Source organism: Dendropsophus ebraccatus, chromosome 4, assembly GCF_027789765.1.
Source record: "Dendropsophus ebraccatus isolate aDenEbr1 chromosome 4, aDenEbr1.pat, whole genome shotgun sequence".
Classification (NCBI taxonomy): Eukaryota; Metazoa; Chordata; class Amphibia; order Anura; family Hylidae; genus Dendropsophus; species Dendropsophus ebraccatus.
The window spans coordinates 115,395,371-115,448,693 of NC_091457.1; the positions used below are offsets into that span (position 1 = coordinate 115,395,371).

Genomic DNA, 53,323 nt, shown 5'->3' on the forward strand with positions numbered 1-53,323 from the left:
GTTATTGTTGTTGTTGATGTACTCTAGAAACTTGTTGATGGTTTCTCGGTCGCCCTGCCACACAATCAGGACGTCATCTATAAAACGGCCGTACCATCTTATGTTGGTGGTGAATGGATTACAGGAATTAAAGATGTAGCATTCTTCCCACCACGCAACATAAAGACCGGCCAAAGTAGGGGAGAACTTAGCACCCATCGGGGCTCCTTGGACTTGTAAATAGAACACATGGTCAAAAATGAAAAAATTATGTTTGAGGAGAAACATGGTGACCTCTATAATATATTCGCATAATTCACAGCTGTATTCACTATATTTGTATAAATGATGTGCTAATGCAGTTATAGCTTGTTCATGCGGAATAGAGGAATAGAGTGCTGTGATGTCACAGCTTAACCATGTGTTGTTGGTATGCCATGTAAAGTTCTCTAAAGCCCTAAGAACTGTACTACTGTCCTTAAGGTATCCAGGGACTCTTTGGACTAGATGTTGTAATAGTCCATCCACCCAAGCACAAATTTTTTCATTTAGGCAGCCTACACCCGAGATGATGGGGCGAAGGGGGGGAGGGGATTCCCCTTTATGTATCTTGGGAAGCCCGTAAAAAATCGGAGTCGTGGGATGTGCGGGCAGAAGATCATTAATTTGTTTATCTTCCAAGATCCCCAAGGATACACCCTCCAGAATTAGTTTTTCCAAAAGATTCCTGAAATGTTGAGTGGGGTCCTCCGTAAGTTTTCTATATGTTGTTTGGTCATTCAGAATTTTCTGTGCCATTTGGCAATACATGTCTCGATCCAGAACGACAATTTTACCCCCTTTATCCGCCATTCTGATCACTATGTTGGAATTGTTTTGTAGGTCTTTGATGGCAGTTTTTTCTCTGGGGGTTATATTGGAGGTTTTAGGTTTGTGTTGCATGGTGTCTTTGAGCTTTCTAAGATCGCGCTCCATGGTATGTTGAAAAATGTCGAGTGCCTCTACGCGTGCCTTCATTGGATAATAGGAGGGGTTAGAGTGTATGACATGGGTACTATGAATTGTGCCCCGAGGGGTGTCTCTTCCCTCATATGCAAGATCCGTGAGTAATTGCAACTCCATTTGGTTATGAAAAGGTAAGTTGGCAAATTCATTGGGTTGACATTCCTGATGCTCTGACCTGTTCACATGCGGATCACTATCCCTGTTGGTTTGAAAGAAATGGCGACGTACCGTTAATAATCTAGAAAATTTGTTAATATCCATTAATGTCTCGAATAGATCGAAATGTTGGGTTGGCACAAATGTGAGGCCTTTGGTTAGTACACTTATGTGGTCTGCATTCAAGGAGAAAGATGATAAATCAACGATATTAGATGTAGACATATGATCAGGTAGTAGATTGTCTACACAGTCTTGTGTTTCTATCTGGGTGCTGTTCACATTCCGTGTTACGACCGGTAGTATTTGCGGTTCTTGCGTGCGGGGTATCTGTAACGCCCGGAGTAGTGGATCCACTGGACCGGCACCAGCGATGGCACAAACCTCACCAGGGAGCGGAGTCTAAGGGGCCGCTGGTTTTCACCAGAGCCCGCCGCAAGGCGGGATGGACTTGCTGCGGCAGGCGACCCCCAGGTCGCTACCCCTGGCTTGGTTGCTGGTGACGGCAGGCGAGGCGTGACAGGAGCAGGTACTGACAGTGGCGTGTAAGCGTACCGCAGGTGACAGGCTGAGCACAGGAACAGCAGAGAGACGGGAAGCAGGAACCAGGGACTAGGAGTAGGGACCGGGTAGCGGACAGGAATCAGGAACAAGGACTAGGGACCAGGTAGCGGACAGGTATCAAGAACAAGGACTAGGGACCAGGTAGCGGACAGGTATCAGGAACAACAGGGAGCTGGGCCAAACGCTATGGGAAGCATGTAGAGGCTCCAACACCTGGAAGGGGGCATGGCTGGAACTTATAGGGAGTGGTTGGTGCAACTACCAATTAAGGGCGGACTGGCCCTTTAAATCTGAGACAGCCGGCGCGCGCGCGCCCTAGGAGGCGGGGACGCGCGCGCCGGCCGGCACAGTGACGGACAGGAGCGTGGTGAGGTGAGGCGCCCCCCGGGGCCGAAGTAACAGCAGCGCCGGGTCCCTGCTTGCGGACACCGGCTGCTGCAGGGGCAGGAGAGAGGGTGCGGCGGCGGTCCGGAGCACGGGACGCCGCCGTGGCCCTAACAGTACCCCCCCCCTTTGGCCTCCCCCTCTTTCTGGTCTGCAGGAATTCTTTGATAAGGTCCCGATCCAGGATATTAGATTCGGGTTCCCAGGATCTCTCCTCAGGACCAAAACCTCTCCAGTCCACCAGGAAGAAACGTCTTCCTCTGACAGTTTTCATCGCTAAGATGTCTTCAACAATGTATACGTCATCAGAAACAGCTTGTGGAGAGGAGGAAGAAGCTTTACTGGAGAATCGGTTGAGGACCACTGGCTTCAAGAGGGAGACATGGAAGGCGTTAGGAATCCGCATAGTAGGGGGTAGACGGAGTTTGTAGGTGACAGGGTTGATGCGTTTAAGCACCGAGAAAGGACCAAGGAATCGAGGACCCAACTTGTAGCTGGGAATCTTGAGACGAACATATTTGGCCGAGAGCCAGACTTTGTCACCTGGGAGAAAATTCGTGGCAGGTCTCCTCCTCTTATTGGCCTGGTCCTTCATGCGTTCAGAGGCTTTGAGTAAGGACTGTCGAGTCTGTTCCCAGATAGACTGCAGGTCAGATAACAACTCTTCCACGGCTGGGACCTCGGAGGACGGAGAGAGAGGCAGAGGAGGACGAGGGTGATGCCCGTAGACCACAAAGAACGGAGACTTGCCTGTGGAAGTCGAGTCCAGATGGTTATATGAGAACTCCGCCCATGGAAGTAGATCGGACCAGTTGTCTTGGCGGCTGGAAACAAAATGACGTAGGTAATTACCTAGAATCTGATTGACTCTCTCCACTTGCCCGTTGGTCTGAGGATGATAGGCCGATGAGAAGTCCAGCTTCACTTGGAGTTGCGAGCATAGGGCACGCCAGAACTTTGAGACAAATTGAGAGCCTCGGTCGGACACAATGTGAAGAGGAAGTCCATGCAGGCGGAAGATGTGTCTGAAGAACAACTGAGCCAGGCGAGGAGCAGAGGGTAGGCCAGGAAGAGCCACAAAGTGAGCCATTTTTGAGAAGCGATCCGTCACCACCCAAATGACTGTATTGCCCGCAGATGGAGGTAGATCTGTGATGAAATCCATCCCAATGTGATGCCAGGGATGGTCCGGGACTGGCAGAGGCAAAAGTAGGCCGGCAGGCCTTTGACGGGGAGACTTATTCCTGGCACAGACTGCACAGGAAGCCACGAAGTCCTTGACATCTTGGAGGAGATTAGGCCACCAGTAGTGACGGGAGATCAATTGCCCGGTCTTTTGTGCTCCTGGATGCCCGGCCACCAAAGAGGAATGCCCCCACTTCAAGATCCGCTTCCGGAGTGCGGGGCGCACATAAGTCTTACCGGGAGGCAGTCTTTGCAGAGCAGAAGTGGCAACTGGTACTAGGCGGTCAGGAGGTATAATGTGACGAGGAGATTCCTCTTGCCCCATGACATCGGATGCTCTGGACAATGCATCGGCCTTTACATTCCTCTCGGCTGGACGGAAATGGATGGTAAAGTCGAACCGAGAGAAGAAGAGGGACCACCTGGCCTGCCGGGGATTGAGGCGTTGAGCCGATTGGAGGTAGAGGAGGTTCTTGTGATCCGTATAAATGTTAACGGGATGTTTAGCCCCCTCTAAAAGATGACGCCACTCCTCCAGTGCCAACTTAATAGCCAGGAGTTCACGGTCCCCAATTGTATAGTTCCTCTCGGCCGGGGAGAAAGTCCTGGAAAAGAACCCGCAGGTTCTGGTCTTGCCAGATGTGTCCCTTTGCGAGAGGACAGCTCCTGCGCCCACGGAAGATGCATCGACTTCTAGAGAAAACGGCCTGGAGACATCCGGGCGGACTAAAGCAGGAGCAGAGGCAAAGGCCGACTTTAGGCTGTTGAAGGCTTGTTCGGCCTCTGGAGGCCAACGTCTGGGATCCGCCTTCTTCTTCGTGAGAGCCACTATAGGTGCGACCAGGGTAGAGAAGTGAGGGATGAATTGCCGATAATAGTTGGCGAATCCAAGAAAACGTTGGATAGCTCGAAGTCCCACAGGACGTGGCCACTGGAGGACAGCTGAGAGCTTGGCCGGATCCATTTGTAGACCCTGGTCGGAGACGATATACCCAAGAAACGGAAGCTTGCGCTGATGGAAAACGCACTTCTCTAGCTTGGCGTATAGATTGTTGGCCCGTAGTCTTCGTAGAACCTGACGCACTTGGGCCACATGAGTCTGCTGGTCAGGAGAGAAGACCAAAATGTCGTCCAGATAAACTATGACGCAGACATAGAGGAGGTCTCGGAAGATATCGTTCACGAATTCCTGGAAGACCGCGGGGGCATTGCATAGGCCGAATGGCATGACCAGATATTCGTAGTGCCCATCTCTGGTGTTGAAAGCGGTCTTCCATTCGTCTCCTTCACGAATACGGATCAAATTATACGCTCCCCTGAGATCCAGTTTGGAGAAGATCCTAGCTCCACGAAGACGGTCGAACAGTTCGGGAATTAGCGGAAGAGGGTATCGGTTCTTGACAGTCACCTTATTTAAGCCCCGGTAGTCTATGCATGGGCGGAGGGAACCGTCCTTCTTTTGAACAAAGAAAAATCCAGCGCCAGCGGGAGACGTGGATTTACGGATGAAACCCTTCTGTAAGTTCTCCCGGATGTAGGAGGACATGGCTTCAGTCTCGGGCACAGAGAGAGGGTATACTCGGCCACGTGGAGGAGAAGTTCCTGGAAGCAGGTCTATAGGGCAATCATAGGGCCGATGAGGTGGTAGAGAGTCCGCCTCCTTAGCCGAGAAGACATCTACGAAGTCTTGGTAATCCTCCGGTAGTCCAGTGAGAGGCTTGGCGTAAACCGGTGACCTCGTAGAGCACTTGGGTTGGGGAGACCTCAGACACCTATTATGACAGTCCTGACCCCAGCTGAGAACCTCTCCAGTTCTCCAGTCCAGCTTAGGGGCATGCAATTGCAGCCAAGGAAGGCCCAGCAGGATGTTGGAAGAGGAATGGCGCAAGACGTAGAAGGAGATCCTCTCCTGATGTAAGGCGCCCACATGGAGAACTAGGGGTGCGGTCTGGCAGTGCACTGCCTCGGTCAGAATCTCCCCCGTAACCGAAGAGATAGACCGGGGTTGGGCTAGCTGGATCACGGGTAGCCGCCATCTTTGGACCAAAGAAGCAGAAATGAAACTGCCAGCAGCGCCAGAGTCGATGAGGGCAGTGGTCTGGAGAAGCTGCCCAGAGGGTGTCTGGATGGAGACTGGCATGGTCAACCTTGGAGAGGTGGCATTCACACCTAGGGAGGCCTCTCCTACCGGACCTAGGTGCGAGCGTTTCCCGGACGCTGAGGACGTTGGGGACATCTCTGCCGATAGTGATCAGCGCCACCGCAATAAAGGCAGAGATTCAGCTCCAGTCGACGGGCCCTCTCATCAGACGTCAGGCGAGCTCGTTCCACCTGCATGGGGACCTCTGGAGACGACTGGGGCGTAGGAGCAACGGGATTCTGGAACACCGGTGCCAGTCGAGGATGGCGACGGGGCAGGATCAGACGCCGTTCTTGTCGAACCTCCTCCTCCCTCTCGGAAAACCTGGTGTAGACTCTGGTAGCCAGTAGAATGAGTTCATTCAAGGAGGTAGGCAGATCTCGGGCAGCGAGCACATCCTTCACCTGACTGGACAGGCCCTTTTTAAAGGTGGCAATTAGAGCGGCCTCATTCCAGTCTAGTTCTGCGGCCAGGGTGCGGAACTGGATGGCGTAATCACCAACGGAGGAAGTCCCCTGGGAGAGATTGAGGAGAGCAGTCTCAGCCGAAGACGCACGGGCAGGTTCCTCAAAGACAGAGCGGAACTCGGCCAGGAAGGTACGGAGATTGGCAGCAACAGGATCATCACGGTCCCACAGTGGTGTGGCCCAGGCCAGAGCTCTACCCTCCAATAGGCTGATGATAAAGGCCACTTTAGAGCGCTCGGTAGGAAACTGACTACTTAACAGTTCAATATGCATTGTGCATTGAGTCAGGAATCCCCTGCACAACTTGGGATCACCTCCATATTTATTCGGGAGGGCCAATCGGAGTCCCGAAGAGGTTGCAGGTGGTGGTGGGTGCTGGCCTGTAGTATGCTGCTGTAGGGCGGCAGTCAATTGCTGGATTAGCTGCGACTGCTGCTGGATCTGTTGAGCCTGTTGAGCGACTACTCTGGCGACGTCGCGGATATCAGGCACCTCGCCGGGATCCATGGTTGGAGCCTACTGTAACGCCCGGAGTAGTGGATCCACTGGACCGGCACCAGCGATGGCACAAACCTCACCAGGGAGCGGAGTCTAAGGGGCCGCTGGTTTTCACCAGAGCCCGCCGCAAGGCGGGATGGACTTGCTGCGGCAGGCGACCCCCAGGTCGCTACCCCTGGCTTGGTTGCTGGTGACGGCAGGCGAGGCGTGACAGGAGCAGGTACTGACAGTGGCGTGTAAGCGTACCGCAGGTGACAGGCTGAGCACAGGAACAGCAGAGAGACGGGAAGCAGGAACCAGGGACTAGGAGTAGGGACCGGGTAGCGGACAGGAATCAGGAACAAGGACTAGGGACCAGGTAGCGGACAGGTATCAAGAACAAGGACTAGGGACCAGGTAGCGGACAGGTATCAGGAACAACAGGGAGCTGGGCCAAACGCTATGGGAAGCATGTAGAGGCTCCAACACCTGGAAGGGGGCATGGCTGGAACTTATAGGGAGTGGTTGGTGCAACTACCAATTAAGGGCGGACTGGCCCTTTAAATCTGAGACAGCCGGCGCGCGCGCGCCCTAGGAGGCGGGGACGCGCGCGCCGGCCGGCACAGTGACGGACAGGAGCGTGGTGAGGTGAGGCGCCCCCCGGGGCCGAAGTAACAGCAGCGCCGGGTCCCTGCTTGCGGACACCGGCTGCTGCAGGGGCAGGAGAGAGGGTGCGGCGGCGGTCCGGAGCACGGGACGCCGCCGTGGCCCTAACAGTATCTCCCTTGCATATCGTGGGGATTTTCCTGATTTGTGTTTTCTCCCCGCACGCCTGATCCGTTTTTTGGTTGGGGCTTGCGACTTCCTGAATTCCATGTGGTGTTTCTCAAATTGGGATGATTAGCATTGGACTGTGCACCCCCCTGTGTAGATTGCGAATTATTTTTATTAATCCTTTTGGTGTAGTGTGAATTGCTCCTAGCGGGGGAGTCCTGGCTGGCATCTGTGTCAGGATCTGATGTTTCCAATGATTCCTGGTCCGTCAGTGAGAAGCTAACATGTCCTTTACTGTTGTTACCTTTTTTTAAGATAGGGCGTGGGTTGCGACTGCGATTTCTTTTCCAGGTGTAGACCTGGTTTAAAACATAGTCCTGGTTGTCCCTCTGAAATTTGCTCTTTTTGGTTGCTACAATTTGTTCTTCTAGTTCTTGTATTTTTTGTTTCGTTTTTTTGTTGAGATCGTCATATTCCGTTTGATTTAGCAGAGGGGTAATGGAATGTTTCATTTCTTCTAATTGAGTTTTTATTTCAGTTAGTTTTATTCCTTCATGTTTTATAATAATGTTGATTAGACGAAATGAGAAGTCTACAATGGCTTCTTCCCACTCTGCTGTAAAATCATCTGATATAGCTGTTGTGGGGTTTTTGTAAATACGTAGACCCCTTGGTATCATTTTTTTCTCTAGGTATGTATTTAATGTGTTATAATCCCACCACAAGCGTAGCTCTTGTGTTTGATGGTACGGCCGTTTTATAGATGACGTCCTGATTGTGTGGCAGGGCGACCGAGAAACCATCAACAAGTTTCTAGAGTACATCAACAACAACAATAACAACCTTGTGTTTACAGCAAATGTACAAAGTGAATCAATTGCTTTTTTGGATCTTAATTTGCATTCCTCAACGACAACTGGCTGTATCACAACTTCTTTGTACAGGAAGCCCACTGCTGGCAATACAATCTTACATGCCAGCAGTAATCACCCATACCACACTATTAGATCTATCCCTGTTGGAGAACTAACTCGTACTAAACGTTCTTGTTCAGATCCGGAGGAATACGAAACACAATGCAAACAGGTGTCTAAACGCCTAAAACAAAGAGGCTACAAAATGTCTATAATCAATAGAGCCATTAACATCACACAACAAAAAGAAAGACAGACACTATTAAAGGAAAAAACAAAACTTACTACAACTACTAACAGGGGTGATAACCCTCTCACCTTCTCCACTCAGTATTCAGTAGAGTACCAGGAAATTACTAAAATACTGAACAGAAACTTACCCATTCTCAGACAGGACCCTATACTCGCTGAAATTCTGGAACAGGGACACCGCTGTGTGGCACGCAAGGGTCGCTCCCTCAGGGATCTGCTATCACCAAGCATGCTACAGGATAACATTCAGATCACTAAGTGCCGCAATATAGGAAACTATATGTGCGGTACCAACAGGTGTCAAATTTGTAAATACATCAATACCTGTAATGTTTACACGGACAGCAGCAATAAAAACTCATATAAAATCCAGGATTTCATCAACTGCAACTCCCACCATGTAATATATGTAATCGAGTGTACATTATGCCATTTGAAATATGTAGGCTGTACTATCAGACCACTGAAAACTCGTATTGGAGAACATCTCCTCAACATCAGCAAAAGTATGGGACTCAGCTCATCGGGAGCTGCAAAACACTTCATTGAACATCATGGCAGAAACACCTCCTCCTTTTCCTGCTACGGCATTAAAAAAGTCCATAAACCACAACGAGGGGGTGATTGGAGGAAAAGACTTCTACATAAAGAGGCGGAATTCATTTTTAAGTTGAACACGAGAGTACCACATGGTCTAAATTATAAAAATGACTTGCTTTACCATTATAGATGAGCTCATGGGTATTCTCGTGTGAACTGGGTTCAACCTAATATGTGCGGTATATTTTGCATGCATTAATTTAATTTTTCCATTAATTTTTCAATTTTTTCTTTTCATTTGTTAGATACTCACCTATATGTATAATGATTATCTTATTTATTTATATTCACAGGAGTGCACAGTGTATACTTACCTTCACTGGTATATCATTTATTATCATATGGGTTTGAGTTACCGCCCCGTATGCATACGAACATATCGTCACGTGAATTCCACACCGGCCCAACCAATTTGATTGATTTATTTTGCAGGCTGTGACGTATGCTGGGCGGATTGGTTTACAATAGCTTTTAACCTCACTAGTTTTCCTCTATCTTTGCATACAACCATGATTAAGCGCGACAGCGCGAAACGCGTTGGTTTTAACTAATTTTTACTATTAAAAGTTATGTTTTAATTTCATCCCTCTTGCCCTGGGAGTGCCGGCCTATTTGCAACTTCTCTACTATAACTCGTGTTTATGTCTACCCTATGACAACTTTAACTCCTGGAGAGGTGATAAAATGCAACTGTCCAAAATCAATCAAGATTTGTTCTGTAGTAAAGGACCAATGAGACTTCCCACCGGTAAGAAGAGATCATGTAGCAGAGGCCAAGGCTGCGAGCAAGCGAACTGTGTGAGATGCTTCCTCTGAATATCAGCCAAAAATAGCTTATTCTGTTTAATCAGGCTTTACTTGTCCTCCAGTGATCCCTCAACAAAACGCACATGCTGAGGGTTGTGTACGAGCTTTAATCCCTGGATGTTGACATTCTGTGGTTAGAATGATTGGGCCCGGGCTAGAAATGACTGCATATCTGTAAGCGTGTTAGTTTGTTCACCTTGAAAGAAGAGGGTTAATCGTCTTGGAGAGTTCCCAGTGGTGCCTGAAGAGGAAATGACTAATCAGCAGTGCCAGCGACTATCCTATAATTTAATGGCTTTGGGCCATCCCAAGCTGTTGTTTTCCCAGTTGTTTCTCAGGCGTGATTATCACCTTTCTTTCCTCTGAAATACCAATTAATGGAGGGTTTTGCCCGTCTCTGGCAGTTTTATTTTGCTGCCGTTGAAGTGTAATTTCTGTTATCTTGCACGCTGAAAAAGATATTTGTGTATGCGACAAAGGGGATTTTATTAGCCAGAGCTTTTCCACAGGATTAGAATATTTCTTCCAAAAAGATATATTCCCACAGGTTATGTGCAGGTAAGAGAAACTACGGTAACTGCATCTGAAACCAGTACTAATGGATCAGCGGTCAAATGCTTTAGTCTGCAAAAATGAGTAGTGATTTAAAAGTGCTTTGCTTGTCTGGTCCAGGATGACAGCCTGATGTCTTCTAGAACTGTATTCACCTTTTCCAAAAACTGGAGCACTTAAAAAAGTGGTGCTAATATTTGTAGACTCAAGCAATGCAATTGATAGCTAATCCACTAGTTACCGCAGTACCATTTAAATGACTAGGCCTTAGATGCAACACACATAAACAAATGGACAAGCGTGCTGCTATTTTTCGACCATGCACCAGTTTCTTGTTACAACTTCTGTACTCTATATAGCTGATGAAATGTAACTCCATCTTCTCTACACTGTGCACCCACAGAGAGTACTGCAACCGAAAATAAAAGTGTAGAGATGAGGAGGCCCCAAAACAAAGATTAAAACTCACTACCTGGGAGAGAACTTTATGTACCGAGATTCCCATAGCTGTGGAGAAGTGCTCACCATAAAGGATGCTTGTGGCCCCCCTTGTCGAGAGACCCTATACCAGCTACCACTATGGTGTTTATTTTCTTGCCTCTGAATTTATGTATATGGTAACTTTGCGTACACTTTTTATTATAGGAGCTGCAGTTTCTTCTGATTGACCAGCAATTACAGTATGTCCACATAAAGAGAAAGGTTTGTATCTTCAAATCATGTTTATTATATATAGACACCTCTGTCAGGGCACTTTTAGGAGATATCTAGGATAAATCTAGGATAAGGAAAAACCCAGCGACTTTCTAACAAAAACGTCGCCATCGAATCAGCAAATCTTTAGACCCCACCTCCTCTGACTGTCAATCATTTGGGAGGAGGCTGGCCTGAAGTTAGAGCTGGTGGCTCGGAAACTTGGATCACAGATCACAACTAACAATGGATATAAGTATGCACTGCTGCTTGTGATCTTTAGGCTAACAGCACAGATATATACATATTTGTGCTGTCGGTTTTCTTTTATCAATATCGGCCACACATAGTCCTGTTATCACAGATTACGTGCAATAAGTTTTACAGCCTGCTCTAAAGACCCGATCAGCCAAGAATTGGAAGCTTTCCCCATCAGTGTCACTTTTACAGGGGCTGACTATTGGCCGCAGGAGTGTTTCTAGCAAAGCTCCTGGCCGATAATCGGCCTGTGTAAAAGACCCTTATGTTAAATTAACTTCAATGGAACTGAGCTTTAAAAACACACCCAAACTGAGGACATGAAAGGTGCAGATTCTGGAAGAAAGCAGCCATGTTTTTCTGTCCCTGGATAATCCCTTTACAGGGTTTTTTTGGGGACGCAAAGGACTGACATACATTACTTGTTGGTGATGGTGTTGGTGTTGGTGAACAGCTGGCTTGCCCCATACTCCTATCAGATTACATAGGTCATCAGTTACCTAATGTCCCATTTTATTTTTTTTCTGTTGATGTCTATGGACGTTCTCATTGCAAAAACTAAAAACAACAAAAACTGGTTGGCCCTTGCATTAATCTAAGTGACTCCTAAAAGTACACTTTATTGTCCACCCCTGGGTTAAACTTACACTGTACATACGAGATGATTCATCAACATGAGACTTGGCACAGTACATGGATCAAAGAACTGGAAGTTCTAGATCTCACTTATCTATATCAGCAATGCTGGCAACAGATGAGGTTAAACAATGTCCTCCCAATAAATAGCACAGAGTGGCTAATGTCCAACAACCTAACCTTTTTTTTATGATACCCCACGTTGGTGTTATGGGTAGTACTGTGCTTCACACATGGGTGGAAGTATTAACTTAGTCACTTTAAAAACCTAATGTATGGTTTTCTTGGTTCACTCTCAACCAACCAGCTAACCAAAGGTCATAAAAAAACCTAAATATACAAAACATGTAGGAATAATTGAAAATGAGTGACACTTTTAATGATCAAATAATATTTTGTACATCAATTTATACATCAGATGTGAGATCAGCTCATTAATTTGTTACCTGGCATTGCAAATATTCACCATTATCAAGGGTTTGTAAAAAAAAAAAATATATATCAATTCTTTGTAACAATAATCCACTACTTTACACTTTTGTATGCCGGAAAAGCATAAGGGCGTCTGTAACTGGTAATGGGGTTAAAGTGCAACTGAGTTTATCCTGAGAAATCTAAAACTTGCTATCAGAGTATATGAGTTCTCTAACCTAGGCCTGGAAAAACAATGACGGAGCTCATACATAAAAACATAACCCATTTTTCAAGCAAATTCACGGCACCAATTTATGGGTTGTGTCTTGTACTGTAGCTCAGTCCCACTGAAATGAACAAACTGAGCTGCAATACTGAACACAACCTGCGGTCAGCTGTGCTGCCATTTTCAGAAGAAAGCAGCCATTTAGTTGATGGTATATTAATGTATCTGACCTAACTACTGACATCAATAAGAGCAATTTTTTGTATTGAATCATTGCATTTCACTGCGACCCATCCACTACCCATTATGTAGACCAGTGCTGCGGGTCAGTAGAATTGTTCTGTTAGGTCAAAGGCAAATTTTCAGCTTGACTATGATGCTGTTGCTGGTATCACCTAGACCTGTACATCTGGTTCCAAGTAACAATATTATAAACCAAAAATTTTTTGCCCCGCCCCCCCCCCCCCATTATTTTTTCCTAATACACAGTTAAAATTGGTATAAAATTCAGCTGTATACTTCACATTAGTGATACAGCCTATGGCAAATCCATTAGTCAAAGTCTTTGCGGAAAAAGAAGTACTACTATAAGGATTAAGGGGGCCAAACTTTGTCAAAAGCTCCTGGTTTCCTTTCAAAAGGCTGAGGTAAATTGTTGGACCCTGCTTTTGAGTGGTTTTGATTTATCTCATAGTTCTTTACAGTTGTGTTTTGGTCCGTACCAGAAAGTTCTTCAAAGGTGTTTGTGCTGTTTTGATTAATTTGTAGCAAACCCAACTTTTGTAAGGCCTCTTGTCTTGGAGACATCCGATTATGGGTCAAATGGGGAAGCTGTTTGGAAGCCGAAGAAAGTTCTGTTCCCTTGGAAGCATCTTCAAAAGAAGAATTGCCTTGCTGACGGATAAATCGAGCTCTTAGCTCCTGGACATTTACACCTGACCTCATTATGGTGTCAAACTTTCTCAGATGGCTTGGGTGAGAGCTGGTGGACTTGTGCCCTGTGTCTGGGGACACAGTGATGGATAATCCTGGACCGTCTTCAGAAAAAGATTTAACAATCTTCATTTTAGAAGGCGATGGATCATGCTCTGTTTTATCTGACTGATTTACACTTTCGGTCAAACCTTTCTGGTTTCTATCAAGATCTTGAAGTCCTGCAGAATTCCTCAAGTGTTCATTGGTTTCTGAAGAGAAATAAAGATCAGTCATTAAATGTTATGATCAGATTTTATAGATCAAGTCCAGGTATTAGATATTAAGCTGACTATTATTTTCTATAAAACAGTCTATACTATTTCACCACTTTTCCACCATTTCTATTGTAAACACAATGGGGGGGATTTAAGAACACTGGTGTACAAGTACGCCGGTCTTATATTTTTCCTGGCAGGATTCACCAAGAGGCACACTTAGTGTATCCGGCCGGCCGGGCACCCGAACCTGCACCCAGCATACTAAATCTACATCTGCTTCCAGCAGGTGTAGATTTTGATCATGATTTACGCCTGCGAGCATGAGTAAATCATGATAAATGAGGCGCGGGAGGAGGCCACGCCTCCTACCCGCCTTATCACGCCCCCCAAGCTTCCCCAGCCCGTCCATCAGGCGAGCGAGGCGTACGGAAGCTGTACGCCAGGGAGAAGGGGCAAATCTGCACCTTCTCCTTGGTGTACACCTCGGGCGGACGCTTTGTAAATGTCCCCCAATATACTTTATTACTTTACTATACAGTATACTTTTTTTTATTCTTAGAGTGTCATGTGGGTGAAGAGACTATGTCAAGACGCATAAAAAACAAATGAAATAAAACCCACCTATGCAGTAAACACAGCTATTTTAACACATACAGCATTGTAAACACAAAGAAAAAGTCATTTTTTTCTTACCCCAAGGTCCAAAATGTCTTAGTTTATGAATACAGTATATAGTGCTGTTACATAGATATAAAAGTGTTTATAGTTTCTTTACATGCAGTTACTCTAACACCCCTAACACAGGGGTATCGGTTTACTGTCTATATACACTATTTTAAAAAAGTTAGGAATATTTGGCTTGTGAGAGAAATTTAAGGAAAGTGTAAAAAGTTCACGTTACAATGATAATATATCATAAAAGTACGGCATTTAAGTAGAAGCAGAAATCGTGATTTCCTCATCTCAAACTATTTATTGAAACAAAAACTAACACCGGTGGTGGGTATACCCCAAAAACAATGTCATTGTCTCAATAGCTTGTCATGTGCCCTTGAGCATCAATTACAGCTTGACAACAATGTTTCAAGATGTTCACAAGTCGACTCTTGTCTGCTGAGGCATGGCATCCCCCTCTTCTAGTGAAGGGTGGCTCCCAGGTCATTGGGATTCTGGGTTACGGAGTTACGAGCCTCTACATGGTGATTCAGCTGATCCCATAGATTTTCTATGGGATTCAGGTCTGAAGAAAGTGCAGGCATTTGAGGTACCCCAGTCTCCAAACGCTATTCCCTAATGATGTGACCTCGATAAGCTAGAGCATTGTCGTCCATGAAGACAATGTGTTGTTCATGCAGAGGCACAATGAGTGGATTAATGATGGTTTTTAAGTGGTATGGGTTTGTCACTGTACCGTGCACAAAGTGTAGGACTGTTCTGTATTGACTAAAAACTGCCCACGCTGTGACACCACCACTAAAGGCTCATTATCCTGCATGGGCCTGGAAGCAGCTAAGCTGGACAAGGGACCAGTGGGCTTCAGCTCTGTTAACTGATGAAAGTCAGATTATGCTAAGCAGAATTGATGGCTGCTGCCAACGTTGGAGAGGTCAGCGAGCCAAATCAGCCACTGTTGCATTTGGTGGTGGTGTTACAGTGAAGAGAACTTTACAGTGAAATAGAACGTTTTGGTATGAACTATACTCACCGTATTTAGAGGAAGAAGAACGAGTACAACCCTAAGGACACAGTCCCAACCATGAAGCATGGGGTGGAAATATGGGGGAGCTTTTCCTCCAAGTGTATTGCAAGATTTTGGGAAAGAACCTCTTTTCCTCAGTGAGAGCATTGAAAATGGCTAGGTCGTTCAGCAGAATGACCCAAAAAACACAGCAAGGGCAATTAAAGTGTTGCTCCGTAAGAAGCATTTTAAGGTCTTGGAGTGGCCTAGCTCGTCTCTAGAAAATAAAACTCTAGAAAAGCCCAATAGAAAATAAAACTCAATGTTGCCCAGATGAAACTCAATAAGATGAAACTGAATGTTAGTTTCCTATTACACTGAGGGATCGCAAACGAGAACGATTAACGATAATTTTAGGTTCAGATCTAAATCAACGATCAACAACATACAAACGATTTTTCGATCATTGCCTGCAATTACAAAGAACAATTATTGTTTAACCCTTTGAGGATCAGGCCCAAAATGACCCAGTGGACCGCGCAAATTTTGATCTTTGCTTTCGTTTTTCCCTCCTCCCCTTCTAAGAGCTCTAGCACTTTCAGTTTTCTATCTACAAGGCCGTGTAATGGCTTGTTTGTTACAGGAATAGTTGTACTTTGTAATGGCATCTTTTATTTTACCATAACATGTATGACGGAATCCCAAATATATTATTTATGAAGACATAAATAGGTGAAATTGTAAAAAAGAATGCAATATGGTAACGTTTGGGGGGTTCCTGTGTCTACGCAATGCACTATATGGTAGAAGTGAGATGATACTATTACTCTATAGGTCAGTCCGAACACACCCATATGCAGGTTTACACAGGTTCTCTGTTATATATATATATTTTTTAATGAAATCCTTTTTTTTTTGCAATTAATTATTAATAAAATGGGCCTTTTGTGACGCTTATAACAGTTTTATTTTTTTACTTCTGGGGCGTAATTTTTTCCGCCATGATCTCTATTTTTTATTAATACCATATTTGTGAAGATCGGAAGTTTTGATCACTTTTTATAAATTTTTTTTATATATAATGTAACATAAAATCGGTAATCCGCGCACTTTTTCCCTCTTTTCGTGTACGCCATTTACCGTTCGCAATGCCGCTTTATTTATTTATTTTTATATGTTTTATTCATATAATGGGAAAGGGGGGTGATTTCAACTTTTATTGGGGGAGGGGTTTTGGGGTAGTGTGTTAGTGACAAAGAAAGAAACAAAGAATCAGCAGGATCACAGAAATGCACATTCACTCAGAATGCACAAAAGCAACAACACTCAGGCAGGGGAGAGCAGGTGGAGCTATCTTAACTAAGTGCATGTGGCTCTGGATTGCTGGAAGGCACCAGCAGGTGGACCCTTGCTGCCTCTATAAATGCAGCACATGTGGCCAGAGGTGTCATTGCAGCAGGGACAAGAAAGAGGAAGAAGATGCCAGAAGACATAAGAGAGAGAGCAGGCCCAGGATCAGCATGGAGCACAGCAGAGAAGTGGATAGGAGCACCATCCGGTAACAGATTGCCGCTGGATGGCACCCATACAATCTGTATGAAGGAGTGCGACAGAATCTCTGCTGCAATATGTGCAAGCTTGCTTAAGAACTGCAAGAAATGTCTTAATGTTTGTAATCGCAAACAAAAGTTTCTGGACGAGTATTAAGTTCAGTTTTTCTATTCTATCAAATCCATATTTCATGCAATAAAATGTAAAATAATTATTTAAAAATCTAACGGATATTTTCTGATTTTTTAAAAAAATTGATTCTGTCTCACAGTTGAAGTGTACCTACGATAAAAAAATGTGCAAAATCAGCATTGTATCAAATACTTATTTTCCCCACTGTATGAAAGGTACCATGTGACTCCTTGACCTCCAGTTTGGAAGGTAAATTATAGGTGTCAGTTTTTTTTTTTGTTGTTGTTTTTTTTTTTTTGCTAAAGTCAGACCTGGATGCAGTAGGAAGAGGTAAAATGCCTTATTTTATTTTTGCCATTTCTTTTAAATTCACCTCTTTATCAAGAACTGCCTGTATGCTTTCAGCCATAAAAGAGTCAGGTAAGGTTTGTTTAGTGAGGCTAGAAAGAAGTACACACAAGGAAGGTGGGGGGCAGTAGATAATGAAGCACAGTGCACAGAGGGGCTGAGGAAGGTAGGAAAAGACCCCAGGGGACCCAGGCAATGATAATTGTTACATTCTTTTTAATCCCAGGTAACAAGACAATTACCCACCAAGGAAAAAAAATGAAGCTGTGGTTGTAAAAATACAAAATGTATGGAAAATCTGCTACAATGTAATATGAACAGATAAGACAATGATACTGTATGAAACTGTACTATTGAGTAATGACAAAAGAAAAGAAAAAACTAACTAAAATCTGTCATAAATCTCCAGATGTGGGTATAGCAGTATTACTAAAAATGCAGTACCGCCCTTCTCCAATGATGGCAGCAAACCCTTTCTAGCTGCTGAACACATGAACAGCTTTTACGTGTATATTTTTTATTTCTAGATTTAAATCCATCATTGTTTTACATCTGTGATGTTCTGATCTTCGTGCAGAGACCATTTGGAGACTACCTGGCCTCTCTGTCTATGGCTGGGGCTGCGGATGTGTCTCTGCACTCTACGTTATGCAGCTGCCTCTTACATAGAAAAGATGAAAACACAAAAGCAGCGAGAGTGGATGAGAGCACTGGGTTAATTGTCTTCTGCCCTAAAAATATTCCACAGGAGCATTCAAATTGTCAAATAATACCCACAACATCTGCTGCCAGGAGATGAGCGGCTCATGTTACACCAAGGAAAAACCTGAGAGACTGCTTGAAAAATATACTGAGGAGCCAAGGCTATTGCAGGCTTGGACAATAGCGGCAGTGCTTGAGAAAGATTTATCATTACCGTCGCTGTAGGCGGATTTAGTGCCGTTTTATTATTACCGTTATGGCTCTGTTCACATTAAGTTTAATGTTTATGTCTGCTCTCTGTGCCAGTAATGCTCTCGGCGTATATGGCACACATATTCACAGGGCCCTAGACACTTTGCTGAGGATAGAGGAGCATCCTTTGGCTTCAGACAGGCTGATATATATAGACTTTTTTTTTTAACTGTATAGGAAATCACAGCAGACTGCACTGGGTAAATGTCTCCTACTGTCCTGAACCAGACACCAGCACACTGCTGAACCACTTTTGTCATACATGCGCTCTCCTTTGTAATAAGGGCAGGGCAGTAGCGGTCTTTGGCACCAAGCACCCCAAGCAATCGCTTGGGGCCCCCAACATCCAGGGGGGCCCCCACGGCCGCTTTTCTCTTGTGCTCAAGACCCCAGACAAGGCCGCTGCCCCGCTCGCTGCTGTAAACTGAACTGTAACTATGAGCACTCGTAATGAGCGCTCACAGTTACATGCAGCAGAAGCACTGACAGGGCAGGAGCCATTGGCTCCCTTCCTGTCAGTCACTCTTGTGGCCGCAGGAAGTGTTTTCCCTGCGGTCACAAGTGGCCGCTCTGTCCTTGTGGTGTCGGTGCTCCAGTGACATCACTGGAGCATCGGCGCCAGGACAAGGGGAGCGCAGCCTCTTGTGATCGCAGGGAAAACCCTTGCGGCCACAAGAGTGAAGAGAAGAGGAGACGCCCGGACCCAGATGAGTGTAAGTGTTTGTTTTATTGTGTTATATACTATATGGGAGGGGGAGCACACAGGGGCCTATGTAACTGGGGGAGCACACAGCGGGGGTCTATATAAATGGGGGGAGCACACAGTGGGGCTATATAACGGGGAAGACACAGGGGGGCTATATATAACGGGGAGCACACAGGGGGGCTATAGACTACTGGGGCTTCACAGAGGGGTCTATACACTACTTGGGTCAGCACACAGGGGGTCTATATACTACTTGGGGCAACAGAATAGGGTCTATATATAACTGAGGGAGCACACAGGAGGTCTATATCCAAGTGGGGGAGCACACAGGGGGCTATATACTACTTGGGGAACACATAAGGGGGCTATATACTAGTGGGGTAGCACACAGGGGGTCTATATACTAGTGGGGTAGCACACAGGGGTCTATATACTACTGGTGGGGCACACAGTGGGTCTATATACTACTGGGAGAACACACAGGGGTCTATATACTACTGGTGTGGCACACAGGGGGTCTATATACTGCTGAGGCAGCACACAGGGTGTCTATATATAACGGGGGGCACACAGAGGTCTATATACTACTGGGGCAGCACACAGGGGGCCTATATACTACTGGAGGAGCACACAGATGTCTATATACTACTGGTGGGGCACACAGGGGGTCTATATACTACTGGAGGAGCACACAGAGGTCTATATACTACTGGTGGGGCACACAGGGGGTCTATATACTACTGGGGGAACACAGAGGGTCTATATACTACTGGTGTGGCACACAGGGGTTCTATATACTACTGGGGGCAGCACACAGGGGGTCTATATATAACGCAGAGCACACAGGGCATCTATGTATAACTGGGGGAGCACACAGGGGGTCTATATATAATGGGGCAGCACACAAGGGGTCTATATACTGCTGGAGGAGCACACAGTGGTCTATATACTACTGGGGGAGAACACAGGGATCTATATAATACTGGTGGAGCACACAGGGGGTCTATATACTACTGGGGGAACCACACAGGGGGTTTATATACTACTGGAGGAGCACACAGGGTCTATATCCAAGTGGGGGAGCACACAGGAGGTCTATATCCAAGTGGGGGAGCACACAAGGGGGCTATATACACCTGAGGGAGGACACAGGGGAGCTATATACAAGTGGGGGAGCACACAGGGGGTCTATATACTAGTGGAGGAGCACAAAGGGGGTATATGTAACTGGGGGCAGCACACGGGGTATATACGACTGGGGGCAGCACACAGGGGGTTTATATACAACTGGGACAGCACACAGGGGGTCTATATACTTTTGGGGGAAGCACACAAGGGGTATATACTACTGAGGGGAAGCACACAAGGGGTATATACTACTGGTGGCTGCGCACAAGGGGTATATACTACTGGGGGCAGCACACAGCGGTCTATTGTTGTGGAGTGCGTGTCGAGGGGGGGGGGGCCCAGGCATAACTTCACTTGGGGCCCCAGAAATGCCAAGACCGCCCCTGGGGCTGGGTAGGTAAAGGAATTTTTGGGGATTCTTTCTTGCATTTGTTGAAAAATCCAGGTTGTAGCAATTGACAGCTGAAAAAAAATGTTTTTACTTCCTAGCATTACCACTGTGAGGCGAAGGGTCCATTTACACAGAAAGATTATCTGACAGATTATCTGCCAAAGATTTGAAGCCAAGGCCAGAAACAGACTATAAACAGACATCAGGTCATAAAGGAAAGCGAGAGATTTCTCCTCTTTTCAAATCCATTCCTGGCTTTGGCTTCAAAACTTTGGCAGATAATCTGTCAGATAATCTTTCTGTGTAAATGGACCGTAAAGAGCCACCATGCTCTGCTCCTCCAGTGTGACACCAGTTAAGGCCCTATTACACTAAGCATTTATCAGCCGTGTTCGGTCGTTATCAGCCGTTATGGCTGATAATCCTGAAACGGCAACAATAAGCCTGGCACCGATTTGCTGCAGTCGGTCCGCATAATAGGAGCAGCGGCAACAGACTGCCCCTGTCTCCTATGGGCTGCCCGGATGATCTGATGATTGCCCGGGCAGCCCCTGCAGCTCCCAGGCTCTTTGCTGTCGGCACGTGCAATAGCGCCGGCAGTGGGCAGGGGGACAAGGAGCAAGCGTGACGTTTTTTGCTATGGTGTTGTTGTTTTTTTTAAATCAGAGTACGGCCTGCATTCTCCATTATTACACATTTAGTACTTTATACTAAAATGAGAAAACACTAGAAAAAAAGCAGTTTTTCCAATGTCTTTCAGTCCCCCAAAAAACCTAGTGCAAAAATAGTGTGTGAGGGTTAGGGAAAACTGGGAAACTAAGCCACCTGTTAAGAATGGGGTATGGATCGTCAAAATGGTACTGTCAGGGAGTGAAAAAAAAGTTTTCCTTGGAGTATTACTTTAAGAACATTACAAGTCTCCAAAAAACTGCAAAAATTGGACCCACATTATTGTACATTCAGGGAAAGAATATGGTATATTGTAAAACTGTTGATCAGAGGCCAAGTTTCATATGAATAGTTAATGACTCCAGACAGTAACCTGATTCCTGTATCTGCAGCATTCAATTGGCCGGATATATCCACTCAATATAAGGGTGTGCCTCAACTATTGTTACCTCTGATTTAGAAACACCCCTATTACTATAAGGGTGTGTTCACACGATCAAGGTTTTAATCGCAATTATTGCATTCAAGCCCAGGAATAGATTATAACTTAAGGACTGAGACTTCTCCTCTCCTCAGATCCATCCCTGGCTTTGTATTCAATAATTGCAAATAAAAATCTTCACGTGTGAACACAGCTATTGCATTACATGCATTACCTGGGTCATTATTTGCATTTTCATCTTCATCCTGTTCTAATGAATCAATGGTCTCCAGTAAATACTGCAGACATTCCTTCTCTTCATCGGTGAGCCGACAGAGGAAATCTTCACCCTAAGAAGATAAGAACTTTACTGGACCAAACTGTATTCACACTTTGCAGTAATAATGTTTTACAGTACTGCAGAAAAAATAGTGCAATGTATAATCTCTTGTTTTCACGCTGCGTTTGAGATATACCTAAGCCAAATGGTTTAATAAATTCCCCCACTCCCCATAAGCTGACAGGAGGGTCATTTGGGCCACGAAGGTGGGTGGCTCATAAACCAAACTTTGGGGGCAAATATACTCAGATCTGATGAATCACCAACCACAGTACAGTTTGCTACGTTATACTACAGTACAGTAGGTGATTGATCATGTATGGGTACAGTTACCCCCTATATTTCGCACTTTTTTTATCTTTGTTTTATATTTTAGAATTGTATGTAATAAAAGTTGTGTTCTACCTACCATTTCAGTGAATGGAGTGTGACACAAAAGCTGTCTCTGTGCTCTCTAAGGGCTTGTTCACACAGTGGAAATTTCCTATGGGTTCTAATATGGATTCCATGTTGGACTCCATGTGGAACCACATCCCCTACATCCTGTCTTCTGCTTCTTATTTTATCTTATACACTAGATGGATTTTTTTGTGCCTATTTAGATGTAAAGGGGATTCTCAGGTAACAACAGCAGCACAGAGATATTTTGACACAAAGGTTAAAAATTATAGGTAGTTTAAGAATTAACCATGTTCTCATTGTAAACATATATGGAATATCTTCAAAATATGTGTCCGATGGAAGCCCCACCCATCAGGACGTGGATCTCCTAACTCCTATTCCACCAGATAATGCTGCTGTCACATCCAGTTACTCGTACATGGCTTTCTTCACCAAAATCTATGGGAGTCCCTAAATTGGTCCATAACCCTCTGCAATCCACCCACCCCCAGCCCATTAATTGTCTTTTTGCCACTTTTGCAGCCATAGGGATGCAAGGGTGAAATTACTGCATAGGTAGAAATGCTATGAAAACAGAGTATGAATATAGCTAGCCCCATAATATGCATGATATGGAAACATGGCAGCTTTGTATTCTTTCAAATCCTGTTTATTTTTAATCTCTTGTGTTTTTACATGTAAGAACACTATCTATATGCAAATCCTCTGTCTAATATCCTTTGCTTTGTCTAAGATTCCTCTGAATTTATCCTAGGTAAATAAGACATTCAAATTTCTGCCAGGCACCAAAATAGCACATGGAAGTGGTTAATGCAAGAAAATCCTGCGTCCTGTGGCTGATGACTTTGTATACTATAGAGAGCTAGGTTAATGCAATAACAACCAACTAGTAATTATACAGGAAATATCTGAGCTCAGATCTTACTGCATACAACATAGAAATTAAACTTAATTGTGAAACAGTATGCAGAAATCTCCCAAGCCCCCCTACTGGTAGCTATTTGTAACCACTAATTTTTAATATAACTAGTTGGTATACTATAGGTAAATAACATGGCTGCCTGTTGGTGGGACACTTTGCTTGTCAGAAGGGCTGATTTAGGTTTAGTCAACACTAACATTTCAGAAAGCACATTCACATGAATGCTTGAGTTCATCACCTTTGACGTCAACTCTGTACTAAACAACAATCTGTTCTGGAAGGCTGGTTGAGTACTGAGCAGTTAAATGTGTTCAATAGGTCCCAACGTCAATAGGTAACTACTGTGCCTGTATGTTTGAGTAATGTACAATCACTACAGTACAGTACTGTACATAGTGCACGCAGTGCACTTGGCGTCAGCAGGAAGAGCTGACCAGTACAGACAATACAGTAAGGGCCTGTATTACACGGCCCGATGCACAGGGTAAGTGAGTGCTGATATGCTAGATCGGTGCTTACTTACACAGCTCGATAATCGTGGGGCCAGGGATGCACACACATCATAAGCGATGTTCATGCAGCCCTTGCTTTAAAGGGGTACTCTACACCACTTTAAAGCAGCGCTGTCACTGTAGAGATGGGTTTGGAAATGTCCTTAGCGGCTACAATCTGCGGGTGGCGCAGAGACATGGTACGAGGACACCGGAAGAGCATGGACAGATATGCATAGTGTCTTTTTTATTTTCTATATACTGATGTACTCATTTAATCAGCCGTCGGCTGCGCATCACCTATTACACAAAGTGATGCGCGTCTCCAATCAATGATTTTTAAACTTGTTAGCAGACAACGATCAGTCATCAAGTGAATGATTGTTCGCTCTTCGGCTGATTGTTGTCTTTATTACACTGATTCTGCAGATAATCATCCCTGTGTAACAAGACACGAACAATCGTGCAGCTGGACCGCACAAACGATTGCTGTTTCATTCATGCAGCCATTAAAATGCAGTGTCCAAAACCTGTTCTAACATAGTCCGGCCCATACAACTCAATGGCTCTATATAAAATACTGGACTCACAAAGGACCACAGCCAATGGGATCTATCAGGATTGGTTGTGCTATTCAAACCACCCTGATGCCAGTGTGAACAGTGCCTGCTTTCATTGGTCACTGGACATTATTGCTACAATCAGGACAAGTAATAAAGAAATTCCTGGCCTGTATTTCATGGTGTCTCCGTCTTACCTCTAGATTACTCTCATCATCCAAAGATTCCGTCTTTTCATTTGGCACATCCATCTTGCTGGGATCGTAGCAAAGACCTTCCTGGTGAAAACCCCGTCTCTTGTCCTCTCTATGAACTGTTAGAAACACCTGCAGGAAACACAAAGCACTCTATGTAGACACATGACACATCTGAGGCTTTGGATTTCCTATTGCCTGGCCTATATGATGGAGCAGGGGACAATGGCACATTCAGGGATCCTGCTGTCTTGTATGATAATAGTAGCTGTGTTTACAGTGACGGGATCACGTGTTGCACTGTATACACATGATGCTGTAGGTCTCCTGTGTGTGATACGTATTGTCTGATTCTGCTCCAGTCTGTAGCTTCAGCAGTGTACACACAACTAGAAATAGGAAAAGAGAACAAAGTACAGACAATGCACCATTGTGACGGATCAGATGATATGATTTGCATGGTATATCCTATACTCCTGATGTTATATAGTCCACTAGGGAAATCACTTATTATCTGCTTAGTAATCTCATCCAACAGCTTGTTGCCTAGAAAACTTCAGGGACTGATCTGGACTGATCATGCTCCAAAAGATTGGGTATATAAGGATATATAAGGCATTTCACTTTCACCTCTTTTTGCCTGGCTTTCTGGATAGGTGATTATGAGAAAATTGAATACAGTAGATCAAACCAGATACCTGGGCCTTACTTGTCTGATTCATGTTATTTCTGTCACTGTATCCTCACTTTTCACATTTGTTTGTCAGGATGCTATGCCTTTTTGGAATGTCCTTCCTGGAGGTCTAGATGTGTGACATCAGGTTCCTCACCTCCCTGCAACCTCTGCCTTCCAGCTGCTTGGTGGACATTGGACTTAAGGGTGTCTTGACATTGAGGAATTCTCGCGGAATAAACTCCGCGGAATTCCGCCGGCTGTACGCACGCTTTCCGCCGGCTCCATAGACACCATTCTATGGGTCGGCTGATTCTGCATTCCGCCAAAAGAATTGACATGTCAGTTCTTTCAGCGGAATGCGGAATCAGCCGGCCCATAGAATGGTGTATATGGAGCCGGCGGAAAGGTGCGCGTCCGTGAGCGCAAACAGCCGGCGGAATTCTGCAGAGTTTATCCGTGAGAATTCCTCAATGTGAACCCACCCTAAAAAGGGAATGGCATAAAAAAAAATAAAAATGGACTCGGCACTACCGAACCCAGCAGGCAAAGGCAGCACAGCACAAAACTTCGGACAGGTTACGCTGAAGGTGGTGACCGTGGTGCCCTCAAATAACAGTACAATATCCGTCATCCCACAAGGAGGGAGAGAAAAAGCAAGAGCGCCAATTCAATGTGTAGTAGCGTCCACAACATCTTGAGCGCTTCACAGCAACATGCTGTCTAGCACGAAACGTGTGTTATTGTGAAAAGCTCCCACCATGTCCACTCGATGTTATGGCCGCTTGAATAAGGAAGTTTTTACACGCTGAATTGGTGAGTGCTTCTGCTTTTTCTCTCCCTCTTGTGGGATAAAAAGGGAAAGGTGTGTGGGCGCCCATCCCTTTTTAGAGTGGTCTGTGATAGACTGCATCCTTGTGCACCTATTGTGTCGCACATTGCATCTTTTGTGCACTTGGGTGATACAATAAATACTTGGGCCCTTAAGGTCCAACGTTTTTTAAGCTAAAGCTTTTTAAACCCACTGGCAGGTGTGGCTTACTGTTTAAGGTGTATGGTGGTGTGTGTTGGACTTTTAACAGCTGACCCTTTTGTTCTGGGTGAAATAAACCACCGCCAGAGCTGCCTGACTGTGGCATAACCTTTCCCCCATGCAGAAAATTCAAGTGTATGGGAAAGTTGGGAGAGATAACAATGTAAGCTACCCTGGAAATCCATGCTATTACTGAATGTTTTTAAGATGCCTCAGTAAAATTGGAAGTTTTAAACATACTGAAGCTATGGACCCTTTTTACTTTTCTGCTTAGAATAAAGTAAAGACTAGTGTTAAGTGAACTTCAGAAAAGCATCCAGTTCGGCCATGTGTCCGAACCCAAACACTCGGCATTCAACTCCTGGTTTTTTCGGAGTTGAATGGCAAGTGTTTGGGTTCTGCCATGTGGCTGAACCTGGACACTTTTCTTAAGTTCACTCAACACCAGTAAAAACTAAAAGTACAGTATTGTACAGACAGAACAAATCTAGTCCATCTTCCTAGAGGGAAGGTGCCTTTCTGATAATCCAGAATACTGATCATTCAGAATTAGACCCAATTAATACTGGATTAAAGGCATTTTACTGCGCTTGTATAATGTATATTGCCAGATGGGCACGTTGAGCTGAGTCCTTATCTTTGTCTACACCTACTTGATCAACAAAGACACAATGGCCCTAGTGTTCTTGCTGAAGAAGGATATTGGAGAAGTGGCAGAAGTTCACTCACAGGTGACTTCTCTACAGTAGCTAAAAATAACAGCAGACAAACAATAAAAGATGAGCAGAAGTAATTTCCCAGGACCTGAACTGATCGATCAAACACTGGGTTATTTAGTAGCCAATCTCCGCCTTGTACTTGGCTGACCTTTACAGAGCGGCTAATGGACGTCTCAGGGAATCTCAATCCTGGTATCTGCAACCGGCATTCACGCAACCTGCACAGCATAATGGACAATGATTGTTCTAGTCTTGAGTGATTCACCTAGGCAGCTTGTAATGGAGATGCTATACAATGTCTGGGAATCTAAAGCTCTATGTCCGGATTCCTATCCTTTGCCAAAACTTATCATATAGTATGCCTGCTGTTTTGTTATGGATCTCACCAAGGTAGTGGAACCTCTATGCTGCAAACCTTTTGACCCAACCAATGTGTAAGAAACCTTTTATTCTTTTCTCATTGGTGGTATGGACCCCCCCCCCCCTGGACTTGAGGACTTCAGGCAGAGTCATTGCTCTTACACTCTAGTTTGGTGTAATTTGTGCAATTTTTTAAGGCCATATACGCTTTGTCATATTTATTATGCATTTATACCACTTATCTGTAGTCTGTTTTACATACATTTTGTTACTTTTTTAAGTCACTGAAGTCACAAAGTTTTGGGGAAATCTCATTCCCCTTAAACAAGGCAAAAATGTGGCTTGAAAAGTGTACCAGATTCATCATACATTATTAACAACATTCTACATTTTCCACATTTATTAAGTTAGACAATTTTAACCTGCTGATATGTCCCTGTTGCAAAGGAGACACCGAGGAGGAAGGTATGTCTCTTGCCTTTGTCCTTGTTGCTGTTCCGGTGCAGTTTTAGTCGGGTGCTCCATGGTCCGGTTAGATCATTAGGAGTACTGGGGCACCTGTTAGGAGCGCTGCCTGCCCCCATAGTGCCGCTCCAGATCGCCCCTGGCTTTATGGGGGCAGGCAGTGCTCCTAAAAGTCTCACCAGAACAGCACAGAGGAGGAAGGTAAGAGACATACAGTACATCCCTCCGCGGCATCTCCTGTGTAGTAGGGACATATCAGCAGGTTAGATTCGTCTAACCTGTTGATGGCTCCCCTTTAAGGAAAAAAGTGCAAGCTAGAAAAGTAGTGAAAATGTTGCAAATTAGTTTTAAATTCTCCTCAGAGTGGAGGCAAATCCAATGTAAAGAAATGGTTCCAGCAAAGCTTCCTTAAAATCCTTATTTTATTTAAATAATCCACGGGTAACAAATAACAAAATATACATATGTATTAACATATGTGTTGGCATTTGCAGCGTGCTATTGCTTTTTATTACTTTTTAGTCTGTGCAATAAAGTAGTCAAGGCCGGCAGGAAGAATCACCTGTAATGATGCCTCTCTGGGCGTGATTCATGATGCAGGAGCCTGCAGCGCCACAGAGGCCCGGGCCAGTAGCGGATTATAATAGGTCCGTTTCAGGCGGCAGCCCGGGGCCCTGAGTTCCTGGGGGCCCATAGCCACCCAAAATGACTTTTACTGGTGTTTTGTCTCCTGGCTACAGTTTTTCCATGATTTGCATGATTTGCATAAATCAGGGCATCATGACATTATGTATCCTGTACTATGAACACTACACTATTGCTGCCACAGTTACAGTGGGGTGGAGGGGCCCAGGCTTGGCGAACAGCCCGGGGCCTAGGGTAAAGTTATTCCGCCCCTGGCCCGGTCCAGTGAAGATGTCAGAGCTCACAGAAAAATATGGGTCATCCGCTGAAGGCACCTGCATTCTGAATCATGCCCAGAATGTAAAAAGCGCAGGAATTGAACAAAGTGCTTTTTCAGAGGGGAGTGGGGTACAAGTAAAGGTGATAAGGATTAGATATATAGTATGTTTGCTGGAAGCTTTATTGGACTGTATTTTGTACTTAATATACCATCTTCTGGTGATTGGTTCCCTTTAATTTTATGTCAGTAATAATTAAACCAAATCTGCTGCTTACTGCTGAATTCACCAGATTTTTTTGGTTAAACAATGTCTTATGGCTAGTGACCGGTGCGATCAAAACTTTTGCCATGTAAATGGCATTACCACTTTAAGAATGTAACAATTTAAACAAAAAGCTTAGAAGTTGCAAAACGTTTTATTGTACAATTAAATTTCTGCCTGGAGTGACTCTTTCAGCGTTACTAGCTTTAAACTAGAAACACCCTCAGTGTACATAGTTTATTGCTTTTACAATCTAAGTAGTTTTTTTTTTTTTTATCTGGAATAAGATATTAACTATACATTTTACTGACTTCCAATCTATTTTCTAAATATTTTTTATTTTCTGGTTGTAAGCATTCAGAGATATGCTTTACAGCAGCCACAGAAGCCATAGGAATTTGTAATCTGAAGTTTGACCTCTATAGGAAAGTGTTGAGGGAATGCTCTGTGACCTGTGTATGTTGGAAGGGGGGGAGCAGAATGAAGTGCTGATGAGCAGAAATGACCAGGAACAGCACTTCATTGAGCTCTGCTGTAAATTCTTTTATTGGGATTGTAGGAATCTCAGCACCAAGAACCCTCTCATGTGTTGCTATAAAAGGTCAGAAGTTTTTTTTTTTTTTTTTTAAAGCTTGGGTACCCTTTAATCCTTTGTGATAGGAAACCTTTTAGTATGTATTCTAGGAGCCACTAGGTCTACATACCAGGGCGAAATAAAGAGCAAATATGAAGGTAAACAGCAGGTAGACCTGTCACTACTGTGCCAAAGTACAAACACTGATGCCAGGAAAAGAGGAAAGGGATAAAGAATTAACAGAACTTCATTGTGCAATACTTTATTTATATCCAGTGCTAATAGATAATAGAGCTGAGCAGGACAGATGCAGAAAGGTCACTTTAAATAATAAGTGCAGGGGGAGGTATTTACCATTGGAATTGTGCCACAATTCTGGCACAATTTGCACCAAAAACCTAGGTGGAGATTTATCAAACTGGTGTAAAGTAGAATTGTCTTAGTTGCCCCTAGCAACCAATCAGATTGCACCTTTCATTTCTCAAAGAAGGTGAGAGGAAATCTGATTGGTTGCTAGGGGCAACTAAGACAATTCTACTTTACACCAGTTTGATAAATCTCCGATCTAGTGTGCATCGCATGTACCACATTTATTGGTGGTTTAGATATTTTTTTTTTTCCCGACATGGGGAATAGCTTTGGCAACAGAGGGCATCGCTTAAATTGTGATCCTGTGCCTCTAAATTCTGCCAGAATTCTGGTGCAAAGTACTAGAACAAACTAAGCAAACTGATAGGTGGTGTAAACTTAGACTAGACGTCTAAAGATGCACCAAACACATAAAACTGCCTATTGCTGGGTTTACACGGAGCGATATTTCGGCCGAATTAACGATTTCGAAGGAACGATTTTTCTTTATAACGATCAGTGTTTAGACAGAACGATATATTGTACAGAAAAATCGTTTTGCGATCGCTTAAGCCTATCTCGCACATAGGTTAAATCGGTGAACGACGTTTACACGGAAAGATCTGCTAATTTTTTGCGAACGACCAACGACAATTTGAGAACATGTTCAGAGATCAAAACAAACGATTTCTCGCTCGTTTGATTGTTCGCTGCGTTTACACGTACAATTATCGTTCGAATTCGATCGTTATTGTGCAAATTCGCACGATAATCGTTCCGTGTAAACGCAGCATAAGCTACTGTTATAAATTTGACACACTCTCAGGCTAGGTTCTCACACAGTATTTTGGTCAATATTTTGCAACCAAAATCAGGACTGGATTGAACACACAGAAAGGCTATGTTCACATATTTCATATTTAACAGCAAATAATGGTCGTTATTTCAAAACAACGGCCATTGATTTAAAATAACGGCAATTATTTGTCATTATATGGTGGCCATCAACTCAGTTTCAATAGTGTGTTAACAATACTTGCTGTCTTTGGCATTAATTATTATAATGCACCAAAAAACATAGGAAAACACTTTGGGTAACTTAAAGTGTAACTGCCATTTTGAAAGATTTCTGACATGTAATAGTGACATGTCAGAAGTATATATCGGTCGGGTCTGGCTGCTGAGAACCATGTCGAAAGCTAGAACGAAGGGGCTGCCGTGCGTGGGATTGTGCGCTCTTGCTATTCATCTCTGCATTCTGTAGACTGCAACTGGTTAATAGTTTTTTTGTTTGAACTCTGACTAAGGCCTTATTCACACGATCCGTGCCGCGGTCTGGAGGAGGATTGCGGCATGGATGCCCTAGCAGGAGCCCCCGCCTCCCGACACAGATCCCCCCTCCTCCCCAGCAGAGATGATAGGAGCATACATCATGCTCTCCTGTCATCGCATCTACTACTCACCTATTCCCCCGTGCAGGCCGGCCACACACGCTCACCTAAAGTGGTCTGGACTACGCTGCTGTAAGAGAAAGGCAGCATAGTCCAGGCCACTTCTGGTGAACATGTAAGCCGGTCAGCACGGGGGAGTAGGTGAGTAGTAGAAGTGCACATCATACTCTCCTGTCATCTCTGCTGCTGGGCGACTGGGGGGGGGGGGCTGCGATCCGAACTAGGACATGTCCTATTTTTTTCGTGGTGCGGGTCTCAGCACGGATCATGTGAATGGCTACATTAACTTGGTCGCGGACAATTTTACGGGATGTGTAAATGCAGCCTTAGGGCTACAATGGCCTGGTACATATTGGAGTCAGTACTTTTGTGATTCTTGTGTAACTGTTCTCAATAAAGAAGCCTGGTTTTACTTAACTGCTTGTATTCAATAGTTTTTGATTCCTTTTATGACATCCAGCTACACGCTGCCTGCTCTGTCATCATATAATTAAAAAGAAATAGCTTTTCCACCCTTATTATGTTCAATAAAGACCATAGTGGATTCAGACTTATGCCTGGAGTGCCCTGATCACTGTGTATAAGAAGGTGCTCAGAGATAGGCAGCCAACAACCTAATAATCCAATTGGATCCCGGCTCCTTACTTGTTCTAAATAACATGTTTCCAGATTAATAAATGTGCTCATCTTATATTGGCATAACATATTGTAGAAGACCAGGTTATTCCATCATGGTTCATATCATCCAATACTAGAAGATCTATAACCTATACTAGCTGTACATGTGTAATATACAGAAAGTTTACCACTTTACCAGCATGGTGCATATCACTGTTTGCAAGAGGATATATAACTTCCTGTATACCTGCTGTGCATCTATCATTATATACCAGAAGGTACCAAGTTATACCTGCATTGTCCATATAAATATATAAAAGAACATGTAGAACATATACTAACTTTACATATAGAGTTATAGACCAGGTTATACCACTGCTGTCTATATCCCTTTTATATATAAGACATGTAACTTAGACTAGTTGTAAACATAGAATTACTTATATCAGCTGTACATATATAATTATAGACCAGGTGATATAATAGGTTATACCAGCATGTTTCATACCCCTATATACAAGAAGACATGTAATATACCAGCTGTACATGTATATTATATACAGAAGATGCTCAGTTTATATATTGTACTGTATATATTATACCAGCTATACATATCTATATGATCATTATCTCGACATACAAGGAGGGTCTTACCAGCTACAATAGCTGTATGTATATAATTATATATAAAGAAACGCACCCAGTTTATTGAATCACGGCTCATATAATTATTGATTGCTTCACTGGTCCAGGTGGACATAGCGTATGATCTACTCTCAGCACCCTCGCAGCCTATTTGAGGGTAATTTCATTACACACAATATTCAGTAGAATGGGCTTCCCAACTATTCACAACATATAGATAACACAAGTTATACTAAAGTTCCCATTAAATCCTAAAACAATAAGGTGTTGAAAAGCTTGTGCACTCTTTTCTCTTGGTACCTGGATTTGTAATCTGCTGCAGGTCTTGAATGAGTTAAAACCCAAATCCGTCATAGGCACAAGTATCAGCCAATGATATCAGTCTTGGGCCTGTGAGACTCTAAAGGACTTGAGTTATTTGCATATTGTCCATGAAACGTTCCAAAGGTCTGAAGTTTTGATAAGTAACCTGCGTCCGAGTCAGGAGTTCATAGAGTCATAGAGGAAACTGGGGCATAATAAATAAATTGTGCATACATGTCCAAGGGATTAGCCCTATAGTGTGGACCCTGTATAAAGGTCTAGATGTCTATACAAGGGTACATCTTAAATTATGCAGAGTATACATCATAATAAAAGGTATGGTAATGGCGCAAAGGAAGACGTTATAGGTTATAGTTTCCACCTTAATATGAAGGTACTCTACATATGTAAGGAAATACAAAGACCCTTGTCAGTACTTAGTACCTACCTTTATAATCCTTGTCCTTCATAAATCTCCAGCATTCTGCCAGCCTTCCTTACACCGTCTCCTTATACCTCCAGCTGGAACAGCTCTCCTCTGTTTCCAGTCTCCAGGGATGGACGATCACCGACGGGCCCTTTTGTCTCAGGATCTAAGAACAAAACAACACAGCAACTGTATCTACTACCCGGGGATGGTTCCTGCCTGCTTCAAGGGATTGCCCTTCAGTCCATCCAACCTGCTGCTTTCACATTTGTAGAGTAACTTTTATGCAAAAGGAACTGCAAACAGGGATAAATTGTGCAAACAGAGGCGTTCCCTGTACAATGACCGCTGCTCAGCGTGGCCCAGAATACACAGGTGATTTCAGCACTGTACAGCTTTATTCCCTGCCTTGGAAGGAGGAAGGAATGCAGTGACAATATAGCAGTCTGTGAGAAGCCAAGCGGTTCCTTACTGAGCTTACAGCATAATAAAACTAAACAATAAAGTCACTTTATAAATAAAGTCATATGAGCAGTGACTAGGTCACCTCTGATCCTCTCACGCAACTTTCTTGATACAATTCAGGCTGCTCACAGTCACTGCTGGGGGAAGCTCACTGTATACTGTTCACACATTAAACTCAATAATAGCGCAGTATACAGTAAGCATACAGGCTCCCCCTATTGGTGACTGCAGGAAGGATAAGTGTTATTATGTAACTATATAGGTGGAGGTTACAAAGCTGTGTACCCAAGTTTTGCCTGTACCATTTTGCACAAAAGTTTTACAACTTTTTCAATATTGTGCCTCCACATCAAGTCCTTCACCCCTTAGATTTGTTGCAACATACTCCAATAGTCTTTAGCTACAGACTGGTGCACTGCTCTACCTACCATGGGCCGCTTATAATACTGGTCTTTGGACCCCCTAAGGAGTAACTGCTTCTGCACTGCCTATAGCTACTCCCTTTTACATGGCGGCACAAACAGTGGACAGACAAGGACTCCATGTCATGCAGAGTTCATGTACACAACAATGCTGTATGCATAGACCCTTATGGTAGAGCTTCACTTTACTGTATTGGTCTTTAGCTATGTTCATGGGTATATTATTCTTATTCTTCCTCTGCCTGATTTTCAGCTATTTATTGATGTAATAAAGCACAATTGTTAGTTTTATTGCCTTATAATAGAGAAATCATTGCTGGGCACAATGCATAAATACATCAGCGCACCATCGAACCCCAGGGCAAATGAACTCATAATGCGATACATGGGAAAGGAGCAGACAAGAATATTGATTCATCCAGCAAGTATTTCACAACATAATGTGCAAACCGAAAAGTCCTCCAACTCCCTTAAGCAATTCTTAAAAGGAGCGTCCATCTCTGAACACTTCACAAATTCGATATAAATATAAATGAACACATTTATACGGCACTATATCTTTTGTGGGGCTAAAGAATAATACAGGAAATTCACAATTTTAAAGGCGAGAATCTCATTGTCATAACCCACCACAAACACCACCCTAGGTCCTGCACCAGGAAGGGCACATTGTATCAGTTTTGCCTGAGGTGTTCCTTCAATCTACATTTAGTTTAAGGCTATGTTCACACTTTGTACCGGCCAGATGATCTTTATGGCCGTAGTGTTCTGATGCGGGCACATCAGCGCGCACCCTCATCAGAACTTCCCATAGGACACAATAAAGCAAGCGTCTGGAGCCGCTAGCTTCATTGTGTGAACTGACAGGGTATTCTATGGCCGCAATTCACTGAATTGCGGCCTCGGAGAACTTACATGTCAGTTCTTTGTGGCCCAGCGCGGGATCCCGGGCGGAGCGTATACGATGTGTATAAGCTCCAGCCGGGAACCCATAAAGGAGTAGGCAATGTTCCACGCTGCATAAAGTATGGCCGTTGTTGCCGATGGCAACAACGGCCGTACTTTTACGTAGTGTGAACATAGCCTAAAGGTGTACTCCGGAGAAAAAAATATTTTTTAAATCAGCTGGTCTAAAAAAAAGTTATATAGATTTGTAGATTACTTTTACTTAAAAATCTTAAGTCTTCCAGGACTTATCAGCTGCTGCATGTCCTACAGGAAGTGGTGCTTTTTTTTCAGCCTGACACAGTGCTCTCTGCTGCCACCTCCGTCCATGTTAGGAACTGTGCAAAGCAGGAGATGCTTTCTATGTGAATTTACTACTGCTCTGCACGATTCCTGTCAGGAACAGAGGTGGCACCAGGTGTACTTCCTGCAGGACATACAGCAGCTTCTAAGTACTAAAAGACTTTAGTTTTTTTTTATAAAAATAATGTACAAATCTGTACAACTTTCTGAAACCAGTTGATTTTTTTTCTCCAAAAAAACCCCTTTAAAATACACTACTATGTCGACTTCTTGTCCTTTACAAGCTGAACTTGAAAGGAAATTAGAAAAATGATTATTGTGAACAGGGCTGCACTATATTTTATGCACTACAGTATCTATATAATTTCCCACCTACCTTTACAGTTACGCTTTGAGGCTGGGTTCACACTACGTATATTTCTGTCAGTATTGTGGTCCTCATATTGCAACCAAAACCAGGAGTGGATTAAAAACACAGAAAGGCTCTGTTCACACAATGTTGAAATTGAGTGGATGGCCGCCATTTAATGGCAAATATTTGCTGTTATTTTAAAACAATGGCTATTGTATTGAAATCATACCTCCCAACTGTCCCGGATTCCGCGGGACAGTCCTGTTTTCGGGGTGCTGTCCCGCGGTCCCGGAACAGCCCCCGTGTCCCGCATTATATGTGGCCCCAGCGAAAAAAACAATAAACCAGTAACTCACCTGTCCGCCGGCCCCAGCAGCTCCTCTCCCGGCAGAGCGCGCACTCCCGTCATCCTCCGGGGCGGGCAGCGGGGTATACAGACACTGACTGTGCCGGAAGTGACCTGCAGCCTCTATCATAAATCAGTGACTCTGTACCCCGCTGCCCGCCCCGGAGGATGACGGGAGTGCGCGCTCTGCCGGGAGAGGAGCTGCTGGGGCCGACGGACAGGTGAGTTACTGGTTTATTGTTTTTTTTAGCTGGGGCCACACTATATGGGGGATTGGCTACTCTGTGGGGCGCTATATGGGGGGATTGGCTACTCTGTGGGGCATATATGGGGGCATTGGCTACAATGGGAGGCACTATATGGGGGATTGGCTACTATGGAGGGCACTATATGGGGATTGGATAATATGTGGGGCACTATATGGGGGCATTGGCTACTATGTGGGGCACTATATGGGGCATTGGATACTATGTGGGGCACTATGTGGGGGATTGGATACTATGTGGGGCACTATATGGGGGGTTTGGCTACTATGTGGGGTACTATATGGGGATTGGCTACTATGTGGGGCACTATATGGGGGGATTGGCTACTATGTGGGGCACTATATGGGGATTGGCTACTATGTGGGGCACTATATGGGGGGATTGGCTACTATGTGGGGTACTATATGGGGATTGGCTACTATGTGGGGCACTATATGGGGATTGGCTACTATGTGGGGCACTATATGGGGGATTGGCTACTATGTGGGGTACTATATGGGGATTGGCTACTATGTGGGGCACTGTATGGGGATTGGCTACTATGTGGGGCACTATATGGGGGCATAGGCTACTATGTGGGGCACTATATGGGGGCATTGGCTACTATGTGGGGCACTATATGGGGGGATTGGCTACTATGTGGGGCACTATATGGGGATTGGCTACTATGTGGGGCACTATATGGGGGCATAGGCTACTATGTGGGGCACTATATGGCGGCATTGGCTACTATGTGGGGCACTATATGGGGCATTGGATACTATGTGGGGCACTATGTGGGGGATTGGATACTATGTGGGGCACTATGTTGGGGATTGGATACTATGTGGGGCACTATATGGAGATTGGATACTATGTGGGGCACTATAATGGGGGATTGGCTACTCTGTGGGGCGCTATATGGGGGGATTGGCTACTCTGTGGGGCATATATGGGGGCATTGGCTACAATGGGAGGCACTATATGGGGGATTGGCTACTATGGAGGGCACTATATGGGGATTGGATAATATGTGGGGCACTATATGGGGGCATTGGCTACTATGTGGGGCACTATATGGGGCATTGGATACTATGTGGGGCACTATGTGGGGGATTGGATACTATGTGGGGCACTATATGGGGGGTTTGGCTACTATGTGGGGTACTATATGGGGATTGGCTACTATGTGGGGCACTATATGGGGGGATTGGCTACTATGTGGGGCACTATATGGGGATTGGCTACTATGTGGGGCACTATATGGGGGGATTGGCTACTATGTGGGGTACTATATGGGGATTGGCTACTATGTGGGGCACTATATGGGGATTGGCTACTATGTGGGGCACTATATGGGGGATTGGCTACTATGTGGGGTACTATATGGGGATTGGCTACTATGTGGGGCACTGTATGGGGATTGGCTACTATGTGGGGCACTATATGGGGGCATAGGCTACTATGTGGGGCACTATATGGGGGCATTGGCTACTATGTGGGGCACTATATGGGGGGATTGGCTACTATGTGGGGCACTATATGGGGATTGGCTACTATGTGGGGCACTATATGGGGGCATAGGCTACTATGTGGGGCACTATATGGCGGCATTGGCTACTATGTGGGGCACTATATGGGGCATTGGATACTATGTGGGGCACTATGTGGGGGATTGGATACTATGTGGGGCACTAGGTTGGGGATTGGATACTATGTGGGGCACTATATGGAGATTGGATACTATGTGGGGCACTATAATGGGGGATTGGATACTATATAGGGCATTTTTGGGGGGATTGGATACTATGTGGGGCACTATTCAGTCAGCAGCATGTGGTGACTGTGGGGGGCGTGGCTATGGAGGGTTGCTATGGGGGCGTGGCAATGGGGACCGCGGCACACGTGTCCCTCTTTGCTCTTTGCAAAAGTTGGGAGGTATGTTGAAATAATGGCGGTTATTTACTGTTATATGGCGGCCATCCACTCAATTTCAACATTGTGTGAACAGATCCTTTCTGTGTTTTTAATCCACTCCTGGTTTTGGTAGCAATATGAGGACCACAATACTGACTGGAATATACGTAGTATGAACCCAGCCTAAAGGAGAAGTCCGGCAAAATTTTTTATTTGAGTATAGTATTGCCCCCCAAAAGTCATACAAATCCCCAATATACACTTATTACAGGAAATGCTTATAAAGTGCTTTTTTCCCTGCACTTACTACTGCATCAAGGCCTCACTTCCTGGATAACATGGGGATGTCACAACATGACTCCCAGAGCTGTGTGGGCTGTGGCTGCTGGAGAGGATGATGGCCAAGAGACACTGAGGGACACTAAGCATCCCTGTCATCATCCTCTCCAGCAGCCACAGCCCGCACAGCTCTGGGAGTCGGGTCGTGACATCACCATGTTATCCAGGAAGTGAAGCCTTGATACAGTAGTAAGTACAGGGAAAAAAGCACTTTATTCGCATTTCCCGTAATAAGTGTATATTGGTGATTTGTATAACTTTTGGGGGCAATACAATAGTTTAATAAAAATTTTCGCAGGACTTCTCCTTGGTTCATCGTAGTAAAGTAGTGACTACGCTCAGGCCATTTCCTGCACATATTTAGTGCGACTCATTTTTATAGTTCAAATCCCCAACATATGGCACACATGGATTCACAAATAGTATGTATCACCTTAGCACAGCACAACCTGAATAGAGCCCTTACACATTTACAGACCTGAGATCGGACCACCAAAACAGATACATACAGATTCTTGCTGATTCTCACTGACCCCTAAACTAATAGGGAACCCATAGCAGAGCCCCTAAAAAGGCCTAAATATACACTTCTGACCAGACCCCTTAAATACACACACCTGACTCCCTAAATAATATACCCCCCCACAACACACACATACCAGGCTGCCTAAAAATGTCAGACTCCAGACCAGACCCCTCCTAAAAGTTCCTTTAAACAAATACAGGCCACATAGTAGAGAGCCTAAAAAAAGACACAAGACCCGCTAAAATCATATATCCCTGACCAGGTCACCTTAGACTACAGACCCCAGACCAGACCAGACACCCCCCCCCCCTCCTTCCAAAAAGGTTCAATAAATTCTGACTCCAGACCAGACCCTATAAGTAACTATAGATCCTAGACTGGACCCTGTAAATAAATATGGACTTAAAATGAGATGCCAGCTGCTTAAAAAATACAGACCTTGGACCACAGACATACATACAGATCAGACCCCTCATCTCTCCAATTTATAGAGCCCAGAATAGCCTCCAAACAACCTTCCTGAAGGTCCCCTGCAGTGCTACACATAATGCCCTGATGTCTGGCAGGGTATCAGCACCTGGGAACTGTGGGAAAAGCAGGAACAGGGAGAGGTGAGTATGCAGGCCACCTGGCAAATGTATTTTTTGTTAGAAAATTATGTAATGCTAGGTCATATATACACTATGTCAAAGGAATGGATGACTATAAATAGTTTAACTGAGCTGGACACTATGGCCGCCACTGATATGGGGGTGGATGGTACTGCTATGGGGGCACTGTAGCAGTCTATGCTATATTGGAGACAATTATGACTTATACCAATACCGTGTGCAGGTGGTTAATACTTTTTGACATCACAATCTACCGCTGTATATTCACTTGAGGTACAGTCGCAAATTCTAACAAAATCGTCTCTGTGTCTTTAAATGTTTTCATATGACGTCTCAATAAAGTTTTTTTGAAGAAAAAAGAAGCAGTAGCTCCGGCACTTCCGGTGATCGCTTGGTTATGAGAAAGCAGAAAGCGGAAGTGAGGAGCCGGCTTCTCCGTGTTTCGCAGGTGCACGGGACAGGGCTAGTTACCTCATCCTGGGGAATAAAGCGGAGGTTACCGCCGCGTCGTGTCTGTACAGGGCAGCAGGCAAGGGGACTGCATTAACCCCTTCATTACTGCGTAGAGCTGCTCTCCTCTATTTATAGCGATCGGCCCTTAAAGGGACAGTGTACCCAAAGTCTCGATGTTTGCCGCGCTCTTTTGATTACCGTTTATTGTTCCCTGTTGTCTGTCATCGCAGACAGTGGAGAGACCGTAGGTTTAGTATGGCTGACAGAGCCGTGTCTCCTTTACAGTCTGTCATGTACCACAGCCTGGGACCTCCAGGTGCAGCAGCTCTTCCAGGATCAGGGTTCTGTAATCTAAGACTCTCCGGCTGTTGTACAACTACAACTCCCATCATGCCCTATCAGCTTTCATGTTTGAAGTTGTACATGAAGAGCCCAGGCAGGGAAACACTGCCTTATAAGAAGCAGCTCATAGAGGTCAGACTTCTGTTACTGGAGTTGCCCTTAAAGTAACAGTACCACCAGGCCCAAGCACTGGAGGCAGGCCGACCCACCCCCAGAGGGAGGAAACCCCAGCCCCTCCATTACGTGACTCCATTAGAATCAATGGAACCTTATCATGGAGGGACTGTGGGGTTTCCCCTCAGTAAGGGAGGGTCGGCTGCCTCCAGTGCTTCAGCCTGGGCCTGGTGGTACAGTCACTTTAAAGATTTAGAGGCCCTTATGTTGTCTCCAGACACCTTTTTATCTGGCTACAGTTGCTGTGGATTGTATGAATTACATGGAATTGAGGTTATACACAGTCATCACCACTGGATAAGACATATCGGCTAGATCTATAGGGTCTGACCGCTGAGACCTCCACCCAGTGACTAGTTTCTGTCAGTAACAGAATGCAGCTAGGAGGAGCTTACATGGTGTGGAGGTCACCAAGACTATCAAGCCCAGTACAGTGATGATGAAATATAGCTGGAGTAGCCCTTTAACAGCTGTGACGTCATCAGTCAGTGGAGATCCAGGCTATGTTTACACATACCGTTTAATCAGCTGTATTTGTGCCTCGATGTTTGGAGTTTCATTGCAGTAACGCAATGGAGGACAGAAATTAAATCATTCATTACTGTAGTTAAGTGATGCAGTAACTCAAAGAAAATGCATGTGTGAACACAGCCCTAGAGCAGATCAACAAGCAGGTGACAGCCTACACCCAAATCCAGACTAAGGGTCCTTTTATACACACAGATTATCTGACAGAATTTGGAAGCTAAAGCCAGAAATGGTTTTGAAAAAAGGAGAAATATCAATCTTTCATTTATGACCTGTTCTCTTTTAAAGTCAAAAATTAACATACAGCATTCCCTAATCCAGTACACCCAGGTCATTTTCAGATGGTAATAGCCATGCTTTTGGGTCTGAGTCTACACATGTATGCATTTGATAAAAGACGAGAATTTAGTCACTAGCCGACTATGTTCAGGCTATTAAAGCCTGTGGGTCTGTGGTTGTCTTCGGCATCATACTTGGGGGTTTCTCTTGCATACACACATGCCACGAATGGTACAAACACGATCTGAACCATTACTTAAGGGGAACTTGCCACCATGAAAATGCTACATTAGCTATCAGCATCATGTTATAGAGCAGATGATTGATATACAATATTTTCCCCCACAAAGATATATATCAATCTGCCCAGTTCTTTCTGTTTTATAACATGATGGTGATAGATTAGATACCATTGTCTTGGTCACAGGTTCCCTTTAAAGGAGAAGTTCGAAGGAAATAAAATTCTTCAGGCAGGTGCAGGGAGGAACATAATAAATAAGCCATACTTACCTCTCCTCGTGGCTCAGTATCGCTGTCTCACTGCTTCGGGACCCCCGCCGGCTAATGTATTGCCTGCTCATCTGATGGGCCAGAAGCTTCTCCAGTCACTCATTGGCTGTTGAGGCAATCCATCAGCCATGTTGGGCAACTTTCCTAAAGTCGTGACAACACCAGAACTCAGATAAAAATAAGTTCCGGCAGGGGTCCCAGAGCCTAAGGCACGGTATTTCTGGGGCACGGAAAGAGGTAAGTAATGCTTGTTTATTATGTTCCCCCCCTGCTTGCAAATTCTTATTTTCTCCAGAATTCTCCTTTAACGGACAACCATTTCTCCAAACTGGAGACAGCACCGACAGCAGCTTATTACCCGTGGGAACAAGGCAGCGGACTTGTTGAATCCACTATTCTCCTAGCCTTGTTTCCCCTAACTTCTGCCATTAGGGGAGAGTTAAAGCAATTCCAATAGATAGTTGGCCATTCATAGGTTTTTCAAACTTTAATATTTATGAGCATCTTGAGAATTCCTTTGCAACCTGACTGCTAATTTCTCTGTTTTTTTTTTACAGATGAAAGAAATGGTGAAAGTTACCTTAAAGCTGCGGTTACTTCTTGCTGAGCATATAATGTTCATTCCCCAACTTAATCTGCAGCCTGCGTGTTGTTGTAAGAATCGCTCTCAGCTAATTGAAAGGCTCAGAGATTTAAGAACCAAAATCTCTCATACAGTGAACAGAACACATAAGAGGCAGAGCAAACACATGGTAGTCATAGTATCGGGCTGGCAGCCAGCTCCCCTGCCGCATTCATGAATGCTCAGCCAGATTATCTCCTCCACACAATATCTGTGGGTAAAAAGGATTTCAACTTCTGAAACCTTGCAGGTTAAACCCTTTGATTTTTTTAATTGAGTTTACTTCTAGCATACCTGTAATGAAGAAAATGTTCATATTCTATAGACAAATCATGTCTTAGTTTTTATCAGTTGGGGGTCTATGTGTTTAGACCCTGACCGAGAGGAGTGTAGTTAATGCAATTCTCTCCCAGCTCTGTGTCACATGACCAGGACAGATTCATAATGTAAGTCAACCAGGCCATCCTGGTGTCATAGACAGAAAGAGAGGTAGGTATACAGTAGCATGGTTGCCAATTCTTCGGGTTTGTGCACACCCGAGCTTTCGGCAAGTTCGCTCATCTCTAATCCTAACTGATAAAAACTGTTTATGTGGCTTGGACATGTCAAAAGTTTTTTTTATGGACAGGTACACATTAATTTTTAGTAATATCTTCTTTTTTTTACATTAATTTTTTCAAATTGAAGTCTTAGGTTTCAATGCACTTAGGTGGAATTTATTAGTACTCATTTTTCTTCAACCAAAGATCCCATATCAACAAACTATAGTTTGAAGAAGTTTTTTAAGCGATCGACTTTGAACATGCCACAAACAGTATTTCCTACAAACGTTTACACAGAACAAAGTACAGCTTGATAAATCAAAATAGATCAACCAAGAAATAAAAAAAAAAATTATTGATCCTTCCTTGGGAACGAGTTTTGAAACATAATTTTGAAGCACAAGGTACCATCTTTATACAAATGATAATTTAACCACCATGGGGCTGTGAAGTCATCATACAGATCAGGAAGGAGACATGTTAGGTCTTTTAGAGGTTCATGGACTTGGTGAGAAAAATACTAATCAGTCCAAGAACAATAACAGAGTACCCTATGAAGATTCTGGGGGAAGAGGTACACAACTGTCAACAGTAAACAGACATAAAGGGCTGCTCAGCAAGGAGTAAGCCACAGACAGGTTACACTTTGCAACTGCGTAGTCATGGTCACTTTAGTCATAGTGACCATGAAGGGTAAAGTGGGCCAGAGAACACCATCCCAACCATGAAGAACAAGGGTGGCTGCATGTTTTGATTTTTGAGGTCATTGAAGCCCAGATACAAGCAGGAGTGACAAAAAAACATGGAGCATCAAAAACAGTCAGCTGAAAACACTGTATGTGTGAATGGACCATAAAGGGGTATTCCAGTTTCAGCATGTTATCCCCTATCCACAGGATACAGGATAATAAGGTGATGGTGTGATAACCCACTAAGAATAGCAGAGTGAAAGTGATGAAGTGGCTTTCACAAAGCCCTGGCTTTAATCCCATAGAAAATTTATGGGCAGAACTGAAAAAGCACTAGTGAGCCAGAGTGCCGATAAACCTGACTCTGTTACACCAGTTCTATCATGGGAAATGGGCAATGATTCCAGTAACCCAATGTGAGAAGCTAGTGTTAGGCCAGAAAATGTGACGTTAGATAATGTAAAGGCAATGCTACCAAATAATAACTGTATGTAAACTTCTGAGCTACTGAGAATGTGATGGAAAATCTGAAATGAATCATTGTCCTCTGTATTAATTCTAATATTTCATTATCCAGTAATCTAGTAGTCACCCTGGAGAGGGAATGTGTACTAAGAATATATAGGGATGTAATTGTGTAATGCATGCTGCTAAGGTGTATGGAGACTTATATATCTTAATTACATATTTAAATCTGTTTAACAATTACCATATTTTATTTTGCATATCTTAAGGTCACGTCCAGAACTAGGTCATCGTCTTTTCCATTGAAAATTGCCAATTTATATATTTCTATTTTTACCATGGATAATATGAATTGTCATCTGGTCCCTAATGGAGGAGAAGAGAAAGACAAGCAAGCAGGAGACCAGGATATCCATCCATGTCTCCCAATTCTGTTACCAAAGAAAAGGAAGTTAATCCTTCACCTGGACTTGAATAACACCATTCTGGTATCGGATGCGGCCACAGGTCAAGGTCCCAGAGCTGCACTTAATTCCTATCTGAGCACTGTTGCCTGGGGACGCATAAGTGACACTGGTGAGTACCTTCCTTTCTCTACCTGTCTCTACCTGGTTTGATACATAAGTTGTCCAAGGACAAGCCATTCCTTGCCACTTTTACCTTAGGCCTTATCAGGCAGGTCTTGCAAAGGCTTGTTCACACTGGATGTTCTCTTGCAACTTCTGTCTCATAATGGGAAGAAGGACGTTACATGCAGTATTAGTGATGGAACCCAATCACCTCCATTATAAGTCAGTGATGTCCATTGTATAACAGATCTAGTAATGTATTGTATTGGCCATGAGAGGCACCAGATGACGCACCATTTCGGCAGTGGTGGATTTTCTGGTGTCTGTATGCTAAAATATGTTTTCATTTTAGGTGAGTGGCAATGGGTCAGTGATGAACCCTCAGTAAAACCTCCATGTGAAGACGCTGTCAACTACTACACCCACTTTGGTCGGGATGGGAACTTCATTGACACTAAAATAGGACAACGCTTCAAAGGAGTCTTCACTGACCACATGAAGTTATTGGAGTGGCAGGGGGAAGCCGATGAGATGTTTACACAGCAGGGTGAGGATGGAGTGGGCTATAACTGGATCCTTCCCTCCTTCTTCCACATGCTGGAGAGTCTGTATCTACAAGGAAGGCGGTTCTGTGTCATACTACGGACATTCGGTGTTGATCTTCCTCTTGTGCTACAGTCTGTCCATGCTGCTTTACAGGGGAAACACCCGCAGTTCCCTCAGCTACAGCAAGCCCAGGTATATTCTCATTTTTTTCAAATGGTTTTGGTAAATTAGCTTGCTCATTGTGGTATGGAGGCTATGCTTATTGGGACCTAGGTTATCGGGCTAGGGAAAACTATATATAGATTGTTATAGGTATATATAAAATGGTTATCTCTCCACACTCAACTGGAGTCCTCCTACCAGTCTCCAGGGTTCCTGCTGAATGATCCCACCCCTACTTCCGATACTGACTCTTCTCTGCAGTGACAGCCTGCTTGTGGTGCTGTCCCATTTCAGGCAGTGATTGGCTGGGTGGACTATCACCCGCAACATGGCTCACCAACTTGCCATTCATTCACGCTGGGGGGGGTTAGTTCTTCTCATCAAATGACGTAGCCTGTCAGCGGAAGCTGAAAAGGCTACTTAGAGCTCTCAGGAGCGCCAGCTCATACACCAGCTTCTACAGTGAGAGGGGCCAATCGCCAGATTTGCACGCTGCCTAGCCTTCCCCTCTGTGTGCCTCAGTGCCCAGCCATACTCCTGTCCCTGCACCTGCGCAGTTCACAAACATTGAGAGGGATCCACGCCTGGCAAGTCTGTCATTCAAATGCCTTGCTCAGGTGCGAGCACAGGGCTGGGACTTCCTGTGTGTCGACTCTTTTCTTTGGAAGAAAGAGTCGAGATTACAGACAGAATTACATAGAAAATAATGGAAACCGCGCCCCCTGGTGTTGGAATATATAGAGTAGTTTTAAAATACATTATGGCCAGAATTTTTTATAAAAGTATATTACAATATTGTCAGTAAGCCCATGGTCTCTTGATTTTTTTTAATTATAACGATAGGTACACTTTGAGGTCGGTGGGGCAAGTAGAAGCCACCAAGGACTGTCCCAATAACTCATGGTTCAGACAGCATGAAAGTTATGACAAGTTCCAGTTAGAGATAAGCGAAGCGACCTTCGTTGCAATTGGTACAAAGCAGACCGCTTGGCATTAGACCCCCGATGTCTAAGTGCTTCGTGGAGAAGGTGAAGACAGCTCAAAGATCGCCTAGAGAACATGGATACTTAGTACGAATCATAACAAAGAACGCTTTGCTCATCTGTAGTTACAGTGTTTTCAGGTACCTAACAACTTTGGATTGTCAGTGAGCCATGCGGACATGGATGGCTTCCTGTTTACATAGATTGCCTATGCTAAGGATGGGTCATTCAGTAGTGTTGAGCGAAATTGCCGAACTGTTCTGGTCCAGCAACATTCTCTGAACCTGAACTCTCTGCATTTAATTCTCGGTGGAAGTTGGATGCTGCCCTAACCGTTCCACAACTCCGCTCACCACTCGCCATCATTGTTATAGCAGAAAAAGCTCTAACATTGATAGCACCCCAGGGGGGATTTAGGAGCTTACTGAAGATGGGCATATTGGGCTAATTGGGAGCTGTATAAGTCAGTGTAGTGTTTGAGGACTTGTGTGCAGGTTGCAGCCTTTCTTGGTAATTGGCTGTCACTGCTGCCCCTTCATGTATAGAGTGCTAAGACCCAGATATCAGGGCACTGAATCTGCTGCAGCTTCTCCCGTCATTAGAAGACATGTCTTATTCATATTATAATCTTTTATTCCCAGCTGATAACGGATCTTATTCCAGGAAGAATACGCTGCAGTAAGAGGGAGGTTGTACTGACACGTGGCTCTGATCGCATATCTACCAGAACAAAGGAGAGGAATATTTACCACTATTTTAGCAGTATGGATGGGATTGGAGGCTTTCAGGACCACTTTGATTGGTAAGAGGTGATGAAAGTAAGGCCATTTTACTAGTGGAAAGGCAGGGTATAAAACAGACATGACTACATTATGTCAGAGGTTTAGAGATTTCACACATTAGGCACGTGTAATCTTCCATTGGCTCCAGCAGCTGGTCCTGGTGGTGATGCAGGATTTCTGCTTGTCTCTTTTTTTTTTTTTTTTTTTGGTTAATTGGCCAGGAATCAGCAAGGACTGTTTTCAGTCTGTTTTGAGGTTTGCATCTACCCTTTAAGGACCTTAATGAGATATAATTTAGTGTAGATATTTTAAACTTTTTGTCTTGGCTTCCCCCAGCCCGAAAATAGAGGTGCTTAGCCTTTACTGCCATGCCATAATAAAAGTTTAGAGAGTCATTTCTATATACTCTATAAGAAAAGTTTTAGTTAGGAAAGGTTGAGCGGGTGATTGAGCTTAATTGCAAACCCTACCTGAACTGGAGACAAGAGTCATGCTCTCTCTGGAAGAAAGTGGCCCATGTCCTGGGATCTACTATGAGGCTATGTTCACACTATGTAAAAGTACAGCCGTTGTTGCCATCGGCCGTGCTTTTCACATTGTGGAACAATACCTATTGTTCTATGGGATCCCGGCCGGAGCGTATACGGTGCGTATACGCTCCGGCCGGGATCCCGTGCGGCGCCGCAAAGAACTGACATGTCAGTTTTCTGCGGCCACAATTCAGTGAATTGCGGCCGTAGGAAACCCTGTCAGTTTACACAATGAAGCAAGCGGCTCCAGCCTAATACTGGTTTGCTCACTCCCAGGTGGCCAAATTCTGGTTCCGTGCTGACATAACCCAATGGTTTTTAGCCTACTTGAAGGGGACACCGGGGCATCCTGGCAAGGTTTTTTAAAAATGCATTTGTCACCTGCAAAATGATTACCAAGCTGCCAACAGTGTCAAAGAAGTCTTCATAAAAAGATACTAGTAATACCTTCTTTTTTGCAGTCCATAATCTTGAAAAAAAATTTTTTATTATGCATTGAAGTGTCAAATAGGCTTTAATGCAGAATAAAAAAAACTATTTTTGATGAGATTAAAGAAACAGGCAGAAAAAAAGAAGGCATTACTAGTATTCTTTTATGAAGGCCTGTGTGACACTGTTGGTATCGTAATGCCTTTGCAGGTGACAGGTGCGCTTTAAGAAAAGATCTGAGATTGCTGTTGTCAAAGAACAGACTGTGCATCTTTTGATCCCTGCTATAAACGCTGCCTCCTCTGCTGCACATCACCTACATCTGGAAGACTCCGCATGTGCACTGGTTTAGCGTGTAAAGGTAATTGCACTGCTGACAGTCTTTAATGGTACATAGATCCAACATCTAGTAGTGACTGACACACAGATTTAATTCTGGTAAACTCAAGATCTTCTCCCACTGTTTATCACTTAATGAACAAATTAAAGGGGAGAACAAGTAAATTGAAATGAAGAGCCGCATGGCCGGTGGGGCTACAGATGCCTGCTTATGAGGGAGTCTGGAGAGGTAGCGCCTCTGACAGCTATTTCATGGATGGCTGACTTATAGTGTTTTATCAGAGCAGAGACAGGTTCACACAAAGCCTAACTACTGCCCTGATCATTATTGAGAAATTCACTACATTTATTCTCTATTAGGTGGGCAAGAAATAGATTTACAGCCTCAGGAGGAAAGCCGTTCTGGATCGACCCGACTGACTGCGATACTCAGCACATCTTCATAGATGACAACATCCGGCTAAGTGAACATGACACCATTGTTAATAGCCGGGTATGTTAATAGAATGATAGCATTTATATATAACCTGTCATAGATTACGTGTCATCATTGTGAAAACTATTACTCACTGTATCCCTTCTGTCATACTAGTTAATTTCCTGTGAATCATAGCTACTGTTTACCAGATAAAATGACTGCTAAAAACCAAAACTGCAAATCTGTGAGGGAATCTCCCTGGAGATCTGAATTAATACTTGTATCTGTAATTTTATAGAATTGCTTATGGAGTACTATATTAGAAACTTTCAGGTCCTGTTGCTAGGATGGTAAAAGGATGATCCCAGCACTCACCAATTCTTAGTTTTCTTTTTTATTGAGGTATCACATAGTACAGGTACAAACAGAAGGACGCGGCGTTTCGGCTCGTGGCCTTCATGGCCTATTGCTAGGATGTGCCTATAGGACCTAATTAACTGGCTCCCCCCCAAACCATGGGTTTAGCGTTCGTGTGTCAGGGTAAAAGTAGATTTACATGTGGCAGATTTATTACGCATATTTCAGCAACTGAGAATCCCCTCATTACGTCTGATTGGGATTATTTTTGCAGCATTTGCTGCTGCCATATGAACACCTAAGTATATACACAATGTATATATACAATATATATACATGAATGGCCTGACTCCAGCTCTGCAAGGTCTGTTGATATCTGGTATGCAGTGGACCCCCTCTGTATACTATCACTTAATGATTAGGCAGGGTATAAACTCTGAGTCCCATATTGATCCTCACAATGAAGAGGGGCACAGCATTAGTTTAGTATAGGGCTGTGTTGTTCCCTTGTAAGGCACACAGCGTAAAAGTACATCCGTTTTTGAAATCTGCAACAATGGCCGTACTTTGTACGAAAAGACGCGCTGCATGTTCTTCTATGGGATTCCAGTCGGAGCCTATACACATAGTATACGCTCCGGCCGGGATCCCAAGCGGCGCTGCAATGACATGTCAGTGTTCTGCGGCCGCTATTCATTGGCCGTAGAAAACCATGTCAGTGCACACTATGAATCGAGCAGCTCTGTCCGCTTGCTTCATAGTGTGCTATAGGGAGTTCTGAAGCGGGTGCACGCTGATGCGCCTGCATCAGAACTCTACGGCCATAAAGATCATCCGGCCGGTACTGTAGTACCGGTAGGGATGATCTTTGCAGAGACCGGCCGCTCCGTGTCCCGGCCCTGTGAACATGGCCTAAGTCTGTATCCTACAATGGCGCTTCTGGCTTTGGTTAGCTCTATGGCTATACCATACTTTAGAAAATGCTAATAATTCTTTTAAGCATTACTGTCATAAAAAAAACCTTTTGCCATGTTAAAGAGACCTGGCAAACCTTTGATCTGGCTGCATTTTTTAGAGTTCACAGCTAAAAGCCTCTGTCTCCTTATATAGCAGATCTACCTGCTGCCTGAGATAGGAGAATTATCTGAGCGCTTCTTCCCCTCATTATAGACATTGGAATTTTTTTTAAACAACAGTAACAATGTAAACTTCTGATTTTGCGCAGCCAAGCCCAGTAGTATTGAGGTAGGATTTCTTTTTAGTGTGGTACCACAAGCCAGAAAGAATAACTCAGTCCTGAACATGAAACTGTGATCTTGAACATTAAACTGTGATCCCTTTCCATTAGTCTGGATTATCAGAGAAGAGCAAGATTATTGTGCTGGGTATTTATGATATACTAAGGAGAGAGTATTTGTCATTTGTCTCCACTAGGTGCTTTTGGATAAGAAGAAGGGGAAGGAGTCCAGAAAGGCGCTCACGTCAGAGCTGTACGACATCTGCTTAGTGCAGACAAATCTCCTGAGGGCCATCTCTGAGAAGGATTATTTTCTGGACTGCATCAGAGTCTGTGAAGAGAATTATGAACAATATCTCCAAAGCTTTCAGGTGGAATAAAGTGAAATTATAAAGCATCAGTCACCATATAGATTTTTAGATGCCCTGTGAAGGATAAGGTACTGGCTGCACATGCACCTACATAATAACCCCTAATATTATTACTGATACTGTGCAAATACGTGTGTCCAGCGCTCACATGGCCATAGTAGCATTCAGCACACATGAGCCCTGTGCACCCACTATTTTTCCAAACTTGAGTCACTTAAGTGACAGATGCTTTATAAGACACAGGTTTTATTTAAAGGGAACCAATCACCACCAAACAGTCTCTACAGCTACAGTGTAATATAGCCTGTAGTACTGTTTGATAACTCATAAGTAATCGGTATCAGCATTACACAAATCCTTCAAAAATGAACATTGTGAATCTCCTGTGCCGTATGTAAATTATACATATCTAGGTCGGGGCGGTCCCCAGCAGTTACCACTGGCAGGAAAAATCCTTTGTAATCACGCCTCTCTGGGCATGATTCTCACTGTAGGAGCCTGCTGCGTCACAGTGTGGCCAGCCCTGAGCGCCAATGATCCCAGAGAGGTGTGATTACCGAGGATTTTTCCTGACAGAAATGACTGCTTCGCATTTATAAAGTTCAGTTTCGGGTGATTTGTGTAACGCTGATACCAATTTCTTATATGTTTGCAAACAATGCTACAGGCAATATTACACTGTATTCATAGGGGCAGAGACTATTTGGTGGTGATTAATTCCCTGTAAATTTTGGAGAATATGAGTAGTTACCCACTAATCTGCCCCCTCGAAGGCCAGTATGGGAATGACCTTTACCACTTTCTGTTGGTTAGTCTACAGCACTTACCGTTTTTCTGACATCTATTGGTTCTTTATGATTGGTTTTAGTTTATCCTCATTAGGGTCTTAAAGAGCTCTAGGTTTGAAGGGTGCTAAAGCTATAATTATTTTCTTATAAGTAAACTAAGAACTGCTATTTAATGCCTTTGGTTTTTTTACACAATTAGAGAAACGTTCAAGGATTTTTTTGCTTATATAATGCAGCATAGACTGTTACTAAAGGGGTTCCATGAAAAACATACTGATGAGCTATCCACAGGATCGGTAATCAGACACCGATAAGCGGGGTGCTGTCATCCTACATTCCTGACGATTGTCTGTTCAGCAGCCACACTACACATTGAATAGGGTTTTGGCATTTGGCTTTCTTCATTGTGTAGTGGCCAGACAAGAATACTGCAACTCAGCTGCCATTTACTTCAACGGGAGTTGAGCTGCAGTTATGCATAGCCACCGCTACACAGTGAACTTAGCTAATGACTTCTGACCGGGTACCCTGTGCAATGTGTGTCCACTGATAAGTGACTGATGGCCTATCTGGTGGATAGCCCATCACTCTTTGTTGCTTGGAAATGCCCTTTAAATAATAGGTATAGACAAGAGTTTTTACTTTATTTTAGTAGATGTGACAGAGCTGCACGATGTCCCATTGTGAATGCAGTGTGATCAGTCAGCAGCTTATCAGTGTACGTCAGGTATGTCACAGCTCTTCCGGTCCCATAGTGCTAGAAACATTTGCATTTTACAGGGTGTTCCATTCACTTAATGCCTTTTAAAATCAACTATAACTCCAAGAGTAATGAACACATTGGCCCAGACAAAACTCAAACACAAAGCAACCAATCATAGCTCAGCTTACATTGACTCTGATTAGTTTCTATCTAATGAATCCTTTCCTCCTATAGTTGTTCACATTGAATGCACACTCTTGCACAATATAGTGAGACATGGGCAACACAGGCTCCTATTGATTGACAGCGTGACTGCAGCAGAATGTGACTGTTGGGGTGGCATGATGTGATGAGCGAGACAGCCAGGCTAGCTATTCAGACTAGTCTCTCTGGTTCCTTTGGTAGGGACATCTGCCATGTAGACAGCAGCAGTCAGGTTAAGAGTGCTTAAAACCCATGTTATGGGGGTTCCTGGATTCTCAGCCTTGGAGTTATATCTGACTTTAATTGAGAGACATACAGGTAGAGCTGGTTGGTGAGGGTGGGGTCTGGGTTGCCAGGAGGGGTCTGATAGGTAATAATGCCATCCTTTAGTTTAGAGGAAGTCAGCTGACACAAGACATAGCACTTGTGTCAGACATACACCTTAGAGCGTGTAATTTTCTGACCCAGATGCATTAAAAATTGTT

The 53,323-nt window shown here is 44.2% G+C and overlaps 2 protein-coding genes across 3 annotated transcripts in view; one reads left to right on the forward strand and one right to left on the reverse strand.

Moving 5' to 3' along the window:
- Positions 1-12,936: 12,936 nt before the first annotated feature.
- LOC138788689 (uncharacterized) lies at positions 12,937-33,713 on the reverse strand. The gene is made up of 4 exons (XM_069966804.1): positions 33,367-33,713; positions 24,567-24,695; positions 21,890-22,004; positions 12,937-13,667 (listed from the first exon to the last, which is right to left on the reverse strand). The coding sequence occupies exons 2-4, from the start codon at positions 24,618-24,620 to the stop codon at positions 13,078-13,080; spliced, it is 759 nt and encodes a 252-aa protein (XP_069822905.1). The 5' UTR covers positions 24,621-24,695; positions 33,367-33,713; the 3' UTR covers positions 12,937-13,077.
- A 6,488-nt stretch (positions 33,714-40,201) lies between these two features.
- LOC138788690 (uncharacterized) overlaps positions 40,202-53,323 on the forward strand; it is a 14,480-nt gene continuing 1,358 nt past the window's right edge. Inside the window, exons 1-7 of one of the 2 annotated variants that reach the window (XM_069966805.1) lie at positions 40,202-40,264; positions 42,660-42,756; positions 44,690-44,996; positions 45,342-45,727; positions 47,322-47,482; positions 49,121-49,253; positions 50,970-53,323. The exon at positions 50,970-53,323 is cut by the window's right edge and continues 1,358 nt beyond it. In XM_069966805.1, the coding sequence (XP_069822906.1) occupies positions 44,759-44,996; positions 45,342-45,727; positions 47,322-47,482; positions 49,121-49,253; positions 50,970-51,152 (1,101 nt within the window). In that variant the 5' untranslated portion in view covers positions 40,202-40,264; positions 42,660-42,756; positions 44,690-44,758 and the 3' untranslated portion in view covers positions 51,153-53,323. Of the gene's footprint in view, positions 40,346-42,659; positions 42,757-44,689; positions 44,997-45,341; positions 45,728-47,321; positions 47,483-49,120; positions 49,254-50,969 lie in introns of both variants that reach the window. The other variant, XM_069966806.1, reaches the window with a different exon arrangement.

Bases quoted from the DNA above. Each gene is read 5' to 3' on its own strand.
- LOC138788689 (XM_069966804.1), bottom strand. From the start codon at position 24,620: ATGGATGTGCCAAATGAAAAGACGGAATCTTTGGATGATGAGAGTAAT. The intron at 22,005-24,566 runs GTAAGACGGAGA...TTATCTTCTTAG, and splicing joins ATGATGAGAGTAATCTAGAG to GGTGAAGATTTCCTCTGTCG. The intron at 13,668-21,889 runs GTAATGCATGTA...ATTTCTCTTCAG, and splicing joins AAATGCAAATAATGACCCAG to AAACCAATGAACACTTGAGG.